Genomic DNA, 72,089 nt, shown 5'->3' with positions numbered 1-72,089 from the left:
TTGCCCTATCTCGCTTCTACTCAAACCTTTTTACAGACACTTTCACAGTAGTTTCTCAGTTTCTTTCTCATACACACAGCTCCAGGTGGCAGGTATCAGATGTGATTCTTACACACAAGCTCTAAGACCTTAGGTTCTGAATCTGCTTGACCAGAAACCTCTAATTTACACTCGGGGCATGTGCCTGACACTTATTAGAACAGCAAAACAGCAATACTAGTGTTTCTCATAAATGCCACACTGTAATAATACTTGCACATCTAGCTTTTGCTTACAGGCCATTCTCGTGTGCTTTGGGGAGACGGGGCAGCCAGAGCTGTCCCTGTGCCTAGGGGACAGCTACTGTCACTTCACACAGCATGCTAATCAAAAACGTGACATAGACACTATGTTCTGATCAAACAAAATATCAGTCTTTCTAGTTCTCTTCTTGCACAATCTAATTAAGCACTGTGTTTACTTACATGTGTTTTACTGCTTTGCAAAAAGGCTGTGCTAGTCACAGCCAAAATTCTGATATGCTCACAGACACAGACACATGCACTCCCCCCCACTCTTTATTTCAAATTCACTAGAGCCAAGGCTTGAATTGCTGTGAGGGGGAGAATTCTTGGAATTCTTTTAACTCTGCTTTATCGTAGTTAAGCATAAATCACCGTACTATAGTTCTCTTACGTAAATGCCACTCTTGTTGCAACAAAATCTTAAAATCTCTGCAAACACTATTATACAATCTAAGAATCAAATTTCTACAATGCAGAGGAAGAAAATCACCACACAAAATCACTGGGAAAGGGCATATCTCTCAAAGTGCTTGCTTTTCTCAACACAACACAGCATACTATAATTCAGCATTTATTCACATCAATTTTTCTTGGACACAATCAATATAACAGCACACAGTCTAGAGATCAAGTCTAAACATCTAAGGCAAAAGAACTCTCTGAGCTCATACTCACGGTTAAAATGTACCAAATCTACACAAATCACTACATTTAAACACGATAAATACTATTATTGACATTCTTCTACTCGCTTCTCTGCGGGGCACTTCTCTCTCTGCCCTCACAGCCTGCTGCAGCTGGTGCCTCAGGCCTCACTCAGCTGCTTCAAACACGGGTAGTACTCACCCCCCCTGCACTGTAGGGCCCTGTAGATCTACTCTCTTTTATATACCATACACTTATACACTTGCACGATTAGAAACACAGTGCACTGACTACACAATGCACACATTAACTATACAGCAACACAGTGTTCGGACATCACACACACACACACACACACACAAACAAAACACACACGAGCTCAGCGGTTCTGCTCTATCAGAACTATGAACCTTCAACACACACATACACAGGTTCACCCGGCTCACTCTCAGAACTGCTTGCGGTCTGCTCTATCAGAACGATGAACCCCGTCTCTAATACAGCTGCTCTATCAGCTGAACCCAGACGTCTCTGGGTGGTTTACTCCCTTGCTCTCCTTTCCCTCCCCCGGGGCCCCTAAGTACATACCGTATCTTCCTCCGCAGGCCAGCAGGTCCTTGTCTGTCCTCGCAGGTGGCAAGTTGAGACGAGCGGAGCCCCACCAGGAAAAAAATCTTAGGGCGCGCCTTGGAGGTCCGTCTATCCCCCCTGCCCCTGCGGGGACAGAGAACTCCTACCTGGCTCGCCATAATGTTTTGCGGAGAAAAGAAGAAACTTCACAACTTTATAAAAGTTGTAAAGCCCGGTATGTTTATTTACGACACGTGCCTGACGCAAGTCCCCCAACAAGGCATGCATACTTCTGAAGACCTCGGGTCTTCTTTTATCCCCCTTCCAAATGCATATGCATACAGTTTCACAATAAGTTCATACATATTCATTCCGTGTGACATTTAGCACCAGTTCTTCTTTATCAAAGGAATTTCTAAGTCGGGGGCAAATCGACCTTGTGGTCTTTTCTGTTTTTCTTTCTCTGTCTCTTTGCTGTCTCGGCATGCGAGTTCTTCTTTCAGCTTTGGCCTCACAGACTTTTCACCTCTCTTAGACACTTCACCTAATTCAGAATGGATCTTTACTCTGTCTCACACCTGCCTGGGTGTGCTGGGGTATCTTCCTCTTCCTCACAGCCTCCTCCTCAATTCACCCAAGGTTTGGGAATGGGAAATCCTGGTTTGGGGAACAACAAGGTGTGAATGCCTTGGGTTGGGGATTCCTCCTGCCCAAGTCCTTCTCTAGAAGTCATCTGGTGTCCATAAAAATTCCAAAACTCAAGAGTGAATCCAAAAAAGCCACCAGGAGTGTCCCATTTCCCGTCTTATTCCTCTGGGGTTTGGGGGGGTCCCCTATCTCAGGGCTGCTGGGGATCCCATGGGTCCTGGGGATACCCTCTCTCCAGGGCCTGCTTAGGGATGCTGGGGTGTTTTGGGATTCCCCTCTTCAGCCTCCCCTCAATCCAGCCACTTGGGGCTCCCACCTCTTCCAACTGCCTTGTCCTGGTTTAGGGCAAATTTGGGAGTAAACCTCCAAGGGGGTTTTCTCTAAAAAGCAGATTCAAGCAGCCCTTACCCCCAACCAGATCAGGAAAAGATTTCCTAGGGGAAAAGGGGAAAAACCTGTTTATTTAACAGGCAAAACATTCACCAGCACAAAAAAATGAACAATACTAAACAATAAAACCTCTTGCCACTCCAAAAGAGATGACAATCTCAGAAAGTCCCCCTCTGGGCTGTAGCTTGGCTCACCCAGTCTCTTATCAGTCCCTTATCAGTCCCTCTGGCACTGGAAATGCCACGGCCCAGGCTCAGCCAGGTGGGCCACAGGTGCAAGGTGCTGGTGGTGTTCTGGGTGTTCAGTGCAGAGCAGGTTTAAACAGCTCCAAAGAAAAAGAAAAATCACAGTCCAGGGAACTTCCCTGCCTCAGCGAGCTAAAAACTAACTAAAAGCAGAGGAGAGCTCTGTCCTGCTGTCCGTCCAACTACAGCCAACTGATACTTTAAGTTTTAAGTTTTTCTATTGTGTTTTGGTGTGCACCTTTTAGCTTTATATTAAGTGTTACTGGGATCTTTTCACAGAGTGGTGAAGACAAAACAATCCTATTCTAGCTGGAGACTCAAGGAAAATCTCTTCAAACTTCAAGCCCAAAGCATAAATGATGTGGAAAGAGGAGGGTGGGCAAGCAAGCAAGGAGGATGAAACTTCATAATTTGAAGATATTAATTGGGCAGTTATGTGCCAATGGACTAAAACTTTTAAAAATGTGAGATCTCGTGACCAAGCCCTCTTATGCTCCCATCTTGGAGCCATCCAGGCAGAGCCACAGTTGTGGCTCCGGTACTGCCAGAGTGTGGCCTTTGAAGGTACTTCAATAAAAATCCACTTTATTCCTCTTAACTCCGTGTGGCCTCTATTCCAGCTCCTTAAGGCACCGCAACAGTCCGGGAGCCAAAATGTGAAGGAGTGAGTGCAGTTTCTGAAAACAAACTGCAGCTTCTTCCTCCTCCCCTTCACTATCAGAACCAGCCTTAAAGGTGCAGAACTCATTTTTGAGCTAAACACAGCGATGGGGTAAAAGCATCATGAAGTCACCCCAGGACACACCCCTGTCAGGGTCAGGGGGTCCTGTTCCCGCCTCATCTCCGGGCTGCCGGGGGTCCCTCAGCTCCGGTATCGCCCCTTCCCCTCTCCCCACCCCGGGCGTCCCCCGTTCCACAGCCCCAGCTCTCACAGGGATCCCCAAAACCAATGTCCCGCCCCGTCGGTACCGGGACATCCCCATATGGACCCCCCGGGACCCTCCCGAGGGGCGATCACGGATCCTCTGCCCCCAAAAAAGCTCCTCTTAGGGAGCCCGGAGATATCCTGGGCTCGAGTCCAGGATCTGCCGGCTCCTAACTCTCTCCTGGACACCCCTGGCTGGAGTTATTTGGGAATTAGCTACTTGAGCTGGGCTTCTTGTAGAACTTTAAGCAGCCTTGTGTTCTTCACCATGCGGTGAATGAACCTTGCCAGTCTCGCTGGCATCATTTACTCCCTCTCCTCCAGTGATTTTAACAAACTTTTCAAGGAAGAACAACAAAACATTTTCTTTTTCACTGGCTACCCACAACAGCCATTTTCTTCATCAGTTCTCCCATAAGTTCCCCAGGAGGAAGGAGAGACTGCATCCAAGTTTCCAAGAGTTCTTCCAGAAAGAACCACAACCTTCTCAGTGGAGGGAACCATGAAGTTGTCAAAAGCACTTGGGGTCAGACAGCAGTGCTTGAACTCATTGTTCCAAAATAATGTCACAATCTGGTTGAGAAAATCATTAGAGAGATGCCTCTGCCCCAGTTAAGGTACTAATGAGACCAAATTCAACGTGGATTTTATTGAACAGTAAATGTGAGGTAGAGAGAGAGATGGAAAGAAAGAGAAGAGGGGGGGAAAGCAAGGGAATGACAGGGACAGAGACCTCCCCTGGAGCAGGGCCAAGTGTGACATTGTCCCATGTGTGTGTGACCTTCCCAGGGTGGGAGTTTTGCACCTGAGCCACTTTGGGTAAGGGGGGTGGTGTTGACCCCCTGAGCAGGGATTACCCCACCGTTTCAGGTTGTAAGATGTAAGATGTAACAATGTAAGATGTAAAAATGTAAGATGTAACCAAATGCATGTTTTCAATTACCATCTTCATCAACTGCCATAAACAGGCGAGGCAGTGTTCTTTATCTCTTCCATGACTCACCCCTGATAACGCCCTCCAGGGGAGATATCTTCTGTGAATGGGCCATTGAGTGTCACTGCAGGACTGATAAAATTCCATCATCCCAGTGTGGGATGCTCCGCCCAGGAGGAGGAACCAAGCATTCCTACCTGGATATAAGCTGAGGCTTTCAACACCAGAAGCAGCTTGCCTGCTGGATTCCCAGAGGACAAGAGCACCATAACCACCACTGGACCTCCGGAGGAAGACCAGACCCTTCTACAGGATCACTGCTTTGACAGAATCACCTTCATCACTCCAGCAGGACTGCACCCACCATTTAATTGGACTGCTGCCACCACCCTGCCCAACAGGGTGTCAAGTTATATTCTGACTCTGTCAGTTTAAGGCAGGGTTTCTGTATCATTGCCTTGACCTTCATTTTCTTTTTAAATTGTAATTCTGACTTAGACGCTCCCCCTGGTTTGTCTTCAAACCAGAGAAAAAGACAATGTGTGCACCCTTTGTTTTCTTCTCAGAACAGGATTTCCCATTCCCAAATCTTGATTGGGTGGAGGAGGAGGCTGTGAGGAAAATGAAGGAGCCCTGGGACACCCGGGCAGGTGAGGAGGAAGTCAGTGCCCCTTTCCCCCTCTCTCCTGCTCCATCTCCCAGCCCAGCATGGCCCCCATCTGCAGGACAACCTTGGTGCCAAGACCGTCCTGCCTGGGATGCACTGGGGGGATCTCCTTCCCCTTCCTTCTGGAATGGAGGCAAATCCCATCTTCTCCTTGCCATTCCTTCCCCAGACAAAAAGCTGATGATGGAGACCAGGGAGGAAAAATCTCCTTGGCAGAACCTCATGGAAGAGGCTGTTTTGATTGACTCCACAGTGCAGAATTCTAATGGGGAGGAAAATCCCCAGAGATCCTGCAGGAAGAGGGGCTCCAAACCCAGCCCAGGGTGCTCTGAGGAGGAAAGACCTACCCTGGGCCAGGAAGGTGGACAGAGCTTCAGCCAGAGCTTGGAGCTGATGGCCCAGGACCAGCTTCATGATGGGCAGAAGCCCCACAAGTGCTTGGAGTGTGGGAAGAGCTTCAGGCAGAGCAGCACCCTGATCCACCACCAGATGATCCTCACCGGGGAATAGCCCTATGAGTGTGGAGATGTGGAGAATATGGGAAGGGCTTCAGCTACAGATCCAACCTTATGACCCACCAATGCATCCACACTGGCAAGAGGCCCTACAAGTGTCCTGAGTGTGGGAAGAGGTTTCACACCAGCTCCAGTCTCTTCCACCACCAGCAGATTCACACAGAGGAGAAGCCCTTCCTCTGCCCTGACTGCAGGAAGGGCTTCAAGCGCTGCTCCCACCTCATCAGGCACTGGCGCATCCACACTGGGAAGAGGCCCTATGAGTGTCCCCAGTGTGGGAAGAGCTTGGCCCGGAGCTCTCACTTGACCAGGCACCAAAGAAGGCACTGGTAAAGTAAGCTCTGCCAATGCCCCAAGTGCAGGAGGAGCTTCGTGCACTACTCCAGCTTCAACCCCCATGGAGGACCCATGTTAAGCAGAGCCCTGTTGATCCATGTTCCCCATGATCCAGGCTTGGAAAACACTTGTACCTTTCCCTGCCCCTGCCAATGGACATGATGTGGCTCTGAAGAACCACATGAGGATCTGGGCATGGCCATGTCATTACATTCTCTCCCACCCCAGGACATTGCCAGGGGCAGGAAAGGGACTTTCTGTCTCTGTCTCTCTCTCTCTCCTTAGGAGAAGGGTGTCCTTTCCAGGCAGTGGAAAATTGTGGCCGGGAAGAGACAGTCAGTTGTGTTGTAGTTTTCCCTTTATTTTATCCCTTCTGGTACCAGTATTGTTTCTGGTCTTGTTTGTTCCTTATCTTGCTGCTGTTCCCAATAAATTGTTCTTATCCCAGCCTGGGATCTTTGCCTTTTGTTCTTTCCACAAGAGGTGGGAGGGCAGTGAGGGCAGCACGGTTTTAGTGGGAGCAGGAAATTGGGGAATCCCATTCCTAAACCCCAGCCCGTAAAAACCGAGCATCCCAGCTGGTCCCAGCCCTGGTGGCCATGGCAACAGCCTTGGGAGCGGGTCCCTGGCTGGGGCTGTGGGAACCTCTTCCCTCTGGTGCCCAGGGACAGGAGTGGAGGGAACGGCTGCAGCTGAGTCGGGGCAGGCTCAGGTTGGATGTCAGGAAAAGGTTTTTGCCCAGAGGCTGCTGGGGCCCTGCCAAGGCTCCCCAGGGAAGGGTCCCAGCTCCAGGGCTCTCTGAGCTGCAGCAGCGTTTGGACAGCGCTGCCAGGCCCAGGCTGGCATTGTTGGGGTGTCCTGTGCAGGGCCAGCAGTTGGACTGGAGGATCCTGATGGGTCCCTCCCAGCTCAGCCAATTCTGTGGTTCTGGGATCCCATGAGCCTGGGGATGGGGTGCCAATGGTTGCCATGGCAACGGGCTCTGCCTGCAGGCCTGAGCTGGTGTCCATGGCAACCACCCCTGGCATGGGGTCTCCATGGAGCTGCCAAGAGACTGACCATAGCAACAGGGGCCTGGTGATGGTTGCCATGGAAACTGACCATAGCAACAGGGGGCTGGTGATGGTTGCCATGGTAACTGACAATAGTAACAGAGGTCTAGTGTTGGTTGCCTTCTAAGGATCAGATTTGTCACAGGCCCTCAGAAGGCTTCCATGGGGGCTTTCCAAGAGTCTCCAGGCTGTTCCAGAGCTGGAATGTCACAGGCAGAGACAGGGGCTCCATGGAGACCTCCCAGGGCTTTCTGGGGATGGTAAAGAGCCCTGTGGTCAGAGGCAGTCACAGCCATTGTTGGTGACATCCCAGGGAACCTTGGGCCGCAAAGGCACCAATCTGTCACAGGCGCTCATGGGGGCTCCACAGTGACATCCCAGGAGTCCCCAGGCTGCCAAAGAGCCAGGATGTCCCAGACACTCATAGGGGTTTCCTGTCATGGGCACAGTGGGAGCTTCAGGCAAAGATTAATATTAGAGAAGCTCCTGTTGGGCCATGAAGTGCACAAAGAATCCCCAGTAGCCCCCATAGATCCCCAACTGTCACCACTGAGTCAGAGATGACACAGACTCAGATCAGAAGGCTAAGGGCTAAATCCTACCCATTTATTCAATCATCTACTTTTACATCTTGGTTTGCTTTAGGTGGACCTCATTGGTCATTTAATCAACACATTTCACATGATTAGCCAATTAAGACAACACCCTTCAGTAAACAACTTTATGGAAAAAACCCAACTTATTTCAAACATTATCAGGGCACCAGTTATTGATGTTTGTTTTATGTTGGGCCTTTTTGGGGGCTCCCTGGGTGGAGTAAACCCTCCTGTAGCAGTTCTGTGCCAGATTAAAGGAGATGCGTGGGACTTTTTCTATCTTCAGCTTCTTGTTTATTGTTATCTTATCTAAAGTTTGCTTTGCTGTCCACACCAGGCTCAGCATGCTGGAAAAACCACCTCAAAATGGCTCTAAAATGTATGGTTTCAAGGTCTTTTAAAGTTATCTCACTTATTAACTCTTAAAATGTATATTATTTCTACTTATCTACCAATTACTCATCCCTTGACTGCCCACATAACCTCTACACTGTGCTTTCCTTGATCAATGACCCTGTGCCACCAACACTGCAGAACATGGAGTAGATGAAGAAGATGAAAGGGACTACATCCAAATTCCTCCATCTTGCTTCCTATCTACATCATATTAAAAATCCCAAGACCTAAATTTCTCACCCAAGGCACATGTTATACTACCCTCTTATCTATTTTGGACTTTGGTAAATTCTAATCGATCTCAAAGTCCTGGAAGTCCTCTCCATGGGCAAAGGTTAAAGACAGTGTTTCTCTGGGGGTCAGGACCCCTCAGAGCAGACAGAGAAATATTCCCTGTGCCCTGGATTACCACACATTTAACCTAAAATCCTTTAACCCTTAACTTGCGAAGTTAGCAAAAATGTTCCAGGTAAGTAGGATTGGAAGGAGAAGAAATAGAGAACAACAGAAAGACAGAAGATCCATAGAACCACACACACATAGGTACCAACTGCTGGGGTTCCAGCATCACCAACAGAGAAACCCCAGGAGAAGGCAGGATCCAGACCCTAGGCTGGCCTCGTGCTCTGGCTTTTAACCCCCTGGTCCTTCATGGGCCCACCCCTGGGGTGGGAATGCCTGTTGCTTGTCCAATCAGAGCCAGGATAGGCACCAGCTACTAGTGTGTGATTGACTGATTAACATCTGGGCTAATCAGAGCTGGGTTAGCACAGCCCCTGCTGTGTGATTGACAGCTCTGCCAGACCAGGGCTGGGGGCGGGGCTCTGTCCCACCACAAACCTGACCCGGCCCTGGCCCCCCACGGGCATTCCGAGCATCCCAAGGTGTCTTGGGACATTGTTCTCATGCAGTCTCTGACAGCGACCACGGTGACAGTACGGAACCTCATGGAACCAAGGGTCAGTTGTGACAATGCAGGTCCAAGGACACCACAGTGACACTACGGAACCTCGTGGAAATAAGGGGCCATGGTGACACTGTGGTGCCTCATGGAATCAAGGAGACCATTGTGAAACTTGGGGGCCCCAAGGAACCAAGGGTCCATGGTGACCTTGTGCAGCCCATAGTGTCACAGAGGAGCCCCTGTGACACGGCGAGGGTGCATGGAGCCGAGAGGCCATGGTGACACATCAGGGCTTTGTGGAACCAGGAAGCCATGTCGAGGGCTGCTTCTCATCAGCCCTTGAAGCACTGGGGCTCTTGGCTTTCCTTCCTATGGGAGAGAACTGTCCTTCTCCTCCAGGGGAGCATGGCCAAAATTTGAATTCCTCCTCCAAATTTCCGTATATGCACAGATTGTTCTCAGATAAAATCTGCCAGAAGAGACAGGTCTGCCTGCCTTGGCCACCCAGGGGCCACCTCTCATCTGCCTTTGAAACCCTGGGACCATGTGCTTTTCTTGCTTAGGGGAAAATAACATCCATCTCGACCAGGTGCTCATGGCCAAAATTGAGAATCCGCCTCCAGAATTCCCAATATCCAAGGATTTCTCCCAGACAAAAGCTGCCAGGACTGACAAGTCTGGCTGGCCTTGGCTTCCTGAGGGCTGGCACTCTTCTGCCTCTGAAACACTGGGGCTCTGTGCTTTCCTTCCTAATGAACTCTTCTTTCTGTCCAGACACCCACGACCAAAATTGATGTTCCACCTCCAAAATGCCCTATGTCCAAGGAGAGTCCCTAGATGAAAGGTGCCAGGACAGACAGGTGTGGCCTTGTTGGCCTAAGGGTGGCCACCTCTCATCTTCTTCCAAAACACTTACACTTGACATTTTTCTTTCCTATTGGTAAAAACCATCCATCCTGACCCGGTGCCCATAGCCAAACCTGGAATTCTACCACCAAAACTCCGTACATCCAAGGATTGCTCCCAAATGAAAGCCAGACAGGTCTAGCTGCCCTTGCCGCTTGGGAGCTGTCCCTCACCTGCCTCAAAACACTGTGCTTGATGCTTTCCTTCTTCTGGAAAAGAACCATCCTTCTTCTCAAGGAGTCCAAGTTAAAAATTGAGATTTCTCCTCTGATATCCAAGGACCCTCCATGACAAAAGTTGCCATGACAATCAGGCCTGGCTGGCTTGGGAGCCAGGACAGGAGCCACCTGTCTCCTCTTTTGCCTTTGAAACACTTGGGCTCCATGCTTCCCTTCCTATGAAAAAGAATTGTCATTCTTATCTACAAAGAAATGGCCAAAATTGGGATTCCACCTCCCAAATTCCCTATATCCAAGGGTTGCTTTCATACAAAAGCAACTAGAACAGAGAGGTCTGGCTGACTCAGGCCTCTGATGGCCACCTTTCATTTGCCCCTCAAATGTCGGTGTTCCCTGCTTTCCTTCCAATGTAAAAGAACTGTCCTTCTCCAGGTGTCCATGTCTGAAATTGGGATTCCACCTCCAAAATTCCCTATACCAAGGGTTGCTCCCAGGTAAATCTGTCAGTACCGTCAAGTCTGGCTGGCCTTGGCCTCTGGTGGCTGCCCCTGCAACACTGTGGCTGGGTTCTTTCCTTGGTAAAGAAGGAAGATCCCTGGGACACTCTGGGGACCTCATGGAACCAAGGGGATCATTGTGGCCCCACTGGAGCCCATGGAACCAAGGGGATCATTGTGGCACCACTGGAGCCCATGGAACCAAGGGGCCATGGTGACCCAGCGGGGCTTCATGGAACCCAGAGACCATTATGACTCTGTGGGGCCTGATGGAACCATGGAGACCATTGTGACCCTTCAGGGCCTCGTGTCACAGAGGGGGCATTATGACACCTCAGGTCCTCATGGAAGCAAGGGACCACTGGGACACTATGGGGCCCCATGGAACCAAGGGAACAGGGAGCAGGTCTAGCTGCAAGCACTGAGCCCGGCCGGGGTCACGGAACCATCTGCAGGCCCCAGGTGAGATGTGAACTCTTTCAGTGCTTCCATCCTCCCTCGAGTGAGAGAAAAGGACAAAGTGCAGGCACATAGAAGAGCAACATGAAGACACTGAGGGCAGTGAAGAGGAAGTTGAGTCCCAGATGGGAGGGATGAGGAGATGTCCTGATCTTGGGGCTGAAATCCTCTTGTAAAGCTATGAAGAAGGATGTAGCTAATACATCAGACTCTCTTTTTCCCTGTATCGCATTGAAAAGTATGGGGACGTGACCTGTTCAGCAAAGGCCTCCATGCTAAAGTAGCAAATGTCAAAGTAGCTGTGATCCCATGAGAAGTTTGAACATGGAAAAAGGGAAGCGTGATGAGATCCTGTGCCTTCACAGGGAGAAGAAAAAGATGTCCTCAGAGATGAAGATGATTTCAGAAATAGATGAGGAGAACCTTTGCTCTTACACAGCTCATCTTTTAACTAATACTCCAGAAGTTGACATGGCCCACAAACACAAATGTAAAAGAGCTTTGAACAACTGGGAGGGATGTCACAATTGCAGATTTTTCTGGGCAGTTGCTTTTCATGGAAATTGAGAGCGACAAGAAAAGTGTCTCTTCTGGAGAAGTCTCCATAGCATGAAAGAGAGACTCCTCTCCTTAAGTGAACTCAAGAAAGACTATTCTACTTGGGGTAAACTGACTGAAAATTCTAGGTTTGTCTCTTTATATTGTCAGTAAGAAAGAAAAGGTTGTAGGGAGACGAGAAGTCTTCTGAAAGTTGTGTTCTTATTATTCTTTCTTTTAGTTGCTATTAATGAATTTTCTTTATACCCTCTTAAAGACTTGAGCCTGCTTTGCCATTCTCCTAATCTTATCACACAGGAGGAGATGAGTAAGTATATTCTAGTGAGTGCACTGGTAATTAGCCAACACTGAAGCCACCACAATAATTGCTGCATTCTCCAAGAAATCTCAAATTGGTGAACAAAAATCACTACAGAAATATTTCTGAGGAACTGCACTAAAGCAGAGGGAAATCAAGGCAGAGCCATGGTTTGTCAGGACTTGCTTGATCCTAATGAGCCCTGTGGTGCATTTGGAGCTGAGCCCTGGAACCTCAGGGTCTGAGAGGAAACTGCACAAACCTTTCCAGGAGTCCAAGTCAGAAGAAAATTCCAAAGTGTCTCAAACCATGGATGCATCCCACTGAGGTCCATCTGCTGCACAGGCTCCTCATGGACTCCTTGCAGGAGACAACTGGAGGCAAGGATGGCACAAAAACTTCTCAGAGATTCAGTGTGGAAAGGAAAATCCAGAGTACCTTAAAAAACTTGACTATCTCAAAGTATTATTGAGCCCTACTAAATGTAAGTACAAAGCTCTCCAGGGACTCGTTAAAGCAGATAATTGGGGCCATGATTGCAGAAACATCTCACAGAGTCTGTATCAAAAGGGAAACACCAAGTAACTTAAAATAACTGAAGTACCTTGAAGCATTAATGAGCCCTACTGAGTGTTGTTACTGACAAAGGCTCTCCAGGGACTAATTACAGCAGATAATTGGAGGCCATGATTGCACAAACCTCTCAGAGACTCGAAGACAAAAGCCAAACCCAAAGTCCTTTGAAAATCTCTGTGAGCATGAAGGAACCCCCAGGGCCATTGCTGAGCAAGGCTCCCCAGGGACTCCTTCCAGCAGATCCTTGAGGCCACTGGGATGTGGGCTAGGGAGGGATGCTGAGGTCAGGACAAGGGGCTGACAGTGCCCAGCCTCGCTGGGGCTGTGCCAGGAGGCCCCAGTGCCTCAGCACAAAGTGTCTCCTCACAGCCCTTGGTGGCACAGACCCTGCTTTGCCCCAGAACACCAAGACTTGCCTTCTCTTTGTCCCCACCTGTCATCACTGCCTCCAGTTCTCTGCTCTGCCTGGGGACACTTTCTCAGTTGTGTTCCTCAGTGGGACCCATTAAAAGTCCAAGAAACTTTGGAGTTGGATTCTGACTTGGAGTTCTGGAGAGGTTTCTTCAGCTCCCTCTCAGGGACTGATGTTCAGGGCCTGAGCACAAAGCCCCACAGGCTCATTAAAGTCCTTGTGCTGTGTCTGTGCTGCTGAGCTGGGCTGGGCTTGTGGCACAGAGGCAGCTCCTGGTAACCAAGAAGAGCTTCAAAAGCACATTTCTCTTGATGAGCAGCTCTTCTGCCAGCCCAGCAGGGCTGGGGCACTGCCTGCAGCCACGCTGGGCACAGCAGAGAGGCACAGAGAGCTTCAGTCAGTCAGGGCTGGGAAGGTGCTGAGAAGTGCCTGGGGCCCAATCACAGCCAGTCCTTTGCACAGGAACCCAGGAACCTCTGACTGCAGGACAATGCAGCTGCAGCTCCTGAAGCCATCTCCTAAAGCTGGAACCTCCCACTGCCTACAGACTCTGTGAGTACAACTCTGGGTGTTTCTGGTGCAAAGGAGGAGAAATGCTCATGAAGCTCTGACATGCTGAGGGGTTCTAATAAGTCATAGAATATTTCCAAGACAAGCTTTTTAATAAAAGTGAGGAAATTTACTAAGAGTTCAAGTATTCAGTTTCCTAATATTGGAGAATGTCAGGAAGGGAGGGTTAAATATTAAAGATAGTATGAATTGCTAATCATTATATTCTTCAAGTCCCTGAGATATCCAAACTGTAGGTTTTAGCGATCAATAGATTCACAGGAGATCCCTAATGTGCTTTCAGTCACTCTGCCCATGGACAGCACCAGCGTCACCTTTGCTGGACCCATCAGGCTCAGTCTGAGCTGTCCTTTCTCCAAGCTGCAAACAGAACCTACCCCCAGCCAGTGCCCTGCAAACAGGCAGGATTCTGTCCGGCCAAGGAGAGTGCACAGAGATTTGGGGTCTGTGAGTGCTGGCGTGGAGAGAACAAGCACAGGGAAACACCTGCAGGAGGAAAACCTCCAGGAAGCAGCGAGAAGATTGGGCAATGAGAGAAAACAAAACCCACCAATGCTGTGGCAGGGAGAGATTAGAGATGCCCACAGGATCCCCTCCAGTGCAGCCCCTCCCTCTGAGCAAGCCCCCTCCCTCCTGTGCCCCAGCCAAGCCTCTGCCCTCAGGGTTGGGGCTCCAAGGCGTGCAGCCCCTCCTGTGCAGGCAGAGCTGCAGCAGAGCCGTGGGGCAGCTCTGCAGCCCCGGGCCCAGTTCCCTCTGCAGAGCACAGGGCTGGGAGCAGCTGCCCGGCACTGGGGGCTCTGGAGGGGGCACAGCTGGCTCAGGATGATGCTGTCCCCAGTGCCCAGCTCTGGGCAATGCTGTCAGTGCAGCCAGGGAAGGAGCTGCATTTTCCTTCATCCAATGCCAACATAAGGACACTTGGAAGTGTCCCTGAGATTTCAGCCCAAGCTGGGAGCTTCAATCCAGGGTGCAAACCTGTCTTGGAGCATTTCTGAGTTATAAGATTGATGGGGAAAGGCAGAGGTGTTGTGACACTGAAAATGCTGCTGGGTTTGTAAAATGAGCAAAGTGAGTCCTTGGCTACAAATGTGGAGCTGGGCTGTGGTGGATGCATCTGCTCCCAGCAGTAGGTGGTGGCATTTTAAGGGAAGCATAAGGAGGTGGTCACCTTGAACATGAGAAAGTTTAAAGCCCAAAGAAACTCTGAACAGGTCAGAAGTACAGACCATCTCTCATCAGTCTGCATTCATCATCTTGACGCAGGGAACTCACTCTGTTCTCCCTGAGGGCCTCAGACATGCTTATGTTTTTATATCCAAAACATCCAGCAGAGACATGGGGGGAGCTTATAAAGAAAACCTCAGAACTCTTAAACATTAAAGACAATGTCTGTGTGTTACCAAGGAGGATGTATGGGAAATGGCCTTGATTTTGCTTACAGGTACCTCCCCTAAGTCTTTACTGTCCTTTCTCCATGAACAGGTCCCCATGTGCAGCCACAGCAAATGTCCAACCACAGCTCCATCAGGCACTTCCTCCTGCTGGCATTGGCAGACACACGGCAGCTGCAGCTCCTGCACTTCTGCCTCTTGCTGGGCATCACCCTGGCTGCCCTCCTGGGAAACGGCCTCATCATCAGCGCCGTAGCCCGGGGCCACCACCTGCACACACCCATGTTCTTCTTCCTGTTCAACCTGGCCCTCAGCGACCTGGGCTCCATCTGCACCACTGTCCCCAAAGCCATGCACAATTCCCTCTGGGACACCAGGGACATCTCCTACTCAGGATGTGCTGCTCAGCTCTTTTTCTTAATGTTCTTCATTGGAGCAGAGTTTTATCTGCTGACCATCATGTGCTATGACCGCTACGTGTCCATCTGCAAACCCCTGCACTACGGGACCCTCCTGGGCAGCAGAGCTTGTGCCCACATGGCAGCAGCTGCCTGGGCCAGTGGCTTTCTCTATGCTCTCATGCACACAGCCAATACATTTTCCCTGCCCCTGTGCCATGGCAATGCCCTGGGCCAGTTCTTCTGTGAAATCCCACAGATCCTAAAGCTCTCCTGCTCCAAATCCCAACTCAGGGAAGTGGTACTTCTTGCTGTCAGTGCCTTTTTGGTATTTGGCTGTTTTGTGTTCATTGTTTTCTCATATGTGCAGATCTTCAGGGCTGTGCTGAGGATCCCCTCTGAGCAGGGACGGCACAAAGCCTTTTCCACCTGCCTCCCTCACCTGGCTGTACTATCCGTGTTTATCAGCACAGGCACATTTGCCTATTTGAAGCCTCCCAAAATTTCCTCCCCATCCCTGGATCTGGCCCTGTCAGTTCTGTACTCGGTGGTGCCTCCATTCCTGAACCCCCTCATCTACAGCCTGAGGAACCAGGAGCTCAAGGCGGCGGTGTGGACACTGATGACTGCATGCTTTCAGAAACATTAAACTGCTGGGCAATATCTGCAAATAACTTGTAATCAAAGTCATCTTTGCTACTTCTTTTTGGCTAAAATGTGGAGGTCCTTTTCCTTTGTTTTATGTTTAAATATAGTCCAGAAAAAAATGTCATTGTTTGTGCCATTTCCCATTTTTTTTTCTCTCCAAATTTCCTGTGGCCACAGACTGTGTCAATAAGGGGCTGAACTCTGGGTGACTTTAAAGGAAATAAAGGACTTCCCAGTAGAGTCTTCTGCAGAGATGCCCTTTTGTTCCTTCTCTGGAGCTGCAGCAGCAATGTCTGTGTTCAGAGCTGGGGGCAGATCAGTGCTGGCCCAGCAGCTGTGCCCAGCAGCAGCAGCACTTGGTGTTGCCAGTGCTGCTGCCGTGGCCCTGCCCCACTGCCCTGGTGGCCCTGGTGTTGCTGCAGGGCCTGAGTGCTCTCAGGGCTGGGCACAGTCCTGGGGGTGGCAGTGCCGGGGCTGCAGCAGGGACAGGCCATGGGCACTGCTGGGGCAGCGCTGATGCCTCAGCCCAGGCCCTGGGGGATCCAGGCTCCTTGCCCAGGCTCTCTCAAGAACATGGCCAGGCCAATGCTCAGCACAGAAAACCCCATGAGCAGCCCCAGGCTGGCCGTGGGCAGGCTGGGGGCAAACAGCATGGCTGGGGCTCTGCAAGGGCCCTGGGGCAGACGGGAAGGAGCAGCAGAGCAGGGGCTGATCCATCCCCAGTGCGCTGCACAGCCCAGGGCAGGGTCCCAGAGCGTCCTCATGGAGCTGCCAACATCATCCCCCCTCTGCAGCCCTGGCCTCTCCCCAGCTCACACAGGTGCCCCATCCTTGCAGGCACAGACACAGCAGCACTGGCTCAGCAGCCCCTGTTTGCATTGCACAGAGCAGGGGGAGCACCCCCATGCTGTTGGTGTGGGGATATGAACCTGAGGGAGCACAAATGCCATCAGCCCCTGGGGCCAGCAAGGGCTGGGGGACACCAGGGAGACCACTCAGCTTTGTCCTGGCCTCTGCACTCAGCCAGAAAGTTTGTTCCCATCAGCTGGGAGTTTCCTGTGCCACTGCAGATGCTGTTGCTCAGAGCCAGGGCTTCCTGGCAGCCACCCCCAAACTGCCCTGAGCAAGTATTATGCTTCACCTTTGCTTTCTCCCTCTTTCTTGTTCCAGATTTCTCCCTCTTGCCCAGCCCTGTTCTCTCCCCTGCAAAAAGCCCATCCCTGTATGCCCTTTCCTCTCTGGCCCCACTCCCCATTGCAGTTCCTGACCTGGCCCCATGGGAACGTCCCTTGGGCAGCAGGATCATCTTACAAGTGCTGCAGGAATTGTCTGCAGGCTCCTGCAGTGCCTGGTGCTGCTCCCTTGCCAGAGGTACCCCAGGCCAGGGGGGCACATCTGGGCTGCTGTGTCTGGCTATGGGGCTCCCTGTTCTGGGCAATGAGGAGGAGCTGCAGAGGCTCCGCTGGACTGACAGGATGGGCTTTGCAGCTGTGAAGAGAAGCTGAGGGACCTGGGCTGCTGGAGCTTCTGAAGAGGAGGCCCAGGGCTCATCCTGAGACTGCTCCAAGGGTGGTTCCAGAGAATCAAAGAATGAGCAAGGTTGGAAAAGACCTTGGAGATTATCAAGTCCAACCTGTGTCCTGACACTGCCTTGTCACCCTGAGCCTCCTCTTCTCTAAGATAAACAACCCCAGCTTCCTCAGCCACTCCTCTCAGGACTTGTGTACCAGACCCCTCCCCAGCCTTTTTACCCTTCTCTGGAAATGCTCCAGCCCCTCCATGTCCTTCCTAAATTGGGGGCCCAGAACTGCAAACAGCACTCGAGGTGCTGTTTAAGCAGTGATGAGCACAGGGGAAGAATCCCTGCCCTGCTCCTGCTGGCCACACCATTCCTGATCCAGGCCAGGAGCCATTGGCCTTCTTGCCCACCTGGGCACTCTGCTGGCTCATGCCCAGCCTGCTGTCCGTCAGTCTCTGCAGGTCCCTTTCTGCCTGTCTGCTGTCCAGCCACTCTGTCCCCAGCCTGTAGTGCTGCAGGGGTTGTTGTGGCCAAAGTGCAGGACCGGGCACTTGGACTTGTTAAACCTCACTGTGTTGGATCCGGCCTGTCCTGGGCCCTGTGCAGAGCCCTCCTACCTCCATCCTCCATCACATCCAAACTCACACCCAATTTCGTGTCATCTGCAGATTTGCTGATGTTGGACACAATCCCCTCATCCAGACCATTCCATGCAGACATTGGAATCCACGCTTCCTGGCTTTGACCCCTCGGCCATCCTGTGGGTGCCCTGTGATGGCACTCAGGGTGATCTGTTCCATAACCTTGCTGGGCACCCAGGTCAGGCTGACAGGCTGGAGTTCCCCAGCTCCTCCTTCCAGCCCTTCTTGGGGATGGGCTCACACTGGCACCTCCAGTCCCCTGGGCCCTCCCTGCTGAGCCAGCTCTGATGGTAAATGACGGAGAGCAGCTTGGGGAGCTCATCCACCAGCTCCCTCATACCCCTAGGATGGATCCCATCTGCTCCCACACACCTGTGAGCATCTGAGTGGCTCAGCAGGTCACCAACTGCTTCCTCCTGGATTCCAGGGGCTGTTCTGTCCTAATTTTCCGTCATCTGCCTCATGATCATCCTTGGGAGACCACTGAAGAGAAGACCCCCTTCCCCCATCTATATCTGGCTCTGAAGGAGAAAAGTCACACGCCACAGGCCCTGAGACCTGAAAGCTCAGTGTTGAGCTACTGTTTACACAAGTGTGTTTGCTGTGTGCTAAGAAGAGGGCACCATGCCCCGTTTGCAACAATAGCAGCTCTGGAAGCTGTCCCACCTCTCAGCCTGGCAGGACTTCTCCTGAGTTTCAGGTGGTCTTCCACAGAAGACCCTCACCTGCTTTACAACCACCGTGACAGACAGACTGAGATGTAAGAAGATTCTCCATCAAGGACTGAGACATGAAACTCCTAAAAAGGCGCCTCTGCTCCTTCCAAGGACTGGGACTGAAACCCTCAGCCCGGGGGAGGTGTGTGGGGAGGCAAGCTGAGCAAAGAGAGATGTTTGCCTGCAGGTTGTGGCCACTGGACCGAGAATACAATGGCTCTCGCTTACTGCTAAGAACATAGACTACCTGTTACATCTATCAAGCTCATTTACTGCTGAGAACATGGACTACCTGTTACATCTGTTCCCTATTGTATCTGTTTCCCCCCCCCTCACAATTTTCAGTAATAAAAACCTCTGAGTTAGCTAGAGCCTTCGAGATCTCCCCAGCGTAGCAGGCGGACCCTCGGCTGGACTGCACCAAAGGACTTCGTCTCTGCATTGGTAGCTATATCCCCCCTCTCTCTCTCTCTCTCTCTTTCTCTCTCTTTTTCTCTCCCTTAATCCCTCTATCGCATTTTTGCTGTAGTTATTTCAATAAAACTGCATTTGTTTTGATTATCACTGCAAATCCCCTTGTACCGTGTTGGTGTTTTGCACTCTGAGATCATTCCTATGAACCATCAGGTCATCTGTCCACTAGGATGGACCCTGACAGACCTGCTGCTTGCAAGGTGCTCTGCTCTTCCTCACATGCTCTCGGAGAGATCCAATACCAGCTGGGAACCTCAGGGTACAAGTGTCACTACCTGTTCATGGGCACACAACTGATGTCTTCCTGGAAAGGGGCACAGGTACATATATCTAGAATACATGTACATTTCATAATATGGAAGCACATTTTTATTATCTGAGTCACCTGAGTACTTTTAAGAAATGGCGAAGTTTTCTCACCAGGAATAGGAATTTCCGTAAGTGTACTGATGGCAGAAGGAGAAATACTGATCTTCCTGTCTATTTCGGTCACCAGTATTCAATCAATTATTTCCTCTCCCTCTTCCATCAGGTGTTTCCAGCTCTCCTGTTTAAATGGCCATGTCTAAGGACATCTCTTCACTAGACCAGATGGATCTATGCCTTTCCTATTGCTCTCGGAATTCCTCTTCCAGATGCTCTCTGGTCATTCAAGTGCCTCTCAATTGACTGGTTTCATGCTTTGAGCAGCAGGGAGTTGCCAGATCTTTCTGATGTTCAAATAAATACCACATTAGTCAACATCGTAATTGTGTTTATCACAGAATTGATGATCATATGTCTTTGTCTATAACTGTTCCTGTCTAGAAAACTCTCTGGGATGGTGGGCATGTCAGATGCTGCTGGGACATCCCAGAGAGCTCAGGGAAGAGCTGTGATGGTTATTAAAATAATCAAATGTACAACTTGTGTTTGTTGGCAAGAAACCTTCCTGTGCCTCTGAGTGTCACCAGTCACTGAGCCCAAAGGACACAAACCTGATGAGTTGTGGTTCCCACTGCAGGAGATGCACTTGAACCGACTTTGGCTCTGTGCAGGGGAACTCTTCATTCCCTTTCTCTCTTTTCCTCCCTCTGGGCATGGAGGAAGCTCCTGACTTCAGCCTGTGACTCGTGTGTGCAAAGAGCAAATCTGGGCAGAATCGGGGCAGGGAGGGTTTAGGGAGACCTTGGGATCTGTGCTGGGCACAGAAGATGTTTTCCATTACTCTGAGACTGTCTGCTGTGCAAAGTGGATTCAATATCCAGCAGAGGAATGACGTCTGCACTTGATGGAGATCTGCCTTCCCTTGGCTTTGTTGGCTGACAAGAAATGAACATCCCTCTGTGTCTCGGGCAGCTCCTTCTCCAAGGAAAGCAGGTGGGAGTTGGAGCCAAGGAGCTGAAAGCTGCAGGTGCAGCCTGGGCTGGAGGGAGCTCAGATTTGCACAAGGCTGCTCTGAGTGCCAGGGCTTGGATGGGGGAAATGGTGGGGTGGGGGTAGGGACAGAGTCTGATTCACTGTCAGCCATGAAGGGTCTTGATTTTCATCTTTATTCAAATTGCATGCGGAGATACTTGGATTCAATGTCAATTAGAGACTACACATACTGATTTATGAACAGGAAAAAAACTGAAGAAGGACCTAAAAAAAGTTTTCTCGTTATCTTTTTAAATAGAGTATACTCCGTTTGAACACACTACTGAAATTGGTCAAGTTAACCACAGATGATTTGAAAACTGAAATCAAATTATTCCCAGAGGCTTGGCTTGTTAAGGTGTTCTGGATGTTAAGGAGCCCTGGGACACTGAATTCCTGCACTGAAGAGCTGCAGGCTGAACAAGCCTCTGGAGCAGGAAAATTCAGCAGCAGCCTCCAAGTTGCTGAGGATGTCAGCAGCCCCCACTGAGGCCATCCCTGCCCAGAGACCGTGAGGGAATGGGCAGACAAGGAGAGCGTCCCTGGGGCTGGGGCAGCACAACTCAGAGGCAGCAGCGGCTCCAACTGGGACATGGAGTGTGGAAAGTGGCTGGGAAAGCCCTGCCTGGGCTGGGCCAAGCAGGACACACAAGCCCTGACTCCCATCCACTAAAAAACTTTCTCAATGAGAGATTTAAAAGGAATTGCAATTGTTTGTTTCCTCTGAGTTGGGCGCAGTGCAGAAATTCTGACAAGAGATCATCAGGAGCTCAAAAGAACAAGACGGCTTTTACTAGTTATATTAGAAAATTATGGAAACTTGGCAAATGGTTTAATATGACATTCAATGAAAAAAAAAAACCCTTATCAAAGCTTTAAATTGGACCATTCACCTTCACAAACTCTAAGCCTGTGCAGTTTTAAGTTACTCAAGATTTGCAAGAGAACAGAAATAGAAGAAATATACACAGAAAGAGAAAAACAAAAAACATATACAGAAGCACCCACACAGCTACCAAGTCCTGGATTCCAGGAGTGTTCAGATGGAAATTCCAAGAGGAGGTAGGGCCAAGATATGTGCTTGCCTTATGGTCAGCCTCAAATACCCCTTGGCCTTCCTGTGCCCTTCCCCCAGGTGGAACTTGGGCTCATTTGGTCTCTCAGGAGCTGGGCTGGGGCTGCAGAGGTGGCTGTGGAGCATTGCCTGTGCTGTGCCAGGGACTGGCAGACACTGCTGGGCTGGGAGAGAGGCTCTGGGGGGATTGGGGTTCCAGGGCAGGGCAGGGCTGGGGTTCCAGGGCAGGGCACGGCCGGACCTACCCCTTCCTCCCCCCCCCCCCCCGCCCCTGACAAAATGTTTTTAGCCAACAATCTCCAGTCTCTCACAACACGGAATGTTGGAGGTGAAATCCCAATCTTGGACATGGGCACCTGGACTAGAAGGACAGTTCTTTCCCAAAGGAAGGAAAGCACAGAGCCTTCCCCAGTGTTTTGGGGACAGATGAAAGGTGACTCTTGTGAGACCATTACCAGCCAGATTTGTCCTGACAATCTTCCTATTGGAACAATCTCTGGATATATGGAATTTTGGAGGTGAAATCCAAATTCTGGCCATGGGTGTCTGGAGGAGAAGGCCAGTTCTTTTCCATGAGAAGGAAAGCACAGAGCCCCAGTATTTCAATAGCAGATGAGGAGGCTCTCAATGTGCCAAGGTCAGCTGGGCAATTGCCTGTTGATTACAAGAAGACCTGCAGTGTCACAATGGACCCTTGGTTCAATGAAGTCCAGCATTGTCACAGTGGTCCCTAGGTTTCATAAGGCCCAGTGGTGTCACAATGGTCCCAACGAATCCATGAGGCTTTGCAGTGTCACAATGGTCTCCGTAGCTCTCCAAGCCCCACAATATCACGTGACTCCTCTGTTCCATGAACCCTGAAATGTCACAATGGCCCTTTGGACCCTGGGAGTTTCTAGTGTCACAATGTTCTCCTATGGGTCAACAGTGTCACAATGGACCAATTATGACACGAGGCCCCACAATGTCACAATGGTTGGTTCCATGCAGCCCTGCAGTGTCACAAAGGCCTCTTGGATTCACAAGGCCCCACAGTATCACAATAGTCCTCTTGGTTCTGTAAGGAACCCCAGGGTCACAATTGTCTCACTGGTTCCACAGAGTCACAGTGGACCCTTGGTTTGATGGGGCTTGCCAGTGTCACAATGATCTCTACATTCCATGGAGCCACACAGTATCACTACAATTCCCTTGGTTCCATGAGGCCCAGCAATGTCACAGTGCTCTCCATGATTCCATGAGGCCCCACAGTGTCACAATGATCCCTTTGTCTCACAGGGCCCCACAGTGTCACAATGGTCCCTTGGTCTCTCAAGGCCCCACAGTGTCACAGTGGTCCCTTGGTCTCACAGGGCCCCACAGTGTCACACAATGGTCCCTTGGTTCCATGGCCCTGTGCTGCTGCATTCCCCCCGTCCCCTTCTCAGGCCGCCCTGCCAGCTGAGAAATGCTCCTTGGGCCTCGGCCTTGGCCAACAGCCCCTGGGCTCTGCTCCTCTGCAGCTCATCACAAACACTGTCTGCTCCAGGCACTGCTGCTGCCCAGCCAGCTCCTGGTTTCTTTAGCAGCAGCCCTGGGAACTGTTTTTGTTCCCTCCGTGGCACAACATCCCTGTTCTCACACTGCCAAAGAAAGCTGTTGGTGCCATGTGCGGCCAGGATGAGCCATTGCTGGGACTGAAGCCCCTCTCTTGAGGCCCTTCACTCAGCACTCCAAAAGGAGCCCTTAGAGCTCTCCTGGGCCAGCGACTCCCTCTGAGTGGGTCCACTCCCAGCCGGGAACTCTCCCATTTGCTGCACTCGGGCATCCTGAACAACGACGGAGCCTGGGCTGATCCCCCCACTCCTCCAGGCTCAACCCTTCGAGTGCTGGGGAGATGGCAAAGCATCCACAGGGAGCATTCCCTGCCCTCAGGGGAATTGCTCACAGGTGCCTTGCACTGACTCTTGGTGTCTGTGTGTACACAGGAGTGCCTGTGCTGGGGAAATGTGGCAGAACTGCTGCTCTCTGAGGGGTTGGAGTGCCTTGGATAGCTGAGTCAATCAGGCCTGTAGGGAAGGTTAAATCACAAAGCCTAAATGAAGTTAAATGCTGCTGAGAAGTTTTCTTTTGCTAAGCGGTTACATTTAGTATAAGTTATATGTTAAGTTCAATATTGTTAATTGTTATTCCTCTGTTAAATTGTGAAGTCATAGGTTATAGTTAGGTTACATACTGTTATACTCTGCTCTTTTGCTAAACTGTGAGGTTGAAAGTATCAGTTAAGGTTAATGTATTAGTAAAGTCCTGTTAAGTTTGGGCTCTGTTAAGCTTTCAGGCCATGTTCCTTTTATCCTTGCCCTTGCTGTCCTTGTGTCACACACATACACACAGGGACAGTTCTAGGTTCATTTCTGGTTTGATTGCCTGGATTCTGTTTGGTTTTGTTGTTGCTTTGTTTCATTGGTGTGCTTGAAGTGCCCAGTCAGGAGCAGAGTGACTCTTGCCAAGGAACTTTGTGCTGCTGTCCCTTAATATTCAACCTGGTTTTGGCTGATCCCTTGCTGGGAATTTTTTCAGCTCTCTCAAGGCCTTGTTGGTACCAGGGTGAAGGAGCCCTGGCCCAGGCTCTGGCCCTGGGGGACACGGGGACACTGCCGGGGCATCCCTGCCCCCCTGTGCCTCCCCCAGGTCCCCGGCCCCCCGTCCCCGTGTCAGGCTCTGGGGTCGATCTCATGGAACATCCTCTGGAGGAGGCTGTGGGGCGGGGGCGGGAGGACCCGAGGGGACAGGGGACCCTGCTGTGCACGAGCAGGGATTGACTGCTCTGGGGGGAGCTGTGAGGGGGGCTGGGGCAGAGTGACCTCCCCAGGGACCTGGCACAGACCCTGTGATGTCACACAACCCCTGTGATGTCACACAGATACCTGAGATATCACAGGGCACTCTGGGATGACACACAGCACCCTTGTGATGCCACAGAACCAAATCTGGGATGTCAGCCTGGAATGTCATGCAGCTGCACTGTGATGTCACAGAAGGTGCTGTGATGTCACAAAGTCACCATGTGACGTCACAGTCTTTTCTGTGATATCACAGCCTCCTCTTTGATGTTACACAGGCGCCGAGTGATGTCACAACCCACTCTGTGATGCCACAGAACCACCCTCTATGATTGCAGGATCTGCTCTATGGCCTCACACCTCAGGGATGTCACAAAACCCTCCCTGTGACGTCATACTGCCACTCTGTAATTTCACAGCACCCACTTTGACCTCACCGCTGGCTCTATGATGACATCCAGCCATGCCATGATGTCGCAGCCTGCTCTGTGATGTCATAGAATCCCCTGTGTGATGCTGTAGCTGCTCAATGACCTCACACAACAAACTCTGTGATGTCACAGCCCAATCTGTGACCTCACACAGCCCACTCTGTGCTGTCACACAGCCCCTTGCTGACATCACAGCTGATCCGTGCCTCTATGACACAGCCAGAGAGGTGCTGCTGTGACACAGCCCCCTCTGGGCCATCCCACAGCCCCTGCCAGTGCTGAGCCCCTGTGAGCTCTGTCTGTGCCCTGCTCGTGTCCCTGAGGGGCCCTGGCAGTGCCCCAGCCCTGCTGGGCTGTGCACAGGAGCTGCTCCTGGCCAGAGCTGTCTCTCTGCAGCGCTGCCCTTGCCAGGAGCTGCCTCTGGGCCAGGAGCCCGGCCCAGCTCAGCAGCACAGACACAGCACAGGGACTTTAATGATCCTCTGGTCCTTTCGTTCTATTTGAATCAGATTGTGTCCCTCAGAGTGGGCTCAAAGAACTTCTCAAGAACTTGAAGTTAAGTTGAAACATGGAAGTTTCTTGTAGTTAAATGGGGCCCATTGAGGGACATAACTCTTGTGAAAGTCTCCCCAGGTTCCAGTTAGAGCAGAACACTGAAGGCAGTGATGGCAGCTGGGGACAAGCAAGGCAAAGATGTCTCTGGTGCTGAGCAAACCTGGATGTGTTTGAGGAATGCAAAGGGCCCAGGCCTGAGCCCCAGCCCCTGGCCAGGCAGATCCTGTCCCGCCCTCCTTGCTCAGGGCTCTTCCTGGGATGGGCACTGGTATGTGGGGATGTGCAGTGCCAAGGGCAGGAGCATGAGGCGGCCCCTGGCAGGCTGCTGAGCAGGGACAAGGAGGCAATGAGGCCCCAGGCCTGCAAGGGTCACTTGTCCCCTGCTCCTGCCTCAGGCCCAGGCCCAGCAGCCACAGCCAAAGTGCTGCCCAAGTTGGCTCTGGCAGGGCTGTCTTGCAGCTGCTGCCCATCCCTGTGCCCTGTGCAGCCCAGGCTGTCCCTCGGTGTCCTTGCCCTGCGCCTCTGTTCCTGCAGGCTGTCGGCATCCCCTGGCTGCCCCAGCTGGCTGGGCCCTTCCTTTGCACCCAGCTCTGCCTCCTGCCTGCCTCTGCCTGCCCACACAAAGCCTTGGGCTGCTTCAGGCTCCTTCTGGGGCCGTGCTGTACCACAGCCCTGCCCTGGCAGGGAAATTCCTTTATCCTGGTGTCCTGTCTGGGTCTCCTCAGGTGCCTTTGGAATTAATTCTTTCTTTCTCTGGCTGTTTTCTACCATGTGAAAAGGATCCACCATCTCTGAAACCACCCTTCAATCCCTTCCAGGGCTCTCCTCTGCTGTCCTCACTCCCCACCCCACTGAGCACAGGGCTCCCATGTCCCTATAAATTGTCAAATGCTTGAGGCCAGGAGCACCTGGACAAGAGGGACAGTTCTTTTCTATAGGAAGGAAACCACAGAACCCCAGGGTTTGAAAGCAGATGAGAAGCAGTCACCAGAAGCCAAGGCCAGCCAGACCTGTCTGTCCTAGCAGTTTTTGTCTTACAGTAACCCTTAGATATTCAGGGAGTTTTGGGGGTGGAATTCCATTTCAGCCATGGGTTCCTGGACTGGAATGACAGTTCTCCATGGGAAGGAAAGGGCAGAGCCCCAGTGTTTCAATGGCTGATTAGAGGCAGCCCCAAGGAGGCCAAGGCCAGCCAGACCTGTGGTCAGGGAAGAATCCTTGGAAAGACAGAATTTGGGGCGCCAAAGCCCACTTTTGTCTACAGGCATCAGGACAAGGACAGTTCTTTTCCATCGGAAGGAAAGTGCAGAGCCCCAGTGTTTCAAAGACAGATGAGATCTGGCCCTCAGGAAACCAAGAGAACCTGGATAGACCTGGCAGCTTTTCTCTGGGAGATATCTTTGGATATAAGGAATTTTGGAGGCTGATTCTCAATTTTGGCCATGGATGCCTGGACTTGAGAGATGTTTTATTCAATGAGAAGAAAAGCACAGGCCCCCAGGTGTTTTGAAAGCAGACGAGAGGTGGTCCCCCAGAGGCCAAGGCCAGCACAGAGTTTATTGTGTGAGGTCAATGAGCAGCTACAGCATCACAGAGGGGATTCTGTGAAATCACAAAGCAGGCTGTGACATTATGGCATGTCTGTGTGACATCATAGAGATGGCTATGAGCTGAAAGTGTGTGCTGTGCCATTACAGAGTAGCAGTATGACATCACAGAGAGGGTTTTGTGACATCACTGAGGGGATTGTGACATCACACAACTGTCTTTGACATCACAGGGTAGAATGAGCGGACATAGAGCAGATCCTGCCAACATAGAGGCTGGCTCTATGACATCAGAGAGTGGGTTGTGACATCACTGGGTGGCTATGTAACATCATAGGATGGGCTGTGACATCACATAGTGACTTTCTGACACCACAGAGTCTTCTGTGAAATCACAGTGCAGGTGCATGACATTCCAGGGTGACATCCCAGAGCTGGCTCTGTGACGTCACAAGGGTGCTCCGTGATGTCACAGAGTGGGCAGTGACATCACAGTGTCATGACTGTGTGACATTGCAAAAGAGCTGTGTGGCATCATAGGGGGCTGTGACATCACAGATGACTGTGTGAGGTCCCTGGGGAGGTCACTCTGCCCCAGCCCCCCTCACAGCTCCCCCCAGAGCAGTCCAAACCTGCTCGTGCACAGTGGCGTCCCCTGTCCCCCCGGGTCCCCCCGTCCCCAGCCTTGCAGCCTCCCCCAGAGGATGTTCCACGAGATCGACCCCAGAGCCTAACACGGGGCCGGGGGCCGGGGCCCTGGGGGTGGCACAGGGGTACAGGGACCCCCCGGCAGCGTCCCCGTGTCCCCCAGGGCTAGAGCCTGGGCCAGGGCTCCTTCACCCTGTTACAAACGAGGCCTTGAGAGCGCTGAAAAAATCCCCAGCAAGGGAGCAGCCAAAACCAGATTTAATATTAAGGGACAGCAGCACAAATTTTCTTGGCAAGAGTCACTCTGCTCCTCACTGGACACTTCAGGCACACCAAGGAAACAAAGCAACAACAAAACCAAACCAAATCCAGGCAATCAAACCAGAAGTCAGGCAAGAACTCTTCCTGGGTATGTGTGTGACACAAGGACATTAGAGGCAAAGATAAAAGGAATATGGGCCAAAAGCTTAACAGAGGTCAAACTTAACAGGACTTTACTTATACCTTAACTAGTACCTTCAACTCCCCAGTTTAGCAAAAGAACAGAAATTAACACTATTTAATCTAACTTAAAACCTATGAGTTAGAAATTTAACAGAGGAATTACATTTAACAATCCTTAACTTAGCTAATAAATTAAATGAAACAACTTAGAAAAAGAGCAACTTTTAGCTGCATTTAACTTTGTTTAGACCTCGTGACTTATACTTACTTACTGATATCTGGATATCTGAGTGACTCAGCTATCCAAGGCACTCCAACCCCTCAGAGAGCAGCATTTCTGCCACATTTCAGGCATTCCTGTGTGTACACAGACACAGAGACAGTGCAAGGCACCTGGGAGCAATTCCCCTGAGGGCAGGAAATGCTCACTGTGGATCCTTTGGCATCTCCCCAGCGGATGAAGGGTTGAGCCTGGAGGAGTGGGGGGACCGGCCCAGGCTCCATCATTGTTTGGGATCCCCAAGTGCAGCAAATGGGAGAGTTCCCGGCTGGGAGAGGCCCCACTCAGAAGGAGTCACTGGCCCAGGAGAGCTCCAAGGGCTCCTTTTGGAGCGCTGTTTTCAGGGCCCCAAGAGAGGGGCTTCAGTCCCAGCAATGGCTCATCCTGGCCACACGTGGCACCAACAGCTTTCTTTGGCAGTGTGAGAACAGGGTGTGTTGTGCCACGGAGAGAACAGAAACAGTTCCCAGGGCTGCTCCTACAGAAAGCAGGAGCTGGCTGGGCAGCAGCAGTTCCTGGAGCAGACAGTGTTTGTGATGAGCTGCAGAGGAGCTGAGCCCAGGGGCTGTGGGCCAAGGCTGAGCCCCAAGGAGCATTTCTCAGCTGGCAGTGTGGCCTGAGAAGGAGAGGGGGGAATGCAGCAGCACAGGCCCATGGAACCAAGGGATCATTGTGACACTGTGGGGCCTTGTGAGACCAAGGGACCATTGTGACACTGTGGGGCCTTGTGAGACAAAGGGACCTTTGTGACACTGTGGGGCCCTGTGAGACCAAGGGACCATTGTGACACTGTGGGGCCCTATGAGACCAAGGGACCATTTTGACTCTGTGGGGCCTCATGGAATCATAGAGAGAGCTGCGACATTGCTGAGCCTCATGGAACCAAAGGGACAGTACTGACATTGTGTGGATCCATGATGTAGGCATCATTGTGACACTGACACAATGGCCCCATCAAACCAAGGGGCCATTGTGACACTGCAAGACCCCATGGAGCCAAAGGTCCCTTGTGACATTGCAAGACCTCATAGAACCTAATGGAGAGACCATTTGGGCACTGCAGAGCCTCATGGAACCAAGGTCCATTTTGACACTGAGGGAATTCATAGAATCCTTTGGACACTGTGAGGCTCTATGGAATAAGGAAAGCATTGTGACACTCTGAAGCCTCATGGAACCAGTGAGACCATTGTGACCCTGGGGATCCTCACAGAACCAAGAAGACCATTGTGATACTGTGGGGCCTTGTGAAACCAAGAGGCCTTTGTGACAATTCAGGGCTGCATGGAACCAAAGGTCCAGGGTGATATCGCAAGGCCTCATGACATCAGTGGTCCATTGTGACACTGGGCCACCAAAGGAGACCATTGTGACACTGCAGGCTGCATAGAACCAAGGGGCCATGGTGACATTGTGGAACTCCATTGAACCAAGGGTTCATTGTGACACTGCAGGCTTCATGGAACCAAAGCTCCAGGGTGACACACAGTGGCCTCCTGTTATCAATTGTCCATTGTGACACTGTGGAGCCAAAGGGAGACCATTGTGACACCACAAACCCCCAGGATCCAAAGGTCCATTGTAACATTGCAGGCTGCTTGGAACAGAGGAATCGTGTCATTGTGGGGCCTAGGGAACTGTCGGGATCATTAGCTTTTCAGAGTGACCCTGAGAAAAGTTCGAAAGTCTCTTTTCCCAGCCCGGTGCTTGAAGAAGGAGTCAGGGCTCTTCATTTCTCGGTCTTGAGGTTGTTTATTTTATCTTATCTATTAAAAATTTTCTAGTGCGCTGCCGAGGTCAGCTCACAAAGACAGTAGGAGGCATTCTGCCTGCCCACATCGTCTTTATACAAAAACGATGTATACAATGTTTACAATTTCCAAAACCTATCACCTATGTTAGACCTTGAGCTTCTACTCTAAACCAATCTGTAAGTGCCAACACCACAGCAGAAGATAGAGGCCAAGAAGAAGGAGAAAGGCTGGACACACTTAGTTCCCTCCATCTTGCCCCCATACCAAAAACGCAAAAATCTACTTTTCCACCCTGTGAAAACTTCACTAATATTCTATTTCAACTGTTGTGGCTTGCTGATCTTCATACAAGGTTGGTAATTTGCTCCACGGGTCATAATCAAAACCACAGGGGAATTTTGGGCCCTATGCCAGGGTCTCTGAGACCCCTGACAGGGGTCTTGGCTGCTCAGGACAGCCAGAGGGATGTCCTGGGTCCTGACAGGGAACCACAGAGACCATTGTGACACTGCAGGGACTCATGGAATCATTGGGACCATTGTGACACTGTGGGGCCTTATGGAACCAAGGCGCCATTGTGACACTATGGAGCACCATAAAGCCAAGGGAACACAGAACAGGTCTGGCTGGTTTTGCCTCCCATGGACTGCCTGACTGGTCCAACTGATCTTGGCATGTTGAAGGTCGCTTCTCATCTGCTGCTGAAATACTGGGGCTCTGTGCTTTCCTTCTGATGGAAAAGAACTGTCCTTCTTCTCCAGGCACCCATGGCCTGAATTGAGATTTCACCTCCAAACTTCCTTTTATCCAGGGATTGTTCCCTGGAATATTGCCAGGACAAGTTTTTCTGGCAGTGGTTTTGCAAGGGTCACCTCTCATCTTTCCCCAAAACACTGGGGAAGGCTCTGTGTTTTCCTTTCTACAGGAAACAATTGTGCTTCTTCTCCAGGTGTCCATGGGTGAGATTGGTGCTCCACCTCCACAACTCCCTAGATCCAAAGACTGCTTCCCCACAAAATCTGCCATTCCTGAGAAGTCTGGCTGGCCTTGGCCTAGTGAGCCTTTCAGCTGCTTTCCAAAAACTGGGTCTCTGTGCTTTCCGACCTATGGAACTGTCCTTCTCAGCCAGGTGCCCATGGCCAGAATTTGGGTTCCCTCTCTAACATTTCCTGTTGTGAAAGACTGGAGGAGATTGTTGGATCAAAACTTTTCATGTGTGGGGGATGACAAGGCAGGTCCAGCCCCTGCCCGGGAACCCCAATTCCCCCAGAGCCTCTATCCCAGCCCAGCAGTGGCTGCCAGTCCCTGGCACAGCACAGGCAATGCTCCACAGCCACCTCTGCAGCCCCCAGCCCAGCTCCTGAGGGACCAAATGAGCCCAAGTCCCACCTGGGGGAAGGGCCCAGGAAGACCAAGGCGTATTTGAGGCTGACCACAAGGCAAGCACACATCTTGACCCTGCCTCCTTTTGGAATTTCCATCTGAACACTACTGGAATCCAGGAATTGGTAGCTCTGTGTGTTCCTTCTCTAAATCTTTTTTGTCTTTCTCTCTTTCCATGTCTTCATATGTTTCTTTGCTTCTGCAGATATTGAATAACATGAAATTGAACAGGCTTAGAGTTTGTGAAGTCAAATGGGCCAAGTCAATGCTTTGAGATGTGTTTTTTGTTGATTGAATGTCTGTTGTAGTTTGACATGAGAAGAATTTTAAAAAGTAATACAAAAATTCTGTGTAACTGACAATCTGTTAAACCACAAAGACACCGAACACGCCTCTGTTAAACACATATGTTAAAGATGAAAAAACCCAGAAACCTCCTCTTTCTTTTCCAGTCAACAAAGAAGCAGCAGGCACTGGCCCCAGCCCCCATCTCAACCAAACCAAACCAAACCAAACCAAACGAAACCCAGGAACCCTGCCGTGGGCTGAGCCCCTTCCCCCCTCCCCAGACCGCCCCCCTCCATTGGCCCCATTCTAACCAAACCAAACCAAACCCCAACCAAACCCCAACAGCTCCCAAACAGGAAAACAAAAGAGGCTACAAAACCCCAACCAGAACAAAGCTGGCCACAGCAATAAAAATCTTACCATCAAGTCCCCTCACCCAAGACAATTAAAACTAAAAACTCCTACAACCTACAACCCATACAAAATAACCCTACAATTAATATTAAACACAATAAAAAGCCCCAAACCAGTCATAAAAGGAATCCTAATACAACTCAACCACAACTTCCCCCACAAGTTATCAGCGGGTCAGGGGTAAATCCTTTCAACAATTCAATCCTCCCTCAACTAAAAAAAAAAATAAAAACCAAAACAAAAAACCATAAAACTATAAAAGTCAGTAAAAATTAAATCCCTCCCCCAAAAAAGAAGAAAAAATACCTTTATTTTAAAACTAAAATCTTCTTATAAACTCTAAAGAAAAAACTCTTTTTCTTAATAACACATGAAACTATAAAAAATTCAAATTAATCAAAATATTTCAAATTAATCAAAGAAAAAACTGCATGTTAAATAAATAAATGTTAAAATAACTGTAATTTTACAAAAAGTTTACACAGGGGGAAAAAAAAAGTAATCCAGTATACCCAAGAGAAGATCTCTATTGTCAGAGATAAAAATAATTTTAAAAGAAAATAATAAAAACTTTTACCTTTAAACAGCTCATCTTTAAAAAAGTACCCATTAAGTTGACATGACCCATCAAAAAGCTGTAAAAAAGCTTGTAGCAATAAAAACATCACAATAACAAAGATCCCCAGACAACTGTTATCCATGACAAAACTAAGAACAAAAAACAACCTACTTTTTCCTCTTGTAAAAAAATCTCCATAACCTTAACAAGAAAAACTTCTCCCCACAGTAAACTAAAGAAATTCATTCTAGAAATAGTGAACTGACTAGCAATTTCTGGTGTAGTTTCTTTAAATTTTCAGTAAAATTAAAAAGATGTAAAGAAAAAAAGTATTCTAAAATATTTATTTCAATTCTTACTACCTTTTATTTAATTTTACTTTTAATAAATTTTTTTACACCCTTTTAAAATTTTAAGCCTACTATCCCTTTCTTGTATTCCTATCTCACAACAAGATAAATACATAAATAATTAACCAGCACTAAAACACAACATACTCATCAGTACATTAATTAGGAAATCTCAAGATTAGAAAGATCTATAATTAACAAACAAAAAGCACTACAGTGTCATAAAAAAAATTTTGCCAAAGTTTCTCTGATTTTCCAAAGTTGACAGTAAAGGCTGTTTTGTTGTTTTGAGTTCCTGAGAATCTCCAGTTTGTATATCTCTAGGGAGTCCAATTCACAGTACACAAGCAATTGTAATTCTATTCAAATGTCTCCTTGAGAGAATTGTTTGGCGTTTAGGGTCAGGGCTTGTGTGTCCTGCTTGGCACAGCCCAGGCAGGGCTTTCCCAGCCACATTCCACACTCCATTTCCCAGCTGGAGCCCCTGCTGCCTCTGAGTTGTGCTGCCCCAGCCACAGGGACGCTCTCCTTGTCTGCCCATTCCCCCACGGTCTCTGGGCAGGGATGGCCTCAGTGGGGGCTGCTGACATCCTCAGCACCTTGGAGGCTGCTGCTGAATTTTCCTGCTCCAGAGGCTTGTTCAGCCTTCAGCTCTTGAGTGCAGGAATTCAGTGTCCCAGGGCTCATTAACATTCAGAACACCTGAACAAGCCAAGCCTCTGGGAATAATTTGATTTCAGTTTTCAAATAATTTGTGGTTAATTCAACAGATCTCAGTAGTATATCCAAACTGAACGCAATATATTTTAAAATGAGTGACAAAACATATGTTTTAGGTCTTGTAATTTTTTTTCCTGTTAATTCATTAAAATGTGCAATCTCCAATTGACACTGACTCCAAGTACTGCTCCAGAGGCTTGTTCAGCCTTCAGCTCTTCAGTGCAGGAATTCAGTGTCCCAGGGCTCATTAACAATCACAACACCTTAACAAGCCAAGCCTCTGGGGATAATTTTATTTCAGTTTCCAAATCTTGTGTGGTTAACAAAGAGAGATCTCAGAAGTGCATTCAACTGAATATGTTCTACTTAAAAAGACAGCGAGAAAACATTTTTTAGGTCCTATTTAGTTTTTTTTTTTCCCTGTTAATAGCAATCTCCAATTGACTTTGAATCCAAGTACCTCCTCATGTAGTTGGAACGGATATGAAAATCAAGACTGTGACGTTTTTCACAGGGGTTCTTGGATGAGGGAAGAGATGAGGATCTGACTCCATGTTTCAGAAGGCTTGATTTATTATATTATGATTTATAATTCATTAAAACTATACTAAAAGAATAGCAGAAAATGTTTCATCAGAAGGCTTAGGTAAGAAGAGAAAAGAAAGAAATTATAACAAAGGTTTGTGGCTCCAGCTCCGTGTCCAAGCCAGCAGGGCTGTGATTGGCCATTAATTACAAACAACTACATGAGACTAATCAGAGATCTAAATGTTGCCTTCCACAGCAGCAGATAATCATTGTTTACATTTGGTTCCTGAGGACTCTCAGCTTCTCAGGAAGAAAAATCCTAAAGAAAGGATTTTTCATGTAAGTTCTCTGCGACATAAGACCCTTCATGGCTGACAATCAATCAGACTCTGTCCCTACACCCACCCCACCATTTCCCCCATCCAAGCCCTGGCACTCAGAGCAGCCTTGTGCAAATCTGAGCTTCCTCCAGCCCAGGCTGCACCTGCAGCTTTCAGCTCCTCGGCTCCAGCTCCCACCTGCTTTCCTTGGAGAAGGAGCTGCCCGAGACACAGAGGGATGTTCATTTATTGTCAGCCAACAAAGCCAAGGGAAGGCACAGCTCCATCAAATGCAAAAGTCATTCCTCTGCTGGATATTAAATCTACTTTCCACAGCAGACATCTCAGAGCAATGGAAAACACCTTCTGTGCCCAGCACAGATCCCAACAGATCCTCCCGTGCAAACCCTCCCTGCCCCAATTCTGCCCAGATTTGCTCTTTGCACAGATGAGTCACACACTGAAGTGAGGAGCTCCCTCCATGCCCAGAGGGAGGAAAAGAGAGAAAGGGGATGAAGAGCTCTCCTGCACAGAGCCAAGGTCCAAGTGCAACTGCAGTGGGAGCCACAGCTCATCAGGTTTGTGTCCTTTGGGCTCAGGGCCTGGTGATACTCAGAGATACAGAAAGGTTTCTTGCCAAAAAACAGAAGTTGAACATTTGAACAGTTTAATAACCATCACAGCTCTTCCCTCGGATCACTGGGATGTCCCAGCACCATCTGACATGTCCACCATTCCCCACGGATTGTTGTATAGCAAGAGTTTTGGACAAAGACATAAGAAATGGTAATTCTATGATAGATATAAACACAATTAGGATGCTGTCTAATGTGATATTTATTTAAACTTCAGAAAGATTTGACAACACCCTGATGTTCAAAGCATGAAACGAGTCAGTTGAGAGGTACTTGAATGACCAGAGAGCATCTGGATGAGAAAATCTGGGAGCGATGGAAAGGACATAGATGCAGCTGCTCTAAATGAAGAGATGTTCTTAGACAGGGCCATTTCAACAGGACAGCTGGAAATACCTGAAGGGAAGGGGTGATTAAATATTAGAGCGAATGTTTGTGGCAAAGGCAGAGGGGAAGATGAGTATTTCTTCTCCTGCCATCAGAAGAAGAATCCAGCACATCCAGGAAATTCCTGTTCCAGGAGAGAAAACGTTTACATTTCTCAAAAGTTCTCAAAAGATCCAGAAAATAAAGATTTGCTTGTATATTATGAAACTAACAGGTATTAACACCTGTGCCCCTTTCCAGACATCAGCTGTGTGCCCATGAACAGGCAGTGCCTGTTCATTTGGGGATATACTATGGGAAGCAGTGTTAGAAGATGATAAGTCAGCAAAGAAACCGAGCAAGCCATGACGGGTGATATACAATACACTTCAGCATGTCTCTGAGTGCAAAGCAGCAGCTGCGGCTCAGGGCGGCTGCAGGGCTGTGCCGCTCCGAACTCGGCATGGGCGCAGTGGCGGTAGCGGCGGCAGCCGCGGGGTGAATGACCCGAGCGGAGTCAGCCTGCCGGCGAGTAAACAAAGAGCCCAGCGCGGGGGGGTTCGCCCGCTCCGACACACACGCCGCGGGACTGGAGCGCTTTTTCAAGCGGGAGCGCTTCTCCCTCCGCCCCGCAGCGGGCAAAAGCTACAGTTTGAGATCTAACAGCCGTAATGAATCTGACTCTTGTCAACAAAAGAAAGATTCCTAGTACAATTAAGAGACCAGTGATAACAAACAAACGACACCAAGGACCATTGCGCCAGCATTTCTCACCTAAGTTAGAAGAACCCTTTTGTTTTTCTTAGCAGAGACTGTGAAAGACAAATCAGCGAAGTGAATGCGGGAGTCAAATTTGGGCCGAATTGGCTCAGCACTCGTTATGATGTCTTAAAATCACCTGTATTAACAGAGACTTTAAACATCAGAATCACAGACTTTAATCGGTGGAACATTAAACTCTGAAATTATATTTTGAAAAAATTAAAAATGTTAAAAATGTGTTAAAGTGGTTGTAGAAGTAAGATGTAATGAGTGTGTTTTTTGTATTTTTTAAGCTTTGTTTAGATGTGATAAAAGTAAAAGCAAGCACTGAATTCAAAAGAATTTCTCCACAGGTATACCTTGAAAAAAAACTTTTTATGTTTAAGTGCATTTAAGTATAAAAATGCTGCAGCAAATATGTGAAGAAACTTGTTTTAGTTTAGTATTTTAGAATCAGGCCTGTAAGTAAGTTATAGTAAATGCTATATTCTCTTTCTATAGTAAGTTTTATTTGTTACTAAGTAGTTTAAGTTAAATTATCTATTAAGTGCCGTTAAATGTAAATATTGTTAAGGTTTAGTTTTGTTAAGTTTAAATGTTTTAAGTATTTTAATTCTAGGTACTATAAAGTTTAAGTGATGTTAGATAAATTTATGCTTTTACGATAGATGTTTATTTTATGAATTGTGTGCAAAGTGTTCTTGTGTGAACATCAGAGAAACTTGAGTTGAAAGAGACAATCAGAAGCATTTGAGAGTAAAGCTGTTACTGTTTGAAGTATATCTGCTGTTTTAGAATAGAAAGCAAACTTATGAGACAATCAATGCAGGTGAAACCTGCGCACATGTTACTCCTTTAGCTTATTTTTGTAGGTTGTAATAGCACACTTGAGTTTTGTTTGAGCCTTGTAGCACATAGAATCCTTTTTGTATCTGTTATATAGCATATCTTATAAATAGTGATAGCCTTTTCTGTTTGTTTCCCTGGCTTAGATCCCTTGTAAGGGAGAAACCTTGCTAGTTGAGAATATTGTTTAGTTGTTAGAATTGCCTATTTTTGTGTTGCAAAGAGTGTGACACAGTTAGCCCATAGAATTTTGCTTTTCATAAAAAATAAAAACAGGGGAGATGTTGGGAATTTAGCTGCTAGAGACTGGAAAATTACAAAGCTGTGGCTAATTCCAAGTCCTGCACCTGTGAGATAGTGTGTCCTTGGGCCTAGCTGTAGTAGGATAACAAATAGTAAAAGAGACATGAGAAAAGAGAGATGTAACCCCTAAGGAATGAGGAAGAGTTCATGGTATAGTTTAACCAATAGATTGCTTGGCTTACAGAATATTCATAAGCTTATTATTTGCTGTATAAGTGTTTGATGCTTTCTTCAATAAACTGGACCTGCAATGAACTATCTGGTGTCCTGGTCCCCTTCCTACAACACCCCCAGACAGAAGAAGATCCCTCCCCCAGAGGCTGGGAAGAGTTTAAGTAACATGAGGCCTAACCCGGGCTGTCTGTCCCTCTGGGTTCACCACCCGCATGGGCCGCGGGCTCACGTAGCATTGCGCTGTCCCACCTAGACCCGCGACAGACATCCTCACCGGATCCAGGGGCCACTCTGGGGGCCAGGCTGAAAGGGAGAGGACCATGACATCAGCACCACTGTTGAGAAGCCAGCAGAGGTGGATTTCAAATGGCGTCGCACCAGGAACAGACAGCGTATGCAGCATCTCGGGACGGTCCTTGGTCAGGACAGCAGTCCAGCGAACTTGAGGCGGCCCAGTGGATCCAAAGCCACCAGCTACACGCAACCGGTCAGCTGTCCTGCCAACAGAGGACTTAAAAGGCACAAGTTGAGCAAGTTGCGTCCCTTTCTGGATCGTGACGGGAGGGGGTGGGTGTGGAGACCATGGCACAAATCTGCCCTGTGAAATCTGCATCAATGAGCCCCAGGGGCACAATGATGCCCTGAAGGGTGGCACTAGATCTCCCCATCAGGAGAGCACTCATGCCCCCACCCAAGGGATCAAAGGAATCCAGGGGAACCTTGTGTATTTTACAAGATCCTAAGACAACTGTTGCTGTGGTGCAGATATCCACACCTGCTAATCCGTGGGTGCTGGCTGCAAGCCGGCAAAGGAGACCTCCATCATCTCTGGGGTCTGGAGAGAAGCTTGTGTCTGGGCACATCCCTGCTGCATGCTCCACTTCACGTTTCCCAAGCACGGTAAGGCCTGGCCATTAACATGAACAGTCCCCTTGCAGATATTGGACATGTGATTCGACCTACCACACTGACCACATAAGAACATGGGAAATCTGAACTTCTGTGCTTTCTTCCCCTGCTTCTTGCCAGCCTGCGCAGTCCCCTGCTGTGGCCGCCCGCCCTGCGGTGCTGCCCAGACTGGCTGCACAGCGGCAGCCACGGCAGCCAACTTCTGACCCGAGGGGATGATGTCCGCACAGGCCTCCGCCATCTGAGAGACAGTAGGAAAACCAGGCAGAGCCACTATGACCCTCCTACAAGCATCATTCCAATTACACCTCACATGATTTGCAATCAAAATCCTCTTTGCCACAGGATCAGGCACCTGCCCCTAATCAGATGCAGTCAGCCTTGCTGCAAATGCCATGAAAGACTCATCAAATCAACCCCCCGGCCAATGGTCACAAACAGCTGCCACAGAGCAGCCATTTCCAGGGTCTGAACAATCGCTGCAAAGCCCAACGTGTGGCACTGGTCAAGCACAAGGGGATCAAAGCCAACCTGCCCCTGAGCATTTCCATAAAGCCCTGTGCCCAGCAGCATGTCAGTGACATCCACATGCCTGGGGCCCTGCGGCGCCAGCGCAGCATTCTGCACCACCGCTTGGGCCACCAAACGAGCCCACGTGGTCTCAGAAACATCAAACTGCACGAAGTCAAAAAGAGAATGTGCTACACGACAGAGGTCATGAGGTGTCAGCAAATCCATAACGACCCTCCAGAGAGTCTGCATAACCTCAGCCGACTCCAAACCATGCTGAGCAACTGCATCATGGACTTCCCTCTCCAGCTTATGCAAAAGCGGTTCATGGGTGTTATGAGTAACACCCCTGAGCATAGGGAAAGCATGGGGACCTTCCGACAAAGCCACAGCAGCTGCTGTGTCCCAGTCCTTGAGCCCCACAGGGACAAGAGGAGATGATTGACTGGGAGCCAGGTCAACACCACTCGCCCCTGCACCCCTTGCAGCCAGAGAAGCCCCCTCCATGACCCTGCAGATGCCGTGAGGAGGCAGGCTGAGACATCTCATCGGACTTAGTTTTGGCTGCTTCCCAGAAACGCTCGGGGTTCCTCGGACGCATGATCACCTGGCACGAGGAAAGTGTCCACAAATTCGGCAAGGAAGCGCCACGGCCCCGGGCACCCACCGGTCTCCCGCCGGCCGTGTCGGCATTCAGACTAAAGGTAAATACCTCAGTGCCCTGTCGCGCCGCAGCCCTGGCAGGGGGCGCCTTGGTGGGCACAGGTGCCAGCACGGCCTGCAAACCCAGTGTGGCCTGGGACGATGTGACGGTGGTCACACAGGTTTTCAGGATGAGAGAGAGACTTGAATGTTAACTCCATGATCAGAAGGTTTGATTTATTATTTTATTATATATATACTACATTTCAACTGTACTAAAAAGTAATAGAAAGGAAAAGGTTTCTCAGGAGGCTAAGCTAAGAATAGAATTGAAAGGAATGAATAACAAAGATCTGTGTCTCGTCAGAGAGCAAGAGCAGCTCTGCCGTGAGTGGTCAGTAAATCCAAACATCAACAGGAGACCAATCACGGATGCACCTGTTGCACTGCAGAGCAGCAGATAACCATTGTTTACAATTTGGTGCTGAAACTTCTCAGCTTCAGCAGGAAAAATCCTAATGAAAGGATTTTAATGAAAAGATGCCTGCGACAGGACGAGACCGGCGTGGGGCCCTGTCGCCGACATGGAGGAGGGGAGGAGTGCCAAGAGAGGTGCAGCCTGTGGAGCCGCATCACTGCAGAGCGGCACAAGGGAGCCTGGAACAGCCAAATCCACCCCAGGGGAACAGTTGCCATCCCCCGTGTTGGACCCGTCCCTCAGCACAACGTCCCAGGGTGGGGAGAGAGCTCCACATCGCACAGAAACTCAAACTTCCCCTCGTCCATGTCCGAGACAGAAGGGCTCCACTGGGAACTCCGAGGGGTACAAGAACCAGACCCCTTCCAAAGCTCCTGACACTTTTTCCACTGCAACAGCAGCAATCCCACGTCTACTGTGCAATCATCAAAGAGGGCCTCCATGAGGTGTACCCCCACAAGAGACCACTCCTCCTTGGAGAACGGCTTTGCAGAGTCCGAAAAGAGCCCTCGCTCTCGGACCCACAGAAGAAATCGCTCAAAATCATTCCAGGAAAAAGAAACCTGTTTCCACTCCAGGACCCTACCTCCAGAGATCCAAAATGAGGGAATCCTCCTTGAAACCCACAGTGGTTGCCATTACCCCAAGAACAGCAGGCAAAGCAACAAAGAGGGGGGACAATAAAACCTCACTGGCAATCCAGACTCTGTCTCAGCCTAGGCTGCAGTACACTTTGGCAGTCACCAGATGTCACTAGAGGACAGGAAAGAACAGAAGCACACATGGCTGTTCTCAAGGTGAAGGAAAAAAGTGACGTTTATATTCTGACTCCAACATTTATAGTTTTCCAAAAGTAACAGCGGATTGGAGGGTGACAGTGCCACCTCTCCAATGACACTGATTAAACCAATAGCCCTTCAACTCTCTCCTCCTCCATAAAAGGAATGCAAAACAATGAGTTACTTACAGAAAGTGTGTGAGAAAGTTCACTACAAGAATGTCAACATCAGAAGGCTTAGAAAATCTTAAAAAACCAAGATGACACAAGTTGGGCTAAAGTTGACCTCTGGTGACTGCTTCTCTGGTGACTGCCCCTGCACCACTGGGGCTCATTTGTTTCCTTCCTATGGAGACCATTGAGACACTGCAGAGCATTGTGGAACCAATGGGCCATGGTGACACTTAGGGACTTGTGGAAGCAAGAGGAACATTGTGACCCCGCAGGATACCATGGCTCCCAGGGGCAACTGTGACACTCTGGGGCCTCGTGGAACCAAGAACATCTTTCTGTTCTCGTCAAACCAAGAACATGTGGCCCAGTTGGGCGTCACAGTCCCAAGGGGCCAGTGTGAAGCAGCAGGGCTTTGTGGAACCAAGAGGCTATTGCTGCATTTCAGGGCCTTGTGGAGCCAAAGGGCCATTGTGATCCTGCAGGGCACTGTGGATCCATGGAGACCATTGTGGCATTGCAAGGCCCCATGGAATCAGGGAGACAATTGTGACCCTGCAGGGTCTCATGGAAGGAAGGGGCCATTGTGACACTATGGGAAGTTGTGGAACCAAGGGAATCATTGTTGCACTACAGGGCCCCAATGGAACCAAGGGGCCATTGGACACAGTGGGACTTCATGGAACCTATAGACCATTATGGCACTGTGGGGCCTTGTGGAACCATGGAGACCATTAAGATCCTTAAGGACTTGTGTAATCAAGTGACCGTTGTGCCACCTGAGGGCCTCATGGAAGCAAGGAGCCATTGTGACACTGCAGGGCACTGTGGAACCAAGGGAACATGAAATAGGTCTGGTTGCCTTGGCTTCCCAGGGGTCACCTGACAGGTCTGCCTGACCTTGGAATGCTGAAGGCCATTCCCATCTGCCCCTGAAACATTGGGGCTCTGGGCTTTTCTTTTTATGGAAAAGAACTGTCCATTTTTTTCCAGGCATCCATGGCCAAAATTCCGATTCCCCCTCCAAATATCTGTGTATTCAAGGATTGCTGCCAGACTAAAGTTGCCAGGACAGACAAGTGTGGCCGGTCATTGACTCCTGAGTGGCAGCACTCATCTATTTTCCAAACACTTGCCGGATTTCTTCCGGCTGATTTATGACCGGAGATAGCCTTGGACAGCCCGCGCTTCAAAGGACGAGAAGAGGCTTCAGGTTTTTTCTCGATCTTCAGTATTCATTAGTTGTTTATCTAAAAGATTTTCTCTTGGCCCGACAGAGGTCTGCACAGCATGTCAGCCATGAGCACACTGAGAGCCCCCAGGGCGGTCACATATCTTTATAATCAAAGTTACGTATACAATATTTACCTTTTCCCTCCAATACTTGTCACCCTTATTGATCAGTGCACTTCTAGTAATAACCAATCCCAAAGTGCCAACATCACCACAGAAGATGGAGGCGAAGAAGAAGAAGAAGAAGGACAGGACACGCCCCAATTCCTCCATCTTACTTCTCTAAACCCCCCTGTACAGAAATCTTAAACCCGGTGTTTTACACTCTAATTAACTTATCCCTTCACTATTCACCCAGTGAAATCCTCCCATCCTCATACAGGTGTCGTCTCCCTTGCAGGATCAAAGTCCAGCCACCAGACACTTCTGGCAACATTCCAGGACTCCCGAGCCCCCCAAGGGTGGTCTCGGTCTCTCTGCACATCAGTCCTGAGGTGCTGAGATCCCACTAACACTGGACAGGGCTCTCTGCTTTTTTTTGTATGGAAAAAAAATATCCCTCTTTTCCAGGCACAAATGTTCTAAATTAGGACTCCGCATTTGTAATTTCAAATATCCAAGGGTTGCTCCAAGCAAACCTGGCAGGACAGACAGATCAGGCTTACCTTGGCCTCTGATGGCTTCCGTTCATCAGCTCCTGAAACACGGGGGCTCTGTGGTTTCCTTCCTATGGAGACCCATGTGACATTTGAGAGCCTTGTGAAATGATGGGGCCATTGTGACACTGCAGAGCCTTGTGGAACCAAGGACAGCATTGTGGCTCTGTTTGGCCGCATGGTCCCAAGGGGCCAGTGCAAAGCAGCGGTGTGGGAGTTAGCCCAGCTGTAACTCGGAGTCAGACAGATTTTACCCTGGAAGAACTGGGTGTGAGTTTCTAGTTCTAGGAATCTTTCCATTTTCATAGGGTGAGCTTGAGACTTTTCCCATAAGCCTTTAGTGTTGTTATGCTAAGTTGTCCAAGTTCTACTCCTGTATTGGTTTATTGGTTACTTGTTTCTTCTATATGGTTATTGTTCTAGTTTTCTAGCCCCAAGCGTCTATGTTGTGTCTTCCTCTTTGTCTCAGGTTTTAGGATACTGCCCCTCATACGGTGCTCGACTTCTCCATGTTTATTGTTTTTCACCCTGTAATTAAAGTTCTTTTTTGGAAACTCCATTGAACCCACTCCTTTTCATTTTTGCCACCCTCACCCTGCTGAAGTCAGGGACTCAGAGAGGTTTGTCGCAGCCACCCTCATTGTGACATTTGGCACCCGAACAGGCACCATGACATTCAGGGCTCCCTGTGTCAGTCACGTCAGCTGAGGTTAGCTGATGGATAGGTCAGTGCTCCCCAGGATTTTGGATTTTGCAGGCCTGGCGGATTCATTGTTGCTTCGAGGGACCTCGGCCCGGGATCGGCAGGGGCAAAAACGGTTGCACGTGTATAGGATTGCAGGTGGGTTTGGGGAAATGCAAGACATTTATTGCCCATTTTGCCACTGTGTTTTCACAATATGCACCCAAATCCCATTATTTATTTGGTGTGCTCTGGTGGCTGTTGCCCCTAAGGTGGAGAAGGAGAAAAATGGGCAGCTAGATGTCCAAAGCAGAAAGGAGCATATATGGATGCTTTAAGTTAATTCTAACAGATCATGACAAAATATTTTCAAAGAACAAATTAAAATCAATCATGAGGTGGATCATTAAAAATTTTCCAGATGCCTCTGCTGATGAAATCCATACCACTGAATTTTAGGACTCAGTGGGACTTAAACTGTACAACCTTTCGATCAAAAGGGAGCCCATTGCAGCCCACATGCTCCCCATCTTCCATACCATCCTTGAGACCCTTCAGCAGCAAGCAATGTCTCAAAAACTCAATCTGTTAATAACTCCTAACTCAGGACCTCCCCTCAAACATGCCTTTCTCAGACCTTCCACAATGGTCCAAGATGGCAATGGCCTCGTGGTCTTGGAATATCATGCCCTGGAGACTCAAGATGGAAGGAGCCTGAATGTGGCTTGGGAGCCGGATCATCCTCCCTCCATCTTGGCTCCTCCACTTCCTGCTACCACAACCTTCTCTTCTGCCCTGAACGAACCTCCAGACACACTCCCCACAACTGTGGGTCATGTCCCTACTTTCAATCATTCCACTTTCACCCTGGGCAATGCCTCCAGAACTCTACCCTGGAAGTCTGCCATCATAAATCAAGGCCCTTCCTCCCCAACACCTGACAAAATGGCAGTGCCCTTTGCCTCACCCTAAAGCAATAATATAACCCCATGGTCACAGATACTAAGCCACACTGTCACACTATTTCTAATCCAAATGTTTCTCCTCCAAGTTATTCTTCCTCTCCAGAAGACAGTTTGGATTCCCCAGAGCCACCATTCCCCTCAACCCCAGAAGGTCGCTAGGAAATGATTTGGAAGGAAGCAGTTAAGGAAGGACAATGGCAAAGAGTCTCGAAACCCCCCATTGCCCCCTCTATGAAAGAAGGGGTCAGAATCCCAGGTATCAGCCATTGGTTTACGGGGAAATCAAGGATCTGTGTAGGGCAGCTAAAGACCATAGGAAGGACTTAGTTATAATGGCCTAATGAGGGCCATGCTTACATCACATCCTAACTCCCTATGATTTAAAATGTATTATGACCATGTTGTTGTCTCCTACAGAATACAACGTGTGGGAATGGGGATGGAAGTGTTTACTAAATCAATTAATAGTAGACTATGCTAATAATGAGGCAAGGGCTGAATTGACAATCAACCATCTAGCTGGAGAAGGACAGAAAAGCTGACTAGGTGATCAAGTAGCAGGTGTCCCCAGAGAAGTATTGGATGATATCAAAGAGATGGCTTTGCAAGCTTTAATCCAGGTATCGCATTGTAGTACCCGCAGTTTGGACTACCTTGGGTGGCTGCAGCTAAAGCTTTAGGACAATCAGACCATCTTGGGTGCCTGTTAAGTAAGCAAACCAATGCTACTCCCTCACATTGAGTGGCCTGCTCTCAGACATAGAGAACTCAGACATGCCACCTTGCAGAACAGTGATAGAGTTTTTACTCTGGGCACATGGGCATGGCTGTGTAGACTCTGAGAGCATGTGTTGCATGAACCTCTCCAGCCACAAGAAGTCAATCCACAAGAGCATTCAAGTACTGAATGAAGAGTTCCAGAAGCTTCAAGTGGAAAACAAAGACTGGGTCAATGAACTCTTCCAATCCAAAGGACTAAAGGGTTGGATGATGTCTATCTAAAACAGGACATTTAATTTTCTTAGCTGTTGTTGTATAGTTAAATGTCTCATGTTTGTTTGGATGCTTTTAGAAAGTCTTACAAAATTCTTTCAGTTCCATCTTGGTTGTAAAACAGAAAGCGGGAAGATACTCAACACAGGCTCCTCATGGACTCCTTGGAGGAGAGAACTGGAGGTCAGGATGGCACAAAAACCTCTCAGAGACTCAGTGTGGGCAAGAAAATCCTTAAAATTACCTAAAAGTATTCTTAAATCCATAAAGTACACTAAAAACCTTAACCATTAATGAGCCCCACTGAGTGTCAGTACAAAGCTCTCCTGGGGCTCATTAAAACAGAGAATTGGGGCCATGATTGGACAAACCTCTGACAGAGTCAGTATCAAAAGGGAAACAACAACTACCTTAAAATAACTGAAGTAAGCTGAAGTACTAATGAGCCCCAATGAGTGTTGTTACTGAGAAAGCCTCTCCAGGGACTTATTAAAGCAGATAATTGGAGGCCATGATTGCACAAACCTCTCAGAGACTCCAAGGCAAAAGACAAACCCAAACCCAATCTGCAGTCCCTACTGGGAGCATTAAGGATTCCCCAGGGCCATTGCTGAACAAGGCTCCCCAGGGACTCCTTCCAGCAGATCCTTGAGGCCACTGGGATTTGGGTTAGGGGGGGATGCTGAGGGCAGGACAAGGCATTGACAGTGCCCAGCCTGGCTGAGGCTATGCCAGGAGGCCCCAGTGCCTCAGGACAAGGTGTCTCCTCACAGCCCTTGGTGGCACAGACACTGCTGCTCTGCCCCAGGGCACCAAGACTTGGCTTCTCTTTGTCCCCACCTGTCATCACTGCCTCCAGTTCTCTGCTCTACCTGGGGACACTTTCTCAGTTGTGTCCCTCAGTGGGACCCATTAAAAGTCCAAGAAACTTTGGAGTTGGATTCTGACTTGGCGTTCTGGAGAGGTTTCTTCAGCTCCCTCTCAGGGACTGATGTTCAGGGCCTGAGCACAAAGCCCCACAGGCTCATTAAAGTCCTTGTGCTGTGTCTGTGCTGCTGAGCTGGGCTGCACTCCTGGCACAGAGGCAGCCCCATGTAACCAAGAAGAGCTTCAAAAGCACATTTCTCTTGATGAGCAGCTTTTCTCCAGCCCAGCAGGGCTGGGGCACTGCCTGCAGCCACCCTGGGCACAGCACAGAGGCACAGAGAGCTTCAATCAGTCAGGGCTGGGAAGGTGCTGAGAAGTGCCTGGGGCAGAATCACTGCCAGCCCTTGGCACAGGAACCTCGGGCTGAAGGACAATGCAGCTGCCACTCCTGGAGCCATCTCCCAAAGCTAGAACATCGCAATGCCTACAGACTCTGTGAGTACATTCTCTGATTGTCTCTTGTGCAGAGCAGCCAGGGGTGCCCAGGGCTGTCCTGCAGAGCAGGGTCCTGCAGCCCTGGGCGCTGTGCTGGGCAGGGACTCTGCTGGCTGCCAGGGACAGCTCTCAGCCAGCCCTGGCAGCTGCTCCCAGCATGGGGGGACAAGGTCTGGGTGGGAGGAGACAGCTGGTCAGGCTTGGAAGTGTTTTCTTTGTGTGGTGAGGATTCTGCATTGTTCAGGACTGCTCCCAGCATGACTTTAACTGTAGAATATTTCCAAGTAGGTTATACAGGGATCAGAGCAAGGCTGGGGCTGCATAATTTGGAAAATCTTGCTTTTTTAATCTACTGCTTTCTGTTGCCAGGATGAAAAATTGCACATTGATTTTAATCTCTCAGTTAAGGTTCTGAAAAAGAAAATAGCTTTTTCTCAGATCGTACTAAGCCAGGCAGTGACAGAAACCTGCACAGGGGCCCCTAGAAGCTGCATCAGTGTTGCTTTTCCAGCCTCCTCAGGGTTGCTCTGATGTTGCCATCAGAGCCTGGAGAGCCAGAGCTGCCCCTGGGAAGTGCCAGAGCTGGGAGGGGTCTGCAGGGCAGAGCTGAGCCCCCAGGGCTGGGCTTGGCTCTGGAAGCACTGGCAGGGCCCAGCCTTTGGCACAGGGAAGCAGCTGCTGGCAGGGACAGCTCCAGGCAGCAGAGCCCTGGGCAGGCAGTGGGGGGAAAGTGCCCCCAGGCTGTGCTGGGATATTTCAAGTCCTCTCCAAACCCAACTATTCCATGGTTCCTTTTTTTACAGATCCCCATGCCAAGGCACAGTAAATGTCCAACAGCAGCTCCATCAGCCACTTCCTCCTGCTGGCATTGGCAGACACGCAGCAGCTGCAGCTCCTGCACTTCTGCCTCTTGCTGGGCATCTCCCTGGCTGCCCTCCTGGGCAACGGCCTCATCATCAGCGCCGTAGCCTGCGGCCACCACCTGCACACGCCCATGTTCTTCTTCCTGCTCAACCTGGCCCTCAGCGACCTGGGCTTCATCTGCACCACTGTCCCCAAAGCCATGCACAATTCCCTCTGGGACACCAGGAACATCTCCTACTCAGGATGTGCTGCTCAGCTCTTTTTCTTTATGTTCTTCATCTCAGCAGAGCTTTCCCTTCTGACCGTCATGTGCTACGACCGCTACGTGTCCATCTGCAAACCCCTGCACTATGGGACCCTCCTGGGCAGCAGAGCTTGTGCCCACATGGCAGCAGCTGCCTGGGCCAGTGCCTTTCTCTATTCACTGCCGCATACAGCCAATACATTTTCTCTGCCCCTGTGCCATGGCAATGTTCTGGGCCAGTTCTTCTGTGAAATCCCACAGATCCTCAAGCTCTCCTGCTACAAATCCCACCTCAGGGAACTTGGGCTCATTGCAGTTAGTGTCTGTTTAGGTTTTGGTTGTTTTGTGTTCATGGTTTTCTCCTATGTGCAGATCTTCAGGGCTGTGCTGATGATCCCCTCTGAGCAGGGACGGCACAAAGCTTTTTCCACCTGCCTCCCTCACCTGGCCGTGGTCTCCCTGTTTGTTAGCACTGCAGCCTTTGCCTACCTGAAGCCCCCCTCCATCTCCTCCAAATCCCTGGATCTGGCCCTGTCAATTCTGTACTCAGTGGTGCCTCCAGCCCTGAACCCGCTCATCTACAGCCTGAGGAACCAGGAGCTCAAGCCTGAAGTATGGAGACTGATGACTGGATGCTTTCAGGAACATTAATTTGATGGCCAATTTCTGCAAACCACTTATAATAGAAGTCATCTTATTGTTGGTTTGACTGTAGTTTTTTATTTTCCTTTATATTAGTTTTCTCATATTGTCCACAAATAAATGTCTTTGTTTGTGCCATTTCTCATTTTGTTTCCCTCCAACTTCCCTGTGGCCACAGACTTTGTCAATGAGGGGTTGCGCTCTGGGTGACTTTAAAGGAAATAAAGGATGTCCCAGCCACGTTTTCTGCAGAGATGCCCCTTTTGTTTCCTTCTCTGGAGCTGCAGCAGCAATGTCTGTGTGCAGAGCTGGGGGCAGATCAGTGCTGGCTCAGCAGCTGTGCCCAGCAGGAGCAGCACTTGGTGTTGCCAGTGCTGCTGCCGTGGCCCTGCCCCACTGCCCTGGTGGCCCTGGTGTTGCTGTAGGGCCTGAGTGCTCTCAGGGCTGGGCACAGCCCTGGGGGTGGCAGTGTCAGGGCTGCAGCAGGGACAGGCCAAGTAATATAAATAATTTGTATTATAAATCATCTTGGATAGTTCTTTTGGATTTGTCCTTTTTTCCCCTGTGTTTTAGTTTTTTATCATTGTCCACAAAGTAAAACCATTGTTTGTGCCATTTCTCATTTTGTTTCTCTGCACCTTCCCTGTGTCCACAGACTGTGTCAATGGGAGGCTGTTCTCTTGGTGTCTTTAAAGGAGATAAATGATCTCCCAGCAAAGTTTTCTTCAGTGATCCCCTTGTGTTCCCTTTTCTGGAGCTGCAGCAGCAATGTCTGAGTGCAGAGCGTGGGCCAGATCAGTGCTGAGTCCATCAGCTCTGATCCTGCTGGCCACACCATTCCTGATCCAGACCAGGAGCCATTGGCCTTCTTGCCCAGCTGGGCACACTGCTGGCTCATGTCCAGCCTGCTGTCCATCAGTCCATGCAGGTCCCTTTCTGCCTGGCTGCTCTCCAGCCACTCTGTCCCCAGCCTGTAGTGCTGCAGGGGTGGTTCTGGCCAAAGTGCAGGACCCAGCACTTGGTCTTGTTCAACCTCAGCTTGTTGGATTTGGGCCCTGGATCCAGCCTGTCCAGGGCCCTGTGCAGAGCCCTCCTACCCTCCAGCAGATCAACATTCACACCCAGCTTGGTGCCATCTGCAAATTTGCTGATGCTGGACTCAGTCTCCTCATGCAGATCATCAGTGCAGATATTAAAATCCACGCTGGCTGGCTCTGATCCCTCGGCCATCCTGTGGGTGCCCTGTGATGGCACTCAGGGTGATCTGTTCCATAACCTTGCCGGGCACCCAGGTCAGGCTGACAGGCCTGGAGTTCCCCAGCTCCTCCTTCCAGCCCTTCTTGGGGATGGGCTCACACTGGCACCTCCAGTCCTCTGGGAACTCCCTGCTGAGCCAGCACTGATGGTAAATGATGGAGAGCAGCTTGGGGAGCTCATCCACAGCTTCCCCACCCCCGTAGGATGGATCCCATCTAGTCCCAGAGACACCTGTGAGCATCTGAGAGGACCAGCAGGTCACCAACTTCTTCCTCCTGGATTCCAGGGGCTATTCTGCTCCCTGTGCCCATCTACCAGTTCAGGAGAACACTTGTCCTGAGGAAATCCAGTGCTAATATTGAAAATTGAGAGAAACAAGGTGTTAAGTAGCTTAGCCTTTTCTTTATCTTTAGTTACTGTATTCTCCACTGCATCCAAAAAAAGAGTAGGTGTTCTCCTTATCCCATGTTTTGCTAATTATTTATTTGTAATAACATTTTTTTTTTATTTTTTACAGAAGTCGCCAGGTAATGCTCTAATTGAGTTTCGCCCCTCAACTTTTCTTTCTGCATGACCAAATAACATTCTTAAACACTTCCTAAGTTTCATGACGTTCTGTCAAAAGTTGCGTCCTCTTTTTTTCCCCTGAGTTCCCATAAAAGCTCCATGGGCAGCCAGGCCAGTAATTTTCCTCACCAGCTCATCTTCTGCCACACTGGGACAGGCTGCTCCTTCCCCCTTAAGATAACTGTCTTGACATGCGTCCATGTTCCCAGTCCCCTTTGTTTTTAAGGTCTGTTTCTCTTTCAAAATTCAGTACTTATTTGGTACTCCCCAATTCTGCATCCTAAACAGGTCAAAGTCTGCCCTTCCTAATTCCAGTGTGGCAGTTTGGTAGCTGCCACTCCTTCTTTCCCAGAACATTGAAAACTTGATTATTCATGGTCACAGGCAGCCTCTGAGCCCCACATCTGCCACCAGCCGTTCTTTGTTTGTGAACAGCAGGAGATAGATCTGTCCTTGGCAGTGGGAGTGTTACCAAAAATTCGGTAAAACAGAAAACTCCTTAACCCCAATGCAGCATTAAGAAGCAGCATTCTTTATTCAGCTGGATGCACGGGGGAGAGCTCCTCCCAAAGCCCTGCAGGCTGAGTGCAGGAAAGTTTCTGTTTATATTCTGTATATTGCACACATATTCATTGATTTTCCCAGACTAAACATAAATATGATAATAATTTCCCCAAAATCATTAACATATTTCCCCTCCCCTTTTCCCATGTGTTCTTCTGTCCTGGTGTCCCTCTGGTGGTCCCTGGTGGTTGTGGACCCCAATGTTCCAGTGGGGCAGGCTGAGCTGGCAGGAGGCTGGTGAACTTTTAGTTCCTCTTCTCACACAATGGGCATTGTGTGGTTTCCATCTGTGACATCAGAGACCATCTGTGTGACATTAGAGAATGGGCTGTGACATCACAGAAAAGGCTGTGACATAACAGAGCAGGCTGTGACATCACAGAGCGTTGCCACCACTACAGGGGCTATGGTGTGGTGTCCCGGGTCGAGCACGGCTCTGTGGCAGCACCCCTGCCACACGGACCAAGACACGCTAACACCAATGTGGTGGACAGTGAAATGGCCTTTATTAACTGCCAACAGGGGTAATTTATAACAGGGGGTAACGGCAGGGCAACGGTAAAGGGAGAGGGGTTAGGCGTAATATCGCGAGATCTCCCAGATAACACGATATCTTAAACCCACATTCCCCTCCCCCCTTCATGACCTATTAAAAACATAGGAAACGGTAATGTTAAAACTGCCTAGTGGGATAGTAACAAACTTGTAACTGCAAAAAAACAAACAACTGTAACAACTTTTAAGAAACTTGTGAGTGTAAATATTTAACAAATGAAAAGTTAAATAATGTAACGCACACAAAACTAACTATCTCTAACTGTTTTTCTAAGAAAAAATAAATATGAACTTATTTAAAACACAGGGCGATCTGTCAGGGGGCTGATTGAACTGTGACTTTGGGCATTCTTGCAGGACTTCCTCAGCTTATGTGTTGTCATCAGAGCACCAAATTGTCCTCCCAGATCTGTAATCTGTTTGACTTTAAAACCAGGGTGTTTTGGAGAACCCATGTCCAGACTCATGTTCTCCCCAAAACACCCTTTGGACCCCTTGGCACAGGAAAAGTTCTGGGTTGACTGGTATTCCATCTAAGTAGAGTCAGAACTTGGCCAGAGTTCCAACTCCACTTGACGGATACAGTTGGGAAATTTAGGAGACTAGAGAATGGAAGAGTACAAAGCCGTGGCTAATTCCAAGTCCTGCACCTGTGAGATAGCGTGTCCTTGGGCCTAGCTGTAGTAGGATAACAAATAGTGAAAGAGACATGAGAAAAGAGAGATGTAACCCCTAAGGAATGAGGAAGAGTTCATGGTATAGTTTAACCAATAGATTGCTTGGCTTACAGAATATTCATAAGCTTATTATTTGCTGTATAAGTGTTTGATGCTTTCTTCAATAAACTGGACCTGTGATGAACCACCTGGTGTCCTGGTCTCCTTCCTACGACAGAACCCCATAACCACATGACCGTGATGGACCTCCATAACCCCATAACCTTGATGGACCTCCATAACCACATCACCCTGATGGACCCCCATAACCACATGGCCTTGATGGACCTCCATAACCCCATGACCTTGATGGACCTCCATAACCCCATGACCTTGATGGACCCCAAGGACCTTGATGGACCCCCATGAGCCTGATTGACCCCCATAACCACATGACCTTGATGGACCTCCATAACCCCATGACCCTGATGGACTCTCATAACCACATGGCCCCATGACCTTGATGGGCCTCCATAACCTCATAACCATGATGGACCCCCATAACCACATGGCCCCATAACCCTGATGAAACCCCCTGGACCCATGACCCTGATGGACCCCCATAACCCCATGATCTATCCCATAACCATGATGGAACCCCATGACCCTGATAGACCTTCATAACCACATGACCGTGATGGAACTCCATAACCCCAAAATCATGATGGACCCCCATAACCCCAATAAATCCCCATGACCTTGATGGACCTCCAAAACCACATGACCCTGATAGACCTTCATAACCCCATAACCCTGATGGACCCCCATAACCACATGACCTTGATGGAACCCCATAGCTCCATAACCATGATGGACCTCCATAACCCCATAACCCTGATGGACCCCCATAACCACATGGCCTTGATGGAACCCCATAACCCCATAACCATGATGGACCCCCATAACCACATGACCTTGATGGAACCCCATAACCCCATGACCCTGCTTACTCCCATGATCTTGATGGACCCCCATAACCACATGACCCCATAACCCTGATGGAACCCCATAACCACATGTCCCTGTGCAGGATGTCCCTGTGCGGGACGTCCCTGTGCGGGATGTCCCTGTGTGAGATGTCCCTGTGCGGGACGTCCCTGTGTGGGATGTCCCTGTGCGGGACGTCCCTGTGCGGGATGTCCCTGTGCGGGACGTCCCTGTGCGGGATGTCCACGTGAAGGATGTCCCTGTGCGGGATGTCCCTGTGTGGGATGTCCCTGTGCAGGATGTCCACATGCGGCGCGAAGCCACCAGCGCCCCACAGGAACACCCGGGGCAGCTGGGCCACCACCAGGAATAGCGCGTCACCCGCCAGGACGGGGTGGCAGGACACCGGGGAGAAGCCTGGGGGAGAGGGGACATGAGTGAGGAGACCTTGGAGACCTTGGCGACCTTGGAGATGTTGGAGATGTTGGGGTGATGGGGATCTTGGGGACCTTGGGGAGCTTGGGGACACTGGGGACCTTGGAGACATTGGAGATGTTGGAGACCTTGGGAATCTTGAGGACGTTGGGGACTTTGGGAATATGGAGGTTGTTGGGGACATTGGAGATGTTTGGGACATTGGAGATTTTGGGGTGATGGGGACATTGGAGACCTTGGGGACATTAGGATGATGGGGACCTTGGGCACACTGGAGATGTTGGGGTGATGGGACATTGGAGACATTGGAAAACACTGGGGACATTGGAGATGTTGGGGCAATGGGGACCTTGGGGACATTGGGGGCACTGGGGACATCAGGTGCACTGGGGTGATGGGGCCTTGGGGACCTTGGGGACATTGGAGAACGTTGGGGACACTGGAGATGTTGGGGTGATGGGACCTTGGGGATACTGAGGACATTGGAGACCTTGGGGACATTGGAGATGTTGGGGACATTGAGGACCTTGGGAGTATGGAGGACACTGGGGACATTGGGGATGTTGGAGCAATGGGGACCTTGAGGACCCTGGGGACATTGGGGTGATGGGGACCTTGGGGACACTGGAGATGTTTGGGACCTTGGTAACCTTGGGGGCCTTGTGAATTTGGAGGGTGTTGGGGCCGTTGGGGACATTGGGGACCTTGGAGATGTTGGGGTGATGGGGACCTTGGGGACATTGGAAACCTTGGGGACCTTGGAGATGTTTGGACATTGGAGATGTTGGGGTGATGGGACATTGGGGACATTGGAGATATTGGGGACCTTGGAGATGTTGGGGTGATGGGACACTGGGGACATTGGAGATGTTGGTGTGATGGGGACCTTGGGGACATTGGAAAACCTGGGGGACATTGGAGATGTTTGGACATTGGGGACATTGGGGACCCTGGAGATGTTGGGGTGATGGGACACTGGGGACAATGGAGATGTTGGGGTGATGGGGACCTTGGGGACATTGGAAAACCTTGGGGACACTGGAGATGTTGGGGCACTGGGGACCTTGGGGACCTTGGGGACATTGGGGGCACTGGGGATGTTGGCGACCTTGGGGACTGTCCTGGTTTAGGGCAAATTTGTTAAAGAATCTGCAAAGGAGGGCCCCTCCAGAAAGGAAAACCCACATGGCCCCTCCCCCCAACCGGTTCGGGAAAAAATTCCTTGGAGAGAGGTGGAAAGAACCTGTTTATTGACAGGCACAGCACCCCCCAGCACTCAAAATGAACAATACCCGATGACACCGCTCTGAGAAAATGACAAAATCAGAAAGTCTCTTTCGGGGGTGGTTGCTCTGTTCTCAGTCCCTCCGGCGCTGGGGCAGCTGCTGCAGCCAAACCTTCAGTGTTCCCGGGTCCAAGTCCGGAGCAAGTTCGAGATGGTCACAGAAACAGGAGAGGAGAAACAGTCCAGGAAGGAATTTGGACTGTTTAGCTAAACTAGCTAATAAGCAGAGGCCAAAGCAGAGCAGAAGCGAGAGCAGAAAAGAGAGCAAGCAAAGCAGCAAGCTGAAAGCAAGAAGTGAAAAACAGCCCTATGTACTGCCTGTTTCTGTGTCCCTGATAAGAGAAACCCAAACAAAAATTCCACTCTTCAGAGACGGTCTTAAAGGCACAGAACATATGAATGGGAATACAAGCATCATAACGTCACCCCAGGACATTCCACCCCTTATCCCTATATCATCAACTTTCTACAACACATCATGCATTATTCATACAAAATTTCCATCTCTTCCCCCAAAATTACAAGCAATACCCATCATGCCTTCATCACATCCCCACACTGGACCACTGAATCCAGGCCCTATATTACAGAGCTGCAGGATTCCCCCTTTTCACTTTAGTCACTTAAAGCTCCATCTATCAGTTGCTCAGACCATCGACACTTACACATTTCCTTCTCCATCCTCCACTTGCCCAGACCTTCAACACTTACAAATTTCCCTCTATCTCATGTCTGTATGGTTTAATGTACAGACACTGGCAGTAACATCCAATGAACAGTGATATTGCATATCATTCTTACCCCACAATCAGATTTCCGTGAACAACAACATTGTGTTGTTCCATCTCTTTGCATTATCCACCACGTGCAACCCGGTCCCTGAGCAAAGACAACCCCACAAATGGGTTTGTCTGTACGTGAGGCAGAATTGGTCCACACAGTCTTCCCTAACAAACCTCTGATATGTACCACTGGGACTTTGTCTCCTTCTATTACATTAAGGGACTCAGACTGGGCAGGACCTGCTCGGTTGGTGGAACCTCGGGTGTTAACTAACCAGGTGGCCTTTGCTAAATGCTGCTCCCAATTCTTGAAAGATCCCCCACCCAAAGCTTTCAACTGGGTTTTTAGTAGTCCATTGCACCTCTCCACTTTTCCTGCAGCTGGTGCATGGTAGGGGATATCGTACACCCACTCAATGCCATGATCCCTAGCCCAGGTGTTGATAAGGCTGTTCTTGAAATGAGTCCTGTTGTCTGACTCAATCCTCTCAGGGGTGCCATGTCTCCACAGAACTTGCTTTTCCAGGCCCAGGATGGTGTTCCGGGCTGTAGCATGAGACACAGGGTAGGTTTCCAACCATTCAGTGGTGGCTTCCACCATAGTCAGCACGTAGCGCTTGCCCTGGCCTGTCTGGGGCAGTGTGATGTAGTCAATCTGCCAGGCCTCCCCATACTTGTACTTGGACCACAGCCCACCGTACCACAGGGGCTTCACTCGCTTGGCCTGCTTGATGGCAGCACACGTCTCACAGTCATGGATAACCTGAGAAATACTGTCCATGGTTAGATCCACCCCTCGGTCTCGTGCCCACTTATAGGTGGCATCCCTGCCCTGATGGCCTGAGGCATCATGGGCCCATCAAGCTAGGAATAACTCCCCCTTATATTCCCAATCTAGGTCTCTTTTGGACACCCCTATCTTTGCAGCCTGGTCTACTTGCTCATTGTTTTGGTGCTCCTCATTGGCCCTACTCTTGGGTACATGGGCGTCTACATGGCGGACTTTCACAGGTAGCCTCCCTACCCTGGTAGCGATGTCTTTCCACTCATCAACAGCCCAAATTTGTTTCCCTCTATGTTGCCAGTTAGCCTTTTTCCACCTTTCCAGCCATCCCCACAGAGCATTGGCTACCATCCATGAATCAGTGTAGAGGTAGAGCTTTGTCCACTTCTCTCTCTCAGCAATGTCCAGGGCCAGCTGAACAGCTTCGAGTTCAGCAAGTTGGCTCAATCCACCTTCTCCTTCGGTAGCTTGCGTAACCTGTTGTGTGGGGCTCCATACGGCTGCTTTCCACTTCTGGTTCCTTCCTACGATGCAACAGGAACCATCAGTGAAAAGAGCGTAGCGTGTTTCCCCTGGTGGCAGTTGGTTATATGGAGGAGCTTCTTCTGCCTGTGTCACTGGTTATTGTTCCTCTTCATCTGTGACACCAAAATTCTCACTTTCGGGCCAATTTGTAATGACCTTCAAAATCCCAGGGCGATTCAGTTTACCTATACGGGCGTGCTGAGTGATGAGAGCAATCCACTTGCTCCATGTAGCACTGGTGGCATGGTGAGTGGAAGGAACCTTGCCTTTGAACATCCACCCCAGCACCGGTAGTCGGGGTGCCAGGAGGAGTTGTGCTTCAGTGCCTATTACCTCCGAGGCAGCCTGGACTCCTTCATAGGCAGCCAGGATTTCTTTCTCTGTTGGAGTGTAGTTGGCTTCAGACCCTCTGTAACTTCTACTCCAAAATCCCAGTGGTCGACCCCGAGTCTCCTCAGGCACCTTCTGCCAAAGGCTCCAGGACAAGCCATGGTTCCTGGCTGCAGAGTAGAGCATGTTCTTTACCTCTGGTCCTGTCCTGACTGGGCCAAGGGCCACTGCATGAGCAATCTCCTGCTTGATCTGTGCAAAGGCTTGTTGCTGCTCAGGGCCCCACTGGAAATTGTACTTCTTGCGGGTGACCAGGTAAAGAGGGCTCACAATCTGACTGTACTCAGGAATATGCATCCTCCAAAAACCTATTGCACCCAAGAAAGCTTGTGTCTCTTTCTTATTGGTGGGTGGAGACATTGCTGTGATCTTGTTGATGACATCTGTAGGAATCTGACGCTGTCCATCTTGCCAGTTCACTCCCAGGAATTGAATCTCACGAGCTTGTCCCATTACTTTGCTCTTTTTAATGGTGAAACCAGCTCCCAGGAGGATCTGGATGATTTCCTTCCCTTTCTCGAACACTTCCGCAGCTGTGTTTCCCCACACAATGATGTCATCAATATACTGCAGATGTTCTGGAGCCTCTCCCCTTTCTAGTGCAGTCTGGATCAGTCCATGGCAGATGGTGGGACTGTGCTTCCACCCCTGGGGCAGTCGGTTCCAGGTGTACTGCACTCCCTTCCATGAGAAGGCAAACTGAGGCCTGTATTCTGCTGCCAGAGGAATGGAGACAAATGCATTGGCAATGTCTATAGTGGCGTACCACCTTGCTGCCTTGAACTCCAGCTTGTACTGGAGTTCCAGCATGTCCGGCACGGCAGCGCTCAGGGGTGGAGTCACTTCATTCAATGCACGGTAGTCCACTGTCAATCTCCATTCTCCTTCAGATTTTCGCACAGGCCAGATGGGGCTGTTGAAGGGTGAGTGGTTCTTGCTGACCACCCCTTGGCTCTCCAGCTCTCGGATCATCTTATGGATGGGGATCACAACATCTCGAATGGTCCTATACTGCCGTCGATGCACTATGGAAGTGGCAATTGGCACTCGTTGCTCTTCTCCCGTCAGGCATCCTACTGCAGATGGATTCTCAGACAACCCAGGCAAGGTGTTCAATTGCTGGATGCCCTCTGTCTCTACAGCAGCTATTCCAAATGCCCATCTGAGTCCTTTTGGGTCTTTTAAGTACCCACTCCGAAGGTAGTCTATGCCCAAAATACATGGAGCCTCTGGGCCAGTCACAATAGGATGCTTCTTCCACTCATTTCCCATTAGGCTCACATCAGCTTCCACCAAAGTGAAATCCTGGGATCCCCCTGTCACACCAGCAATAGAAACAGACTCTGTATTGATCCCATCAAGACATGCCCCACATGTCTTGATGGGATCAATATGCATTGCGCACCAGTATCGACCAAAGCTTTGTACTCTTGTGGTTCCGATGTGCCATGCCAACGAATCCACACAGACCAATAAACACGATTTTCCCCAGTCTCTACCTGGCTAGAGGCAGGGCCCCTCTAAGCCTGGTTATCCTTCTTTCCCTGGGCGTATGTTTTGGATGTTCTTTTGAGGGGATCAGACATGTCATCATCATCATACCTGGCCGTTCGGCTACGGGCAACTGGAGCTGCTTTTCTCTGGGTCGCTTCCTTCAATTCACGCACCTGTCATGCCAGAACAGCAATAGGTTTCCTATCCCACCTTCTCATGTTTTCCCCACAATCACACAGGTAAAACCACAGCTCAGCTCGTGGGGTGTACCTTTGCTCACCATCTGGAAAACATCTGTCTTGGATACCGGAACCTCGGATCTGTACTGCTGAAATTTGAAGATCTTCTTTTATCTCCTCTCTGAGCTTCTTATGGTTCTCCTCTATCTTATCCTCTAAATTCTGCAGACGTGTTTCTACCGCTGCGATTCTGGCATGTGTCGGGCCATGTACAGCATCTGCATATGCTCGGAGCTTCCTTGCCATGTCAAGCACAGTCTCATCCCTCTCATCCCTCTTCATGATGGCTAAGGCAGAAGCATATTCATGTGGCCCAAGTCGTACGAGTTTTCGCCACATCACAGACGTGCATGGTACCAAGTCTGGGTTCCTAGTTATTACATCATCTGAGAAGACAATCTCTACCACTGCCATTTCTCTCAGGCGTTGGATCCCTTGCTCTATTGTCTTCCACTGAGTTTGCTGCATATAGAGATCATCCGCACACAGATATCTTTCTGCTACGCTTCTTAGGACCCGTTCCCAGAGGCTGTGAGGGTTAGCCCCCCTCATCATTCCTTGGTCTATGACAGGATCCTGTGACAGGGATCCCAAATGCCTCGCTTCAGTGCCATCCAGAATTGTAGCGTCGCCTGCAGCATCCCAGAGACGGACCAGCCAAATAATTATGGATTCATCAGACCTTCGAGTGTAGTCCTTCTGTAGGCCATGAAGGTCCTTCAGGGAAAAGGACTCATCTGATCTTGCACCTGCTGCTTTGACTACTGATTTTATGTCAGGAGGCATTGAGGTTCCTTCTCCTTCATCATCATCATCATCATCCCCTGGTCGATTGGTCTTGTTCGTGCATTTCCCGCTTCTAGTTCTGGTAGCAACAGCCATGGGTTTAGATGCTGGCTTCAAGCCTGGGCTGTTGGCTGCAGCCTGAGTCACCGAGACAGTTGCTGATTTATCTCCCTGCCCCCCTGCCTCTGTCTGCCGCCCGACAGTATCTAGCAGTGTGCGATAAGCATATGCCAGGGCCCAGCTCACTGCAATGACCTTCCTCTCCTTAGGCTCATCCTGGTACTTCTCTTTCAGATATTTCCCCACCTCAGCTGGGTTCTGAATTTGTTCATGGGGAAAATCCCAGACTATAGGGTCAGAGAATTCCTTCAGGATTTGGCCCATATCCTCCCATTTCCCACACCACTTAGGATTTTCCACACCGGGGTTTACTCCTGAGTCAGGGGCCTCATCAGCCCGTCTAGAAATCTCAGCCCTCATTCTAGAGAAGCAGCAGGCTGCATACAGGAAGGTTACCAGATTGAATACCAGGAAGATGGTTTCTTTAACATTGAGGGGAAACTGAACATCCTTCACTAGTGATGCAACTGATTCATAGGAGAAGGAGGAAAGCAGGGGCTGAAAAACCTCATTCCCTCCTGCTCCTCCTGCAACCAACTGGATGCATAACCATAGCCATGAACCATACCTGGAGCAGACGCTAGCATGTTTATAAACTTCTTGCACATTATTGCCACCAAGCCCAGCAGGATAGCTACTCTGGTCACTGTCCCTCTGATGTAAAAACTACGTATTAGGGGCAAATACTAAAGCTATTTCTGGATAAGAAAATAAACCTAGGGACCAGAGAGGTACTGAAATCTCAAAAAACCCTAGGGACCAGAAATGCATGCAAACCTTCACCCTAATAGACATTATGAATTCAAAAAGCATGGTTATTAGCTGATTTAAATGAACACAGAGGAATAGCAACCAAAATGCAGTCAAAACAGGTTTTTTCCACTCTCTCTCAAGCCTCACGTTTGGGCACCAATATTTTGTCCTGGTTTAGGGCAAATTTGTAAAAGAATCTGCAAAGAAGGGCCCCTCCAGAAAGCAAAACCCACACGGCCCCTCCCCCCAACCAGTTCGGGAAAAAATTCCTTGGAGAGAGGTGGAAAGAACCTGTTTATTTCAGGCACAGCACCCCCCAGCACACAAAATGAACAATACCCGATGACACCGCTATGAGAAAGATGACAAAATCAGAAAGTCTCTTTCGGGGGTGGTTGCTCTGTTCTCAGTCCCTCCGGCGCTGGGGCAGCTGCTGCAGCCGAAACTTCGGTGTTCCCAGGTCCCAGTCCAGAGCAGGTTCGAGATGGTCACAGGAACAGGAGAGGAGAAACAGTTCGGGAAGGAATTTGGACTGTTTAGCTAGAACTAGCTAATAAGCAGATGCAAAAGCGGGAGGAGAAGCAAGAGCAGAAGAGCAAGCAAACAAAGCAGCAAGCTGAAAGCAAGAAGTGAAAAACAGCCCTATGTATACTGCCTGTCTCTGTGTCCCTGATAAGAGAAACCCAAACAAAACTTCTACTCTTCAGAGTCGGTCTTAAAGGCACAGAACAGATGAATGGGGATACAAGCATCACCTCAGGACAGGTGAGAACACTGATCCTGTTTTCAATAAACAAACCACAGGTATTGTAAACAAAAGGAGAGGTTAGAGTTTTCTCTGTAACCTATAGTGAGCTCGAATTTTGCAATATGCATGAAGTCAATTAACACTGTTATAAAAGGTGGTTGATTTGATCAATAAATGGGAGTCGATGCTCATCAATCGGATGGTCGTCTCCCTTCACTTCAATAGAAGTTGCAGTAAAAAATACTTCAGCTCCCGGTGAAACTTCGCCCCCCTGCCGGGATGCAGGGGGGCTGGGAACCAGCAGATCATCCCCCTCCAAAGGGTCTTTTCCCTCTGGCGATGGGGGAAATGAGGCTTGCCCGTTGCATTTAGCAATCCAGGGAAAAACAACTGCTCTTCGTTCCAAGACAGAAAAAGTTCCTTAAATGTTAGGTAACTTCGGGAGTGTCTGAATCCATGGTCCAAAAGGACTTGGAAAATGGATTCCATGCACTCCCGTACAAAACCATCCAGGGCATACAGCACATTCATAAAAAGCCCAAAAAGTTTTGCCCATCGGAAAAACTCATAGAAATGTCTTTCTGACAGGAAAATTCCAAGAATTCCATCCTCTTCATCCCATTTTTGCCAGAGGGCAATAACGTTCTCCTCTGAAGGGGAGAAAGGAACCTCAGCCCTGGTGGGAATGCCCCATCACCTTTGCAGCCATAACCTGCAAAGGCCAGGATCATCAGGAAGGGAAAAAGCCAACAGTACCTTTTGAAATAGTCCAGCATGCTCTGGCCAGCTCCATGGTGCTGCTGCTCTGTCCGAACATCTTCCTGGAGGCTTTTCAGAAGCTTCTCTTTGTGGTCAGCCTTGCTGTGAACTCTGTCCAAATCAGGATCTTCAGTTCTTCAGCTCCTGGCTAGAATCCACTTCTGTGGTCACTGTGAAGCAACCATCAATGCCACACATTGGAGGTTTTCCCAGTGCAGCAATTGCTCATCTGGGGTCTCACCAATTGATTTGCTCTTCAAACGAGGGGTCACCAATTGATATTACAGGGCTTGCAAGGGTTTTTCAGGGTGAAGAGGGAGACGAGAATGTTGACCTCATGTTCAGAAGGCTTGATTTATTATTTTATTATATATATATTACATTATAACTATACTAAAAATAAATACAGAGAAAGTTCTCAGAATGCTAGCTAAGCTGATAGAAAAGGAATGAATAAACAAAGGTCTGTGTCTCAGCACAGAGTGAGACCCAGCTCTGCCCTGAGTGGTCAGTAAATCCAAACATTCACCCAAGACCAATCACGCATCCACCTGTTGCATTCCACAGCAGCAGATAACCTTTGTTTACATTTTGTTCCTGAGGTCACAGCTTCTCAGAAGGGGGAAAAATCCTAAAGAAAGGATTTTTATGAAAAGATGTGTGTGACAGCCAAGCATTTCTACCTGGATATAATCTGAGAATGTGAACAACAGAGTCATCTTTCTCCCACAGGGTTCCCAGAAGAGCAGGTTTCAGCTCCACTGGATCCCAGAGGAGGACCAGAGCGATTGACACCCCCACTGGACCTTCAGAGGAAAACTCCTCTGTAGAACCTTTCTACAGGCTCACTGCTCCAACAGAGTCACACCTGTCACTGCAGGAGCAGTGCAGCCACGATTTAACGGGAGTGCTACCAACCCTCTGATCCACAGGGTGTCAGGTTGTATTCTGACTCTGTAGGTATTTTTTTAGTATTATTGCATTTGTATTTTTAATTTTCCCACTGAAGAACTGTTATTCCTATTCCCATATATTTTACTTGACAGCCCCCTATTTTGAAAATTGTTATTTCGAGGGAGGGGATTAACATTTTCCATTTCAAGGGAGGCTCCTGCCTTCCTCGGCAGACACCTGTCTTTTCAAACTGACACAATGCCCCAGGACATCCAGGCAGGTAAGGAGGAAGTCAGAGCCCCTTTCCCCCTCTCTCCTGCTCCATCTCCCTTCCCAGCATGGCCCCTGGCTGCAGGACAACCTCGCTGCCAACGCCGTCCTGCTGGGGATGCACTGGGGGGATCTCCTTCCACTTCCCTCTGGCACGGAGGCAAATCTCATCCTCTTCTTGTCTTTCCTCCCCCAGAAGAGGAGCTGAGGATGGAAACCAGGGAGGACAAGTCCCCGTGGCAGAACCTCGTGGAAGAAAAGCCCTACCAGTGCTTGGAGTGTGGGAAGAGCTTCAGGAAGAACTCATACCTGATCCACCACCAGATGATCCACACCGGGGAATGGCCCTACAAGTGTGGGGAATGTGGGAAGGGCTTCAGCTGCAGATCCAGTCTCGTGACCCACCGATGCATCCACAATGGGAAGAGGCCCTATGAGTGTCCCCAGTGCCAGCAGAGGTTTGAGATCAGCTCCAATCTCCTCCTGCACCAGCAGATTCACTGAGAGGAGAGGCCCTTTCGCTGCCCTGACTGTGGGAAGGGATTCAAGCTGAAATCCCACCTCACCAGGCACCAGTGGATCCACACTGGGGAGGGGACCTACTAGTGTGGGGAATGTGGGATGAGCTTTTGTCAGAGCTCCAACCTGATCTCCCACCTGAGGATCCAAGCCATGGAACGGCCCTACAAGTGCGGGGAATGTGGGAAGAGCTTCAAGCAGAAGTCCCACTTGATCCATCACCAGAGGATCCACATTGGGGAAAGGCCGTACAGATATTGGGAATGTGGGATGACCTTCAGTCGCAGGTCCCAACTTAATATCCACCAAATGATCCACAGTGGAGAGAGGCCCTACGAGTGCCCCAAGCGTCAGAAGAGCTTTCAGACCAGCTCCCATCTCCTCCAGCACCAGTGAATTCACACAGAGGAGAGGCCCTTCCGCTGCCCTGACTGCAGGAAGAGCTTCAAGCACAACTCCCACCTTGTCGCCCACTGGAGCATCCACACCAGGGAGAGGCCCTACAAATGTCTCCAGTGTGGGAAGAGCTTCTCCAGCAGCTCTCACTTGACCAGACACTAATGGAGACACCGGTAAGGGAAGCCCTGAAAATGCCTCAACTGCAGGAAGAGCTTTGTGCCCTGCTCCAGCTTCAGCCCCCTTGGGAAAACCCATGTTGGTCAGAGCCCTGGTGATCCACATTCCCAGTGATCTGTGTTGGGAAGACATTGGGCTGGTTATCCTTTTCGTTTGGCCCTAATTTTATTCTGATTTGTCTTTATCATATAAAAACACCTTACATAGGACTAAAAAGAAAGTAATTGATTAAAGATGTTTAAAGTCTCACTGTTTCACAGCTATTTGAGGTGGAATTTATGGTTTAAAGACATATTCTGGGGAATTCATGGGTTCTTGGGGGATTTCAGACAGTGTTCTCCGTGACTTTGCAGTCCAGAAGTTATAATGGATTGTTCTGTCACCTCCGAATGACTCAGTCCCACTGAAAACACCTCAATCTTACCCCAAAAAGGCTTCAATCCCACCTCAAAATGGCTTGTTTCAACCTCAGAAAAACTCAGTCCCACGTCTTTTCAATTTCACAGCCTCCAGGGTGAGATGGGGTTGGAAGGATATTGGGAGAAGTGGCATCCAAATTTGGAGAAGTGGGATTGGGATTGTGTGGGGCTGGGTGTGTGGGATGTATTTTAATATTAAATAAACCTTTAAGAATTATTGATTTCTGTCTGATTTATTTTCCATCAGTTCAGTTTTGTTTTTCAGAGTGCCACCTTCTCAGCTGATTGTGTTTGTGGCCTCCTTTCTCTCCTGCCTTTCTTTCCCTGCTCTGTTTCTCTCTCAGTGTCTCCCTTGAGCCAGGGCAGCTCCCACAAAAGACCCTGCCATGATTTAATTCCCCATCCAGGAGCTACAACAGCCATGGGTGAAGTTGTGAAGGCTGGCAGTGAAATGTCACTGTAGGATCTTGCTCCACTTGGCTTTTGGCTCCTTCTTAACAGCTTTTCCTTCAAGAGCAGGAACATCTTTTCCTGGCAGTGTGTCCATGGATCCCACAGGGGCATTCCTGAGGTTCCCAGGGTGCTGCTCCTGCCGTGCCTCCCAAGGAGCTGTGCAGGGCCAGGGGACAAGGTCCAGCAGCTCTGTTGGTTCTGCAGTGCCACAAAGGGCCCTGGTTCCATGAGTTTCCATACTGCCAACAGCGGTTCCTTGGTTCCCATGATGCTGAAGCCCTAAAGCAGATAGCCTTCCAGAAGTAATGGGTTAAAACATGGAATGAGAGGCATGTAAAGAAGGGCCTAGCACTAGAACACACGGAGAAAGCACAGCACTAGGAAAACAGAGCAACAAATTAGATAAGAGGTAGAGCATCATGACAGGGGAAGAGATAGGTATAGGAGAAACTAATGGGCTAAGCAGGTTTAGAGCCAGCAATGTCGAAACGACCCTAAGGGTTTTGCCAAGCCACGGGATCTAAGCCAAATACACCGGGAATTGACCAAATTAGGAAATGAGTTCAAAAGTTTAAAGAGGAAGACTCATCGGAAAGACCCCGTCTATGATGAAGGCAACAGGAACGACCACCTGAAAATTCCTCAAAAGAGATGTCTCCACCTACGCTCCGCCCACACTCCGCCTACACCACGCCCCATATGAATATGCATGATTATGTATCTGATCTGATGTAATCCTATACCCAAAAATGTATATAAGGCTTGCTTTTGCTATGTGAACTTAGAAATCCATTTTGTGATTTCTCCGACGCGTCGCTAATAAAAATACCTCCTGCTTAATTGACTTAAGTTGAGTCTGATTAGGCAGTCACTCTGCCTGTTTGGGGCAAAATTTGGCATCATTTCTGGCGAGCCAGCCAGGAGGAATGGCACCAGACAGGAGATCCAAGCCTTAAGGGTCCTCTCCCGAGCCGGGTCCGGGGCCGGGGTCTTCTGGGCGCCTCTGATGGCTTTTCGTCTGAAGAAGCTCCTTCCCTGGACCGGTGCTCTCGGATGGACGCTGGCTGCATCTCCTGCTCAATTAAGAGGTATTTTAATTGCCTATTGGCTTTAAGAGGTATTTGAATTGTTTGTTGGTTTTGGGATAAAGCGCTTTGTTTGGGAAACGAGGGTCAGACGTGACCGCTCGCAGGGTAAGCCGGAGGGACGCCTCGGTAAAAATCCCTGATTTTACGGGTTAAAGTCTTGTAAATACGGGTTAAAGTCCCGTAAATACGGCACGGGTTAAAGTCCCGTAAATACGGGTTAAAGTCCCGTAAATACGGTACGGGTTAAAGTCCCGTAAATACGGGTTAAAGTCCCGTAAAAAGAGTACAAAAGGAAATGACTAGGTTATGGTAGAGAAGAGTTGAACTTGGTATCTTTGGTTTGTTTTGCTGTATGGGAGATTGCCTACTGTTCTTTGAGAACGGGAGAAAGATGTGTTAATTGATGGTTTTATGTGTTTGTTTTATGTGTCCGTTGTAAAATCTTATAGGGGACGCTTTTATTACTTTCTATGTAAACAGATTGGAAATGTATGTGCATGAACTTGGGAACCCGGTATTTCACGGTCTATCGGCGACCTCTTGTGACCAAACCCGGTAAAACAGTCTGTTCTGACATAAGACCATAAGGTAGGAACCTTTCACTGTACGGGTGTGTGTGTGGAGTGAGTGAGACGCAGCATCGCTGCGAAACGAGAGCGGAGTCCCGATCCGCATTTCCTGGACGAAGCGAATGGAAATTGTGTGAATGAACTGTTAAGGTATATTGGCATATAGTACTTGTGGAAAAGAGCACGAATACAGAGAATAGCCATGGGAAGCCAACAGAGTAAAGATATAAATATGAAAACCCCTTTAGGATGTATCCTAAAACACTGGAAGGACCTGGGAGGGATTCCAGGGGGAAACATAAGTAAAAAGACACTTCTTAAGTATTGCACACAATGGTGGCCCCTGTACCGTCTTGATGACGGAGAAAAATGGCCACCGGAGGGGACAACTAACTATAATACCATTTTACAACTTATGCTCTTCCTCCGGCGGCTCAATAAATGGGATGAGGTAATATACGCAGACATGTTTTTCACCCTAAGGAATAAACCTGAGTGGCAAAATGAATGTGGAATTAATGTAGCCCCTCAGGACCCCCTAGTATTGGCTTTGGAAAGAGATAAGAAGGGTCCGAAGTCAAAGGACTGTGCTGTGATGCATGCAGTATTGGACAGCAGTGTCTCAAGTTAACAAGGAGAGATAGTGGAAAGGAGAGCGAAATAAGCTTGTGGGAATACCATCCATTCGCTCCAGGGCGGGAAGGACCCCTTCCCAGACCAAAAGAGGAACAAGGGGATCCTAGCCCATTAAAGGAATTGGAGCAGTGGTGGAAATCTAAGTTTGGATGCAGCCCTCAGAAGCTAGACAACGGCTGGGAGGAGGGTAGCCCATCAAAATCGGGGATTAGCGAGGGAAAGGGCAGCCCTCAGGAACCAGGTAGCCCACAGGGGTCGGGGAGCTATGCTGACAGCCCACCCAGACTGGAACTCGAAAGGGAAGAAGGCAGTCCGTCGGGAGTAGAGAGCCGGGGGGAGACACGCAGCCCGCCCGAGCTTAGTCCATATGGGGATAGTAACACATCCAGAAATGGGGGTGACTGTAGAATGGAAACTAGCACACCAAGGACTGGTGTTTGCAGAATGGAAACCAGCACACCAAAGGCTGGGGACAAGAGCGACTCATTGGGGGGCGACGTCTCTGAATTAAAATATAGTAAGGGGAGTGGTAATGTGACATGCGAAAAGGAGACAGAGAACAACTCGCAGAGACTGAGTATAATAATACAGATAGAGGATAAAAGAGATGGGAAAGCAGCAGAGGACGAGAGGGGTAGTAGCCCGGGGCAGGATAGGAGTCGACAGATATTAGGGGGACGACAGACCCAGGACGGGAGTCGGACGGACTGTGTAATAGAGATAGGAAGTGAAAATGAGGAATTGGACATAGAGGCACAGGAAGAGGACCCCGGGGCAAGGACCAGTCACTCGTATTATACCAGATCTGTGGCACGGGGGGAAGCAAAGCGAAGAGAGGAGGGGAACCATACGATAGCTCCTCTCCGACAAATTATGCCAATGGTAGGAGAAAAGACTAGAGTAAAGGTGCCGTTCTCGACAAGTGATTTGAACAATTGGAGGGATGAAGCAAAAAATTTTAGGAGAAATCCGGAGTGAGTAGCAAAGAGATTTGAACTAATGGCGAAGAATTTAGATATTGATTGGGAGGATATAGAAGTGATGCTGTCAGAGCTGACAGATACAGAAAGGGAGCTTGTGTTGGAAACAGGGAGACAACATGCTCAAGTGTTACCGGGGAGAATAGAAGATAATTTTCCCAGCAGTAAGCCAGAATGGGACCCAGGTAACGCGGATCATTATCAACAGTTAGTGCAGTATAGGAAACTGATAGCGATGGGCTTGCGTAATGCAATCCCTAAGGCTATCAACTGGTCAGTGCTATATAACATCAGGCAGGGAAAGGATGAGACCCCATCGGAGTTCTTGGACAGACTCAGGGCGGCAATGAGACAATACACACCCCTAGACCCGGCAACGGAAGAAGGGAAACAGCACTTGCTAGGGTTAATGATGGGACAGAGTAACCCAGACATCAGGAAGAAGTTACAAAAGCTTGAGCATCCAGCAAACAAAAACCTAGAGACACTGCTAAACGAGGCATGGAAGGTATACAATAATAGAGAAGCAGAAGAAAAGAAAAAGGAAGACAGGAGGATAGCTCGAGTGGTGGCTGTGGCAGTGGCAGCTCAGAAGACAGGTTACCCGGAACCTGGAACTCGAGGAAGGGGTAGAGGCAACCCAATGGGAAGGGGAGGAAGACTCCAGCCCCACCCCACTAGGGTAGGACCAAATCAATGTGCGCACTGCCTACAGATGGGGCACTGGAGGCGAGAATGTCCCCAATTGAGGGAAAGATTTATGGCCACTACCACCACCACACATCAGGATAGTGAATGACGGGGACCGGTGGGCCGTACCCTAGCAGACACACTGGTTAAAATGGAGCTAGGGGAAGGTAAAAAGGAATTGAGCTTTTTAATTGATACGGGAGCAACTTTTTCGGTTTTAAATCAGGAATTGGTACCTAAAAGTGATGAATTTGTACAAGTTGTGGGAGCAACAGGCCAACCAGAAAAGGCTTACTTTTTGAAACCCATTAAATACAAAATTGGGAAACAAATGGGAATTCATCAGTTCCTGTATTTACCAAATTCGCCAAAGCCCTTATTGGGAAGAGACCTATTGGAAAACCTGGGAGCCATAATAAAGTTCAACAAAGATAAATTGGAATTTCAAGTAAACGATGAACAACTGATTACAGCCCTAAGCCTAACAATCAGTTGTGTGGAACCCAAACCTGAGAACCACAACTTCGAGCGAATCCTGAGCAAGACTTATCCATTAGTATGGGCTACGGATATACCTGGAAAATCAAAACGAGCGACACCGATTGTTGTCGAACTTAAGGTCGGGGCAAGACCGGTGGTAAGAAAACAATACCCTCTGAGGATAGAAGACAGAAACGGAATTGAGCCCATAATCAAAAGGTTTTTAGAACTGGGGTTATTGGTAGAATGTGAATCGGATTTTAATACACCGATCTTGCCAGTAAAGAAACCTAATGGAACGTATAGGCTCGTTCAGGATCTGAGGGCAGTAAACGAAATAACCAAGACATTACACCCGGTGGTTGCTAATCCATATACACTTTTAACTAGGCTAAAGGATATCCTGGCTTGGTTCACCGTATTAGATTTGAAAGACGCATTCTTCTGCCTTCCCTTAGCCCCCGAGAGTCAAAGGATTTTTGCCTTTGAGTGGGAATCAGTAGATAGGGGGAGAAAGACCCAACTTACCTGGACACGGTTGCCCCAAGTCTGGTCTAACTCGCCCACAATCTTTGGGAATCAGTTAGCCAAAGAATTAGAACAATGGGAAGGGCCACCGGGAGATGGCGCCCTCCTGCAGTACGTAGACGACCTCCTAATAGCGACAGTGACGGAGGAAGAATGCATTGAATGGACTATTTCCTTGTTGAATTTCCTGGGTTTAAGTGGATATCGAGTCTCTCAACAGAAAGCACAACTGGTGCAAAAGGAAGTGGTGTACCTGGGATACGAAATCTCCAGAGGACAGCGATCCCTGGGAGCAGCCAGGAAAGAGGCCATCTGCCAGATGCCCAAACCAGAGACGGTGAGAGACCTGCGCGCCTTTCTGGGGATGACAGGTTGGTGTCGGCTATGGATCTATCAGTATGGGATACTCGCTAAACCACTATATGATTTGCTGAAGGAAACCAAGAATGTCCTAGTTTGGACTCCCGAGGCGGAAGGGGCCTTCAAGAGGCTGAAGCGGGAGCTGATGAGAGCACCAGCCTTAGGTCTCCCAGATGTGTCAAAACCATTCTGGCTATTTTCCCATGAGCGGCAAGGGATGGCCCTAGGAGTCCTAGCCCAGCAGTTGGGACCACACAAGAGAGCTGTGGCCTACTTCTCCAAGCGATTGGATGAAGTAAGTAAAGGATGGCCAGGCTGTCTGAGGGCAGTGGCCGCAGTGATAATTAACATAGAAGAGGCCAGGAAGCTCACGCTGGGCCAAAAGGTGACTGTGTTAGTATCCCACACTGTGTCAGCCGTGCTGGAACAGAAAGGCAACCATTGGTTGTCGCCTTCCAGATTCTTAAAGTACCAGGCCATCCTGGCTGAATCAGATGATGTAACCATTCAGGTAACTAATATTGTGAACCCAGCTTCATTCTTAGAAGGAAGAGCCCCAGCAGAACCCATCGAGCATGACTGCCTGGAAACAATTGAAGCCGTCTACTCCAGTCGCCCAGATCTCAAAGAAGAGCCATTCGAAGGCGCGGACAACTGGTTTTCGGATGGCAGCAGCTTCGTGAAGCAAGGGGTAAGAATGGCTGGCTATGCAGTCACCACTACAGAAAGGGTAATTGAGTCAAACCCCCTGCCTGCAGGGACTTCAGCTCAAAAGGCAGAGCTGATAGCTCTGACCCGAGCCCTGGAATTAGCAGAGAACATGCAAATTAATATATGGACAGACTCTAAATATGCCTTTTC

General features: G+C 49.4%; 1 protein-coding gene across 1 annotated transcript; it reads left to right on the top strand.

Annotated features, from left to right (window-relative positions):
* Nucleotides 1-15,448: 15,448 nt before the first annotated feature.
* LOC134434702 (olfactory receptor 14J1-like) lies at nt 15,449-63,558 on the top strand (the record flags this gene model as incomplete). Its single annotated transcript, XM_063183330.1, has 2 exons — nt 15,449-15,901; nt 63,499-63,558. Coding segments are annotated over 2 exons (513 nt in total), but the record flags the coding sequence as incomplete, so codon positions are not given.
* Nucleotides 63,559-72,089: the final 8,531 nt, after the last annotated feature.

The sequence above is a fragment of the Melospiza melodia genome, unplaced genomic scaffold (genome assembly GCF_035770615.1).
Source record: "Melospiza melodia melodia isolate bMelMel2 unplaced genomic scaffold, bMelMel2.pri scaffold_46, whole genome shotgun sequence".
Lineage (NCBI taxonomy): Eukaryota > Metazoa > Chordata > Aves > Passeriformes > Passerellidae > Melospiza > Melospiza melodia.
The sequence above is the reverse complement of the archived record's forward strand: the minus strand, read 5'-3'. Positions and strand labels throughout refer to the sequence as shown.